The sequence below is a fragment of the Atractosteus spatula genome, chromosome 25 (genome assembly GCF_055471065.1).
Source record: "Atractosteus spatula isolate fAtrSpa1 chromosome 25, fAtrSpa1.hap1, whole genome shotgun sequence".
Classification (NCBI taxonomy): Eukaryota; Metazoa; Chordata; class Actinopteri; order Semionotiformes; family Lepisosteidae; genus Atractosteus; species Atractosteus spatula.
In genome coordinates, this window is record NC_142730.1 from 3,210,309 (window position 1) to 3,282,397 (window position 72,089).

Consider the following 72,089-nt stretch of genomic DNA (forward strand, 5'->3'; position numbering starts at 1 on the left):
CCATATTGGTGTACTGTACTTGGATTATTTTTTTACAGCTTTGTCTCAAGCTCTGCTTTCAACCACAGCACTATGCGCTGTGTTCACTATGTTCAAGCCTGGTGCTAGGTACTGTACAGTATGTCACAAATACTGCAGCTCAACTCCTTCTCTCATTGCTAGAAATCTGCTGTAATAAAACACTGTTTCTAACAGTTGTGAAATCATACTTGCACTTGTTGCTACAGTGGAATGACCTAACATTTTTGTTTGCATTCCTTAAAAATGATAAATTACTTATTCTAACTATATGAATTGACTTGAAAAGAGGCTAAATGAATTGCCTTTTCTGACCTTTCCTTATTTCCATTAAATTACATCTTATCAGATGTGGCAGCATAAAAGCTTTAATTCATGAAATTACAGATTTTATAATATTTCAACCACAAAATTCACTTCATCTTATTTTAGATTTATTCCCTTTTAATTTTTAGATTTAGTCCCTTTTAGATTTTTAAATTGTGTTCCGGAACTTGTTTCCTATTTTTGGTAGTAAGTTAGGAATCTGATGCTAAATCCTTTAGTATTCTCAATGAAATCAAAATTACATATCAGGTCTTCAAAGATTCCTTTCTATTACACAAATTTATAACAATGTTAAGTTATTGTAATCCATTTGGAAAAGCATTGTGGACTGGGCCTCTCACATCAGTTTACAATATTTATGACTGGTCAAATTTGTTCCAACAGAAAATTAATTAAATCACTATCTAATCTCTAGATAATACAGACCTATAGATCAATTCAAAACACTTCTCAGGCTGTGAGAAGCAATCAGGTTGTCTAGTGTGGCTATAGTTTAATAGGTACCCAAGATGCACAACCACACTGTGAATAGCAGAGCTGGCCTGATATAAACTTTACTGGGTCGATTAAATGTCAGTGAAAACGAGGAAAGATTTTACTTCTGTTATCATGGTTGTTGTTGTTATTAGAGGGAAGAGAGAAAGAGCCTCTTTTTTTGAGAAGAAAATGACGATGAAGAAATGGCTCTTGGAATTAATGCATAATTTTTCGTTCACAGTGATGGGTTCGTAGTTTCATATCTTCAGATTCAACTTGTCACACTTAGATCTTCAATAGGAGAACGAGGAGTGCTGGCCAAAGGAACCAAATTGTCATGAAGACCCCAAAATCTGATGCTGCAGCCCCGTTTTTTGCTGCTCCAGGTCCTGGGAGAGATGAAGAAAATATTACTTTAAATAAACAACACAATCAACACAATCCACTTTATTACACTAGCCTCTGTGTCAGTCATACTTGGCAAAAAACAAAATTTCACAGGTTTTCTTTCTGAAAATTCTGACATCAAAAAGAGATACATTATTAGAGCACTTAAATACACTGGGTGGGGCACATTGTCCTAATTAAACACATTTTGAACTCATTTAAAATTATTACAATCTTCAATTAGGAAGTTTTGTCTGCAGAATGCAGAAAACTATTCTTGGTGAAAGAAAGTGCTTGTGAAGCGGGGCCCACAAAAAATAAGATACAAAGTAAATAAAAAGGAAATATCTTATGCATGAAAGGGATATCATCTTTACACTTACTGTACATAAAAGTCTATTGTAGATTCTGTTTTCTTAAACCACAAATTGTATTATTTAAATTGTACCTTTGATAGAGTCAAATATTGGTGTCAAATGTTCCTTTTTAAAGAAAAAAAAACCTTAAAAAAAAAAGTCGATTATACTTCAGTTGTTCCCTTATACAGTACATTATGTGACTGTGATTTGCAAAAGCCATATTGTACTGTGTCACTCACTGTACAAGAGCATGCTGGAGTTAGAGGAGCCCAGTCTGTTGGAGGCAAAGCAGGTGTAATTCCCAAAGTGCTTTGCTGTCACATTGGTGAACATGAGCAGTGAGCGTGTCTTCTCATTCTGAATTTTCACGTTGCTGTCATGCTCCACAAGCCTGAAAAAGTCACACAATCTCTTATTAGCAGATAATCATTAAGAGGTGTTTTTCTGCATCTCGTAAGATGAAGGCATTTGAAGAAAATAAACTGCACCCTCTTTACTCCATCTGAAGACAAAAGACTGACATGTTATTAATGAAACCCATAACAATAATGCAAGTAACAAAGAAATTGTACATTAAAGGCATAGTTCAGACTGGAACAGGTGAGGTCTGGACTTCAAAGTTCAATATGCATTCATGCAAATAAGCATTAAAGAAAAGCAATTTATCAACTCATGCTATGAATGTGATGCCAATGTTACCACTAAATACAGCATTAAAAGCATAAAGTTTGTCGCTCGGACTTTTGCTTAGTTTTACAATTCAGCACATAACTAAATACATCCAAGGTTAGAAAGCAGTGCCTCAAATTTCTAAATAAATTTGTAAGCAAATTGTCACAATCGTCAACCCTCCTCTAGAGGGCACTCTGACCCTTTTGTGTTTTGGTTTCATTATCACTTACACCTGTCCCTGATTTCACCGTTTATTATTTAAACCTCGTGCCTCTGAAGCTCGGGGCTTTGCATTGGAAAACGGACGCCCAGAGGCCCGTCTAGCCCCACGTCCGCGGCTTGAAGGCATAGGCATCCATGGAGAAACAACTTTGTTTTTAACTTTGTGCCATTAAAACAGGGCTCTTAAAACTCTAAGATTCCTCGTTGTAAATTTTAAATATTAAATTTACAATTTAATATTTTGTTCAAAAACACGTTAAGCTTAGTGTTTTACACTCTTTTTTGTACATTTAGTCAGAATGGGAAAAAAGGTACAACTACTGTACTCTGACCCAATGACAAATACTGTAGTCAGAAAAGTACTCCTTTTACAGCTCTCATGTTTCTGAACCTTCGGCTCTTCCATGCTACCCTAAAAGCTATAACTATCCACAAAATTACCAAGAGTGAGCACTGCTTCAATATACACATTTAGCAATGCTGGCTTTCCATTTCAATATACAGTATATACAGTAGGTATCTATCTAGCTCAGGACAATTCCTAAATTGCCAGGAAATCTATATACGTCAAGTGTGTATCATTGTATGTCTTACCTTTTCTCATCCTTGTACCACTCAAAGCTAGCAGTAGGCACAGACATGGCCTCGCACCGCAGAATAGCTGCCTTCCCCAGCTGAGCAGGCATGTTCTTCACATCTGTGATGACTGGGGGGTCTAAGGGAGACAGAGGCAAAGATATCTTGCACAGGGACATAATCGGGGAAATCAGTTGTTTCTGGATAATAAAATTCTGTAATAATTTGTTGAAGCAACACACAATCACACAAAATGTATGAAAATCATAATAGGACAGCGCAGGACAGGCATGTAATGTGTATAAATTGCATGGAATTGTTAAAATGACCCCTTACAGCATATACCTCTTGGTCTATCTTGGTTAAACACCGCATACCTGAACTACTTATCTACAGTACTTACCTTTTCTTTATGCTCTATATTCAATAAATTTGAATTAATATTTTGATTGATCACAATTCATCTTGATACTGTGGGAGGACACATTATATAGTGGATAAAATAGCCATATGACAGTGCTGCTCCTTCACATTTTTGGGGTTATGAATTCAGTTGTAGCCTGGCTTACATCATGACTGGGGTTTCCATGTTCATGTGGCTCCTTGGGTTTTCTTTTGGTTTTCTTGTAATGTTCCAAACACATGGTGTCCAGCTTAATTGGCTTCTCTGGTTTGTCATCGTATTTGTGTGAGTGAATGTGTGTGTGTGTCTGCTATGAATTGGACCTCTTCACTGTGTATTAGACAGTACTTCACTTTGACCCTTAGAGGCTACTGAAAATGGATGGGTGGCACATTACCCATCCTCTGTTCTCTGTTTATAGCAATCATTAGTCCTGTTGTCTGTCTCATTTCCAAAAAGGATGTCCTAATATTACTGGCACGTTGCTGACCTATCTTTTTAGGTTAGCAAATTGAAAAGCAAAAGCTAAATTTGTGGGTTTTATATTCAAGTTGCAAGTTGGGAAAAATTGGCATAGTGAATAAGGCACCAAACTCTGGCTTTCTATAGAGGAGGGTAGATGTGAATTGTAATAGGGTCAGATCTGTCAAAGAAAATATGTATCTCATTTAAACATTGCTTTTTACAGTGATTTTTTCCAGACATCTGTCAAAAATCAATTTAAGGGAAAGAACCAGACCTTGGATCAATGCATCCAAGACTCTGCTTCAAAGTATTGAGTGTTCACTCAGAAACGGAGCCCAAAATTGATTACTTAGAGAAGGTAGTTCAGAATGCTAAATAACAGCACTCCAAGCCTAGATCACTGCTGTCATCACACCAAAGTTTCTTTGTCAGATCTGTTTGTCTCATTTTTTCTTTTGTGTGAGTGGAGACTTCTGGTGTAATAATCCAGGCACATTCCTCCAATAACTAAACAAATGGTTTACCAAACTAGTTGACAGGAAGCAGCCATATCCCAGCTACGATGGCATGACTCACTTCCTCCAGTCACTCTACCTATTGCATGAAAATCATAATATTGAGTGTTTCACCACTATTCCATTTTACTGTATGATTGAAATGATAGAATCATTAGAATATTTTCAGGATGTAACGTTGTACTGTATAATATAACATTATGTAATCTCTTCACACTTTATTTTTGACCTACAGAATACAGTATATTGTCAAAAAGTCCCTTAAATCACGAATGATGTTTTTTTCAGCCCACAAAAAAAACTTTTATGAGAAATCTATATACTTGTGTTATACGTGCTATCTGGATCTTTTGACCTTTTTTTAACAATTACATGCTGTACATCTAATCTCATTCATGAGGAGTACAGTCAAAGTCTAGACAGTCGCTCGGGTTTCTGGTTAGTATATGACATTTTTAACTAGCTTTCTTTCCTTGACATGGTTAGTGAAGAAGCCAAGGTAAAGAATCATAGATTCAGTTGACACTCACAGTTGACGGTGATGCGGACTTTGCGTGTGTCAGGAGCAGAGACGCCATTGTTTGTGATGCACTCATATTCTTCAGCTTGTTGTCTCTTGATCTCAGTGATGTCTAAAAACTCCCCTTCACTCAGAAGACCATCTAGAAGCACAGAGAAGAGGGTTCAATTTCTATATTTCAGATGAATCTGAGGTCTGTGAAACAGCTGGTACGGTACCTGCAATTGACAGAAATGCTAAAGAACAACAAGTCAAATCAACATTCAATCTATTGTTCAGTTTCCCAAGCAGGCAACAATAATATGAAACCCATTGTAAACAGCTCTTTACCTCATTGAAAATGCAAATGTGCTATTCTTGTAATTAGAAAACAAACTTGGGAGTTAAAACCTTAAATACCATAATGTAAATGTAACATTTATCTGTATAAATGCAAACATATAAAATTTTATATAGTGATTAGTTTCACATATAATTACCAGGAATGCAAACATGACACATTTTCTAACATTTCTAAATGTTTTATTATATAAGCTTGAAAGCATGACCCCTTTGCTGGTGTTTCAACAGTCAAAATGCGTTTTCTGCTTGCATAGCTACTAAAAGCTTAGGGATTTGCAAACCTCATCAAACAGTGTCTCAGAGGATCTAAGGAAATCCACTTCTACAACACAGTTTTTGAGGTTTTTTTTTATAAAATCATTACAAGAGCATAGCTTAATATTAATTCCACATATATTCTTGTTTAATTACTATTTGTGTCCTCTGGTTCTGCTGTGTGTTGAATTTAATGTCATCATTTTTTTTTAATCAGGATTTTGAATACCCCAATCAAAAATAAGACTAATGATGTTCCTGTTCAGGTCTGCATTTTCATATTAAGTGAATTGGTAGCTTAGCAAATTGTTTTTTTTTTATTTTGATTAATTTAAAATTAGAGTGTAGTCTGAAGGTAAAGATGATCAATCAATATATTCAAGCTTCATAGTACACTTGTAGTTTTTCCTTCTTTAAAACAAGATTTTAATTACCAAAGACTCAAAGGAATAGGATAAATCACAATTGAGGTATTGTGAATATGCTGTCTTTTTATAGGGATGACAGATTGCTAGTGTTCCACTGATTTTGATGTACAGTAATTGGTGGCATAGTTCAGACGCTCTACCTCTCAATGCCCAATTCTTTGTCAAATTGAAAGGGAAAGGGGAACAAGAGACTTTGATGAAGGCTCTTCACAACAGGAACAACCGATGGCATTTAAGTTCCATTCCTATAGTGTCACTTCCTGTAAATAATAATATAGATGCAATTGCCATAGAACCAGAAGACCCTCTATTCTGTTCTCAAATCCAGAGACAATAAATTACCAAAACAAGGTAAAAAGCTATAGCTTCTAAGCCCAGAAAATGGGGGACTAGATGTCTCTGATACCTCTGTTTCCCTGCAACTAATCACTAATCAATCAGCCTGCTTGAACTATGTAATACACCGCTCTCTTCATTGAAAGATTTTATAGCCCACTGTACTACACACTCTTTAGGAGACGATTTAATTTCTGAGGTTAAATTTGACCGTGCTTTCTTAATAAGCATACTGTTTTGTCTTCAATGCCTGGAGGATGTCCATTACCTTGTCAGTTACAACAGTGAGCAAGAATAGATCTACCATTCAAGCCACAGCACAGCAGAATTAGGATCACACTGGAGACAGGGAAAATGAAAATAAGAGGGTCAAAGTCTACATAAAAGATGTAAAATTGTAGATCAAATCTTCATTCGTGATCATCTGTGCACTGGGATGTCTGAGGTGGTTCAAAAGGATGATCAAATTCATTCAGGAGTCTACTGAAATGACTCTAACCTCTGTCCTCTGTTTGGTGTACTTAAATCAAAAGTACCAAAATAATACTGTCTGTAATCCATGGAAAAAGAAACAACAAACATTCATATTTAAAGCCTTCAAATATATATACAGGGAAAAACAATCTCCAAGCACACAGAAAAAATGAACTCTTCACCTCGACGTGATGGATATTCTTTGTCATTTTCTCTGATTATCCATCATTCGCAGCTCAACACCAAAAAGGTTTTTGTTTCTGTCCAAAAAGGTTTACTCTGAAATGGACAAGATTTTCTTCTTTACCCAGCAAGGCTAAAAATGATCCAAATTTGACAAGCTTCTTTTTTAGACTGTCCAGAAGATGCAGAAAAAATGTCATGAAAATGCAGAGAAATTTGATTTAATTAAAAAATTGCCTGAGCCCTCCTTATCCATATTCAGTTTTTTCTATGTTTCAGGTTATTATTATTTGTCACAAGGATTGGTACAAATCCTAAATCCAAAAGATCATTTTTGTAGAATAAAATAATTCTTGACATTAAAAAAATCGAGGCAGATTTGTGCTTCTTTGCATTAAATTAATATTATTTTTCTAGCAATAATCCTGATTTTACTCCCCAATTAAAATCTCTAAAGTAAACTAATTTCAGTATGCAGAATGCAGCCACTTAAAATGTGTGAGATGTCAGGCAGTATAATGCAACAAATGTCGTGGCAAAATGAACAGCATCATTTCTTGGCGTTTTAATTTTTTCATATAATCTGATGCAGGACTACACTACTCTGTAAAATAGCCAGGTGGCGGAGTGAATCCTTAAAGAAAGCTGCTGAATATGGTTGTCAGTCAAATCTTATTTTACTAATAAAAATGAAAAGTTTATGAACCCATTAGTAATTATACTGCATAGTATGCAAACTGTACTAGACACAAAATTTAATTAAACAGAATGATTACAAACAACTCCGATACTGTATGTCATAATACTGTACAACACTAACAGAATTTCTAATTTTTTAACTTAATACAGTATAGAGAATTATGATTAAATTGTAATGATCAAACAGATGTATTTATTTAGACTTTGATAATAAAAATATAACATACCTAGATGCTTTACAAAGTAAAAGCAAATAAACATGTAAAAAAACAGAAAAAGTAGCCAGTAGTGATTTGAGTGACTTCAAAATATGACTTCTCATGACAATCATATACAATAGGTTACATTGTACTTGATACAAGTCTTCACAGGGTTTTTCTTTAAGAAGCAGAAGCCTCACTTTCGCCACACCACCTCATTAATTACAACAAAATGTTATTGATTTATAATATGCTGTTTTTTAGTGTGTTGTACTGTAATTTTTTGTATGTTTTGGGTGATGTTTTTTATTAATATAATTTTAATATAAGACCATCCTAACCTGGCTCTGCTAAGTACCATAACTGGGGAAATCCCAGTCTCAGTGCAGACCAAGTCTGGACTATCTCCAAATGACATAGCCCAAACTTGAAATGCTGGTGTCTGGACTACAGTACTCAAGCTGCAAACATTACTTGGCAAACACATTGGAGCTCTTAATATTAATGCTTTTAACTGCATTGTTTTCTTAAAAAAATAAGAAAAGTGATTTGGTATTCACTGATATGCTACTTATTTCTGAAGTGCATTGTTTCTACACATCAACAATCGTCAACTATTGGTTCCTCATCCATGGTTTAGACTGTTTCTAAATATGTATTTACAGTATATAGATTGTTTTGAAAATTTTGGAAAGTAGATGTCAAACATCTAAAGAAGGATTTGAATATTACAAAATAATTGTGTACTACCAAATCCCCTCTCCTCTGCTCTAATTTAAAACAAAACAGGCAAAGTTTTTTATTCATTGATTTCTCTTCAGAATCAGTATTGATTTTTGTGAAGATGCAAAGAACACCAATGTTTTCCTGGTGTAGCACATGTGGGATTGCAATGGGCTGCAGTAAGTGTGACATGGTAAAGCTCAAATCTCTTTAGCCTGTGCTATCATGGTTTGGGCAGTGTGTGTGCGTGGGGGGGTCAACAAGCCATAAATCCCATTTCGTGCCTATTACTGTGATAGATTGGGCAGAGGCAGGAGACCCCAGAGTTATTCTCTCTGAAAGATTGAAGATCAGTCAAGTGAAGAATGATGACAACAAGACAAATACCACACAGTGAGGTTTATGGAACAAAGACCCAGTTTCAAAATATTTTTCTTGTTCTAATTAGAACAAACATCTTTTTCTGTTCATCTGACTTTTAAATATTGTTTTGTGAAGTATTATGCAGTAAAAGTCCACATTCCAAAGACAGAAAATAAAAAACAAAGACATATTCAAGTTTGGGCTGAATATTGAACAAAATCTAATTTCTCTTTCTTTCTCTAACATAAAAAAGAACAATGACCTTAATAACACACTAAGCAATTTTAAATAGAATATTGATTAGGATCTGATAAAAGTAATTAGGCATTCAGGCAGAATCCCTATGTTTAATTTTGTTATCTCTAATTAGCATTAATGGCTATACTTTCTTTCGGGCAGTTTGTGTTAATATGAATAAAGACAAAGGATTTTTCTGCAGTCAAGGGAGCACATTTTCCTGTATTAACTTTGGATGAAATGAAGATGTGACTTTGCAACTTGTAAAATATTACATCTAAAGTTTGACCATTTTGCAACAGATGTTTTTAATCATTTGTAATACTGTAGATGGGGGAACGTCTGAAAATACAAGAATACAAAATAGATATCAATAAATGTTGTGGACTTAATTAAGTCTTGGTCTAGATCATTGATATGGATTGAAACAGCAGTGGGTCTAGAATTGAACCATGTGGCATCCCACTCCATTTTGACAGTCCTCTTCCTATCCCTAAAATGTCACTTAATTAACAAGAATATAACACTTTTTAACAGAGCTTTCAACTCAGTTTACACAACATATTTTATCATGTACCAGAAGATTTGTGTCAGTGAATTCTATACAATATTCTTCATATACTTTAACGATATACTATAAATACTGTACCTTCTGGCCCTATTTTTCAGATTCTTGTGCTTTCAGGCCTCCTAATAATTCAGTTATGTTAAATGTAAAGTCACTCAGTACTAAGATGAGATGATGTATGATGTGTTATGTTTTCTGAATTTTTGTATTATCTGTTGATGTTCCTTTGCATCAATGATACTGGGGAAAATGTGTTTTGGGTTTTAGCCGAAGGAGAAACATTTCTTTCTGCCGCACTTTTGACATTCAGTGCATGCCTTTAGCTTCATGGGATATGTTGATTTTTATTCCATATAAAGTATTTCTTTCTAATTTTTCAAAAATCAGGCAACATATTCTTCTTGGTTTCCAGGTTGACCTCTTTTAGAATGAAGGTAGTTGATTCAAATCCAAGGTGTACTGCAGGTTCCCAGTGGACATGAGGTCTTGAGTGCCTGAACACCACCACTGTTGATTGAAATAATTCAATAAGCCAGCAGTTCCCAACCCTTATCCTTTGGGGTCCTTGTGTTTGCTGGTTTTCCTTGCAACTGAGCTTTTAATCATCAGTGCTAATTGATGTCTTTTATTGATCTATTAGTTTACCTCTTCCTGAACTTAGTCCTAGTTACAGCATATTTTTTCCAACAACCTGAGCATTCAGGAATTCATCGGTCTCTGTTTAACTTGTCTATTAAAAGTTTGTACACTACACAACATAATAGGTGATCAATTTATTATGAACATACACAGACAGGACAATCTTTTTTTCCTTTTGGCCTACAGTATATTTTAGGTAACACACCTGAACTAGAAAACTGGTTGATGCCACTTACAAATCTAATTCAACTTTTTAAAACATAAAAGAAAATTAAAAAATGCATTGTAAAATCAAAATGGACTTTTTGTGCAACAGCAATTACGGAGATCTGCCAGGCTCCTGTAAGTGTGCAGTGCCATTAACAGAAGAAGCTCTCACCCTCTAGTCCCTACTAACTCTCCTGTAAAGCAGCATGGAACTCACAGATTATCAAATACCTAACAATTCTGACAGGAGGGCATGTTGGGGGACTGCATGCAAAAGTCCTCTTTATCCCAGTACAGTTCAGGATCTGTAGCAGTAAGTAAAGAAAGAAGATCTGTAGATCCTTGAAGGCTGTTTAAGAGATGTAAAAAAACACTCGACCTGTCAAAAGTGAAGCAATTACTATGAACTTAAAAATGAACTAGCAACCCCAAGCATCACTAAATTCTTCCTCCCTCTGTTTGTTTAATTGGCAACTTACATTTAAGGTGTCTCCATGTCACTGTGGGCTCTGGTCTACCAATAGCCAGACAGAAAAGGTTGACATTGCTTCCCTCGTTCACCGATATGTCCTTGGAGATATTGATAATCTTCGCTGGAACTGAAAACAAGAAAAAAAAGATCTGAATCATTATTGGACACACAGTAATGTTCATGTTCAATGTACTTATACAGGATCTTCAAAAACTGACAGATATATGTTATTTCATCATAATCATACGGCTGGTCTGACAAGCCTGAGGTTGAAACCACTTGAACAATAAATTCTAAAGACCGTTTTGACAAATGTCAACAAATGGCAACAGTCATTTGAGAGTTTTGAGGTCAGTACTAGTATAGTATGTTATAATGTTTGTGTTGGTTATAGCTGATCTTATCCACTGTGTTCTCCATTTTCATGGGGAAATCTTAAAAACAAATTATACAAATTGTGAAAAAAAAATGGCAATTGATGCTCTGAAAAGAGCAGGTATTACAGAAGGATGGATGGTTGCAAACTAAAATAAGATCAGCAGGAGTTATTCAATTGAAAAATGCTAAGATGTTTGCATGCAAAATAAAATGATGAATCTGACCCTGATGAAAATGAATTACCCACAACATGAGTTTCTGAAAATGGTTAGACTGCACTTAGAAGACAATACGTTATGTTTTTCAACATTTTGGTTCTTGCACTGTTGGTGATATATTTGACATTTCTGTAAGAAAATGAACATGCCATTTCTGCAAAAACAAGTTTCTAAAGATCTCACAAAATGCCTGGCACCACCTATTTCCTGAAAGATGTGTTGAAGAAGGATTAATGTATCATTGCTTGTAATCAACTGCAATTAACTCATTGGAAAATGAATACCATAAAAATGGCAGGTAGCAGTGGTATAGCTTTTAAAAGATATCTAAAGCGCAGGGGATGTTTTTCACTATTTTGATATGTGTGCAACCCCTCTTTAAGCTGCAATAAATGCCATAAAAGCATCATGTTGTTGACTGAGAGTCTGAATGCATCTCTGCTGTATCCTGTTACACTCCTCTTTTTTCTACTTTGTTGTTCTTTATGTTAAAATTGTTATTCTCTATGATAATTAACTACTTCTCCAAAGACTGAAAAGGATCTTGGATGCCTAAGCCAGAAAGTGTGCAGAGGAATGCAATTAGTGTTGCATCATTAGCTTTCTGGCCTATTGGCAAAGCACTATTGGTGCAATGCTGATGTGCTTCTCAATGTTGTTTCCTCACATTCAGCTTTGAGGTCTTTCAAAGGCATAGAAATTTATAAAGCAATTAAACTTTGCCCTTTAAAGCTTGAGAGCACCGTGTAATTAATCTAAATAAATAAACAAATGCTGAGATGGAACCAAAGCAAGATCCAAGACTCTAGAGAGTTTCAGGTGCTTCATATAAAAAGATGTTTGTAAAATGTAGATCAAAATGTACAAAGTATAGAAAGAGCGCAAACCAGATACTGCAGCTCAGGAATATTTTTGCTTTGATTTTTAATAGGTATAAAATATAGCACATCAAGTACTTTGAATCCTAGCAGCAGGCAAGCTAGGATTCCTACTATAGTTTTCTTGACAGATAAGCAAGATGCTTAAGAAGGCCATAAGTGCAAAATTAGAGGAAACACTCATCCTAGTGGGATACCAAACATTTAAGCAGCCCATATAGAAAAATTGTTAATGTTTTGCAATCTGGTGAAATATACAGTATGCTGCAATTATAATGGTAATGTGATCTCCTCTTTAAACAAAATGCAAATTTACCAGTAAGAAAAAACAATCATAATATTTGTACAGTGGCTATGGAACTACAGAAGAATGGATGGTAAAAGGGTACTGGGAATTGGCTTCACTGGCCTTAGAATGATAAAGTTCAAGAATGAATTGTACAAGAAATGTCTATACAATAAGAATGTCTGTGTCTGCATTTTCATGCCTGCCAATTACTCACCTCTAAAGTACAGTTCTGAACTCATAATATCAAAGAACCAGTCCTGCTACAACTAGGCACAGTGCACATCATAATCATTTATACAGTAGAAGGAATGGGCACATCCAATATTTAAGAGCTGTAGTGAAATACTGTAGGTTTCGGCATTTACTCTTCAACTACCAACTGATTGAAACACCTTACCATACCTACCCACCGCACAAAACTGTGAGGTGGGTTTTTCACATAATTAGTTCAATTATGTACAACAACAGTTTTCAAAAACCAAAATTGCTATGGCACTGTAATAAGCGTAGCCCATCCCTGATGTACAGGAGTCCAACGTCTGCTTCACAGTTCACATTGTAATGTAGCACAGCCAAAAAAACAACATTTTCTGTTAATATGCTTGCAAATATAAAATTGCAAACTCACCATAATGATATTTGACAATTTACAGTAAACCCCAGATTACTAGTGTTACGATCTTTTTGCACTGTTAACTCTCAGGATAGCGTCAGAGACATGCAGAATACAAACAATACAATATTCACCAAACGGGAAATCAATTAACTTACAACATAGCTGCACAAATCCAGTCCTCAAGGCACAAACTCCAGCCTGCATTCTTGGCCTTTAAAGAGGGTGAAATTGGTCCAGTTAAGCTAGTGATAAGCGCCAGTATGGCATTAGGACCAGAGGTGGAATGAAAATCAGTGTGGTCCTCCAGGACTGGAATTGTGCACCACTGACTTAAAGGAGGCTCATCTTTACATAAAGGGTTCTGGGCTAGTCGAAAAAGTTACCCAGCCTTGCCGTTCCAGCACATTCCCCAGGATCCTTAAAAAAATGGCATGAAAAGGTCCTTACATCGCTAAACTATTGGCAGGTCAAACAAGTACGATGGGATCGGTTGGTCTCCACTCTTTGAAATCTTTTATTATATTCATACAAGGGTAAAACCGCCTTTGTTAGATATAAAATATGTTTAAATCATTAATTGTTTCCAAATCAAATTCTTTTCCCTTTCTAATTTGTTTAACATGCATTTTGGATCTCTGATGCGGTATTCTAGCAAGTGGTCAGCCAAGATCTCTACAAAACAAAACAGATTTCAATCAGAATAGTTAGATTTTAATGTTCATCAAGTGATAATGATCTCTCCTTCCATCTATTAACATAACTCGTACAGATCATAACAACCTGGTGTCTTCTTATACCTTAGAACTCACTCACTGGCACATACTACCAATTTAGAGGCACAGATTACCCTCCAATGTCTTTATATACACAAATGTGTATGTGTGCACCCGGCGAAAACCCAGTCAAATGCATTAAAATGCTGCACACAGTCTTGTCCACAACTAAACCCAGGACCCAGTGAACTATGCTGAACCCATGCCCCATTACTGAAGCAATGCAGAATTTGAAATGGAAAAATAGTTCTAACATTTCTCGTTACGAAATAAATGCACCTGCAAAGACAAAAAGTTAGGAAGTGGGAGATTTTCCAACGGGCCCTCGACCTGTTCACTGACCTTGTACGATGAGGTAGACGTGAGCCGTCCGGGGCTCGTCGCGGGCCTGGAAGCTGCACGTGTAAGGTCCTTCATCATAAACGGTGACTCGGTCAATCTGGATGGAGAACTCACTCTTGTTGTTATTGATGAGCGTCACGCGGGAGTCTAGGGACCACTTGTCGTTTCCCGTGAAGAGGATGTTGGAGCGGTTCAGCCAGGCCTTGTGGGTCACTTTGTCATCGATGTTGCACCTGTGGAAGACGAAAACAAACACCCAGGTCTAGCGAGGTGAAACTCAATGTCTCTCAACAACAGTAACTTCCTTCTTTGTGGATGACCTTTCCATAGTATTTAGAAATTCAAATTCTACACTTCACATATGCCCGAACATACCAGTAACTAGTTTCCAAAAAGAATAACACTGCATGGTAAGCAACACTCCAAATCTGAACAGACATAAGTTTTATTTCCTGAGACTTTAAAGCCCTCCCCCTGTGTAGGAGGGGAGGATGTGGCCTGACATGAACTGGGTATTGAAGTCCTCATCTTTTAGATCTCATTGAGGAGATGAGTATCATGGGATTGAAGGGATGAGTTTCAACTACTGTCCTCTCCATTCCAGTTTACAGCTTCAACCTCTGTTTCAGGAGCAAGAAGCACAAAGACCCTTTTTTTGTTTAACTAGTAAAAAAAAAAAACAAGTCAGGTTGTATAGCAAATATTGTTTTGTTACCTTTTCAAAATGATACAACTGCAATAAAGAGCAAGATAAGATGTCTCTCCTGCTTTAAAATCTCCTCTTGTGTATTACAGTACTGTATGTGCAGCTGTCTGCCCTTCAATAATAATTCTTTTTGTAGTGTTCAAAGGTTTTTTTTCTGTTTTCAAATCAAAGGCTGTCTTTTTTTTCTTTTAGACCTTTTTTTAGCTAAAAGCTAAATTATATACTTTAATATACATTACTTTTCTTTATATCTTTATTTAATTTAATAAATGTCCCAGTAATGATGACCTGGGATATTGTACTATAGGAGGTTCCATCCTTAAATTCTACTTAAAAATACTATGACATTTGGAAAAAATAATATTCCAAAATCCCTACAATTACAGATTCCAATTCAGGCAAGAATGACATTTGAACAGTGAGGGAGAATCTTTAGTTCACCAAATGCTGAAAACGTAGCAAAATAAATCATGTCTAAATCTATATGATCTTCTCTAAATCTAGAGATACATGTATAGAATATCGATGAAAGAGTTAGCAGGTACTGTAACTAAATGTGGCTGAGATAAATTATGCCTTCAAAACTCAAACCATAAGATATCCACTCTATGAATAACTTAACATTTTCAGTGCTATAATTCTCTAATTGTGAAGATTATTTTATTTTATTGAGCCTGGAAGTACAACAAAAAAAATTAAAAGCTCAAATCTTTAAAAATGATTTTTAATGATAAATTCACCTCAATGTCACCTCAGAGTAGGCTCACCAATTATAAGGTAGGTTAAATTAAAGAACAAAAAACATTTCACCAGTTGCTGCAACAAAAAGCCACAATTATGAAAAATATGAGTTTGTTGCTTTATCAAGTTATTTTTGTACTTCTGCTTGACAAAATCTTTTCATATGGGAGTGAGAAATTATATTGTACAAATAATTTTTAAAGATCTTCAGAGCTGGTATATGGTGTTGAAAGTCTCCACTAGATGACTCCCTTGTGCTTTGACAATAAATTAAAAATGTAAAAAAATGTATTTCTACCCATCCAAAACTCTCTTTAAAGAGCTATATAATACATGAGAAGCTGTATTGCAACTGCACTACAATTGAACTGAACTGGAACTAGTTAAAAGACAAAGGCTCATGTTTCTTGAAATCCTTTTTTTCTTACTATATTTGCTGAAACAAAATTAAAATTGCTCTCTTTTGTAGACTATTTTTGACAGCTAGGATAACTCATCACAGGGATCAATGTTATATATACATTCATTTTATACTAGTCATACTGGTAATATAGATAAAGAACAGATTCAGTATTTTTTCTGGAGCTACAGTATGTTTACTACTGTATGTTTACTAAGGTAAAAAAAAGTGACTTTTTGCTTCTCATTTTATCTTCTTCTTGGCATGGGGAGGGGAATGGGGTTAAAGGTGGAGAATATCTCCCTGATGTCTGTAACGTTCATCTCCAATTTTCCTGGACAACATCTTTAAAAATCATCCTTTAAAAAACATCTTCATGCCCCTCTCTGTTTTTCTCCCTGCTGCTAGCATAATTATTCTCAAATTTTCTGTTGCCATAATTATCTTAAAACCATAATTGACATTTTAAAAGGACTGGCAATCAAGCTTAAACATAGCGGCACAATCACATCATTACAAAAATGTGACATTTCTCAAGAAAAAATGGTTAGCTGTTTTATTTCTATTTTGTGAGCTTATATTGAAATAGTATTTAAAAGTTACTTTTGACAGATTTTTTAAATGTGATTGGTACATATATTTGCATTTTGTAGAGACATAAATGTTGAAACACAGAAATGCTGAAAATCACATGCATACTGTACAGTATATTCCAGAGTGTCCACACTTAGGAGTGACAGAAAGGTCATTTATTAACTTTCCAGCAACACCAAATACAGTGTCTTACTCTTCTTATTTTTGCTCTGCATATCTACAGTACCACACTGATCTCTCAGGATTTTACTTCACTGAAGACAAAAAATCACTTTAAGAACAAGGATGACTGACAAATTGTGTTTTGCAGTCTGGTAGTCAGTACTGCAGTGTAATTTTCAGAAGGGACTTTCGCATTGACAGTCTAAACTGGGTCATTACCAGCAGTTCAATTTTGTTCAAGTTGGATACCGTGTACTTGATTTGGCAGTGACCCATTTCCGGATATGGATTGACCCAGGTCAAGACAGATAAAGTGCATGATCACACATACTATAAAATAACCATTCTACAGTGAATTATTTGCTAGCAAAATTTTCCACAGGAACAGTGCAGAGTGACGGCTCCTATTAATAGATTTAATCTTTATAATTATTGTATTTAATAAAAGAATATTAATTGTAGATGCTTTTGTTCCATACCTTAAATAAGCTTGGGTGACACACAAAAGACAGCATTTATTTTAAAACTGTAACTTCACTTGATTTTTTAAATTCTTAATTCCAGGGGTTTATCCAGACTAAATTACTATTTTCTGTTTATATTATTCTAAGAAACACAGTGAAGCAGAGGTCTTCAAATGAGGGTCAGCAGTGGTACAGCAAGGAATCTGTAGAAAAAATATTTTTGCAAGTCAAAATGTTCTGGAAGGAAAAAATAATTACTCTATATACAGTATAGTAATACATTTTACGATGTACCTCTAACTCATGCTAAGTCATGCATTCACCACTTTATAGTACAAAGCTTCAGTGATCACCATCTCTGCCTCAACCAATCAATGTGCAGCAACATCTGGTCAGTGCGATTGGTCATGTTCACTGTTCACTGTATTATCACATGTGAATGCTATACGCGGCAAAACGAAGGACAAAAGCTAAGGGGATAATGGGTTGCATCTAATCAGGAACCCTGCTGAGCACTCCACCTCATTTGACCGGTGTAACAAAAGAAAAAGCAGATGTTCAAGAAACCCAAGGTACATGGAAAAGAGAGAAACTGAGGAACTATTTGGAGAAGTACCTTAAGTATTAGTTTACGTTCAAAGTAATTGTATGCTCAGTATGAAACCGTTAAAGCTATAGTGACACTTGGAAACAAAACGCACTCACTTGAATAGCAAATCACTGGAATATCTCCAGCAATGTCTGAAAACTTTCAAAGGACATATTATTAAAATAATATAAATAGTCATTGAAAAAATCATCCAAGGTGAGCCAGAATGCCCTCAAAGCTTCCTGTCAAGTGGTAGTGTTTTTCTCAATGTAGAGCAGCATATTCCATCTCAGAGAGATTGATATTGCCTGATACTGTACGTGCAAGACATGTGATTGGAGAAGAGTGTGGGAAAATAACGTGCATACCTTTGTCGGACACAATGATTGTTCGCAGAATTGATGTCAGATATGACATTATGCTATCAGATCAGATCTCTGAGATATCTCTTTTTTTAAGCCACCTCCACCCCCCCAACTTTGGAGGACTTCTTTTTTTTTAATAGAAAAAAACAAAAAAAAAAACTTACATTCACAAAAAAATTAATTCAAGAAATTCCTACTAATATTTTTAACATCCAGTGCCATTCAAGTATGTCTCTAATGGGCCCCAAACATTCCTATACTCATTATGTTAATCTCTGAGATATTTGAGATGATATCTGAGATCAGATCAGCAGATATGATGTCAGATATGACATTTCAATACATCTCCGAAAACTCAAATTAGCTGAGGCGTTTGCAGTACCGTTGTACAAGTCGACTAAATTGCTATGGAGGCACAGGTCCTCGCGTTTGTGTGTTTTGCTGACAACAACAAAACGAGTGAAGAGTTTTTGTTTCGTAAAAAGCTACCTAAATGCAAATAATATACCCTGGGCAGAAGGTGTTGAGATGTACAGCTGGCACAAGAGCTATGTTCGGCCTAAAAGGCGGCTTGCTTGCGCTCATCAAAGAAATTGCATCTTGCTTAATGTGGACACACTGCATGTTACACCTGGAATCCATTGCTACTAAAGAAAAGAGTCCTGGCCTTGCTGATGTTCTTGACATTGTACTTCAAATGCTAAATGTACAGACACAACCGTTTGCCTCTCTGTGTGATGGTCAGGGAGCAATGCACACCCACACCTTTCCCATTCTGAGACTCTCTCGTGAAGCAGTGTTAATACAGGTGTTCAAGTTATGGTCAGCTATTCACAAGATTCTGGTAGCCCAAAGTCAGGCCCAAATTTGTCTACAGCATCTGGATGACTAAATTCACATTTTAATAGATGTTTTCACAGAATTGAAAAAAAACGAACACATCGATGCAAAACACATCTTCTGTATGACAACATGGATGGCATTCTAAAAAAAAGATGAAGCGCTGGAGAGTACGAGCTGTGGAAGGAAATTTGTCCATGTTTTCATCAGTGGAGGAGTTGGCTGATGCTCACAGCAGATTTGTTTTGTCTACACTATCAATAAAGAACCCTTGTTTTGTGCCTTACAACTGCATTTGTGTGTGTTCTCCAGGGCTCACCTATTTTGAATACTTAGTCTAGTTACAGCACCACAATTCTGGGTGTGTCACAACATACAATAAGTTCAGAAATAATTGAAGAAGTGCTTCCCACTCTTACTTCACTACACGCTTATAAATGTTCAGTAACTAGCAAGGGTCAGAGTTTTTCTGGGATCTGAGAGAGCCATGATTGACTAATCCCAATCTCCACCCCCAATGCCATGAGCCAATTGTGAGCATGGTAAGTCACAGTCATAGTTGGCTAGTGACATGACCGAGATTTGAACTTGTGATGTCTGGATTATAGAATTCGATTTGGGCTCAGAGCACATGTGTTTCCCAGTCAGGCCACTCAGCTGTAGCTCCTAGGAGCTGTTAGGTGGTAGCTCTTTTCTGAGCACATATGAAATGCTGGCAGTCTCTCAGCCCCAGCCCAACAGACAAAAATAATCGCAAAACAGCTCCAACAGCACAGATTAGTGAATAGATCTGGATGTAGGACTGGGGGCTTAGTCCTTGTTTGTTTGGCAGCAGAGCCATCTGTGCTGTTTTTATTAACTGCTGTGTACGAAGAGAAAAAAGTAGCATCACAACACCTTAAAAAATTTAAGGAGGGATAAAAGCTTTTATCCAGAGGTGAGCATCTGTTCCTTTTATTTTCATGACAATAATGGCATCTCCACCCAGGTAAGAGCAAGCATTAAAGGGTGAAGGTGTCAGCCTAATGGCAAAAAAATTGCATTGTATTGTGTCATTAAACAGCACCAACATATGATAAAAAAGGATTTAAGATCTGAAAACCACCAAGTGAACTATGATACAGACAATGAAATTGATGGGTTGACTGATGTGGTTGTCTGATTTATTCGTCGATTGAACCAGGGCAGCCTTTTGAGAAGATCTATTTTTAATACAAACCCTTTAAAATAAACATTATACCTAATTTCCAACCCAGTAATAGTTACAACACTATTACAAAAATTTCTTTGTAAGCTTCTTGTGTCCTTGAATCAAGTTCATGCTGACAAGATTCAGAGAAGGGAAAAGAAAAGTGTAGTATCATGTATCAGGAAGCCTTACAGGAAATGTCTGTAGGTCTTAAGAAACAGGTAAAGCGAAGGAGGTCTGTCAAACCTCACTAAAATGTGCGGGAGTGAACTGCTTTTTATTACAGAATGTCAGAAATATAGTCTTCATTTTTCTTTATATACTGTATATGTGAGATTCACTGAGTTTTTATGTTTAGAGTAGATGCACAAATTCACTTGATGTCTGAATACAGCTCATTAACTGTTTATAGAAGATGTCAGCAGAGAACTTCAGAGACATAGTTTTCATCAAATATAGCTGGATTTTTTAGAGAAAAATTTAAAGATTAAAATAAATTAAATGAAGTCCCAAACTTCATTTCTTGCAGGGTCTGAAGTTGTTAATATTGTTTTACAGCTTTTAATTTTCATACAATACTATGTATCCTTTAAATACCTCTTCTAAATCTTCATTAAACCTTGATACCCAGTGCATAGAAGATAACTTTTTCCATTAAGAAAAAATAGGGCAGCTGGACCCAGTTTTTACCTACTGAGAACCCAAAACTGAAGAGGATTTATCCTCTTTAATGTATTTTCCATGTTGGCACCTACTACAGACACAGCCTGGGTGACACAAATAGAATGAATTAATGCGTCTTCAGATATACTGTTATTTTAAAATGATTTAAAAATTGTATACACCAGGTTCTGTTGGCTATAAATAAATTGAATCATTTTGAATCCATTTGAAAACCTCAGAGCACGATTATACAGTGTAATTCAATCTGTGAAGTAACAGTAATGCTATTTGTATTGATAGATTTGTTATTTTACCCACTGGAAAAGATTTGCGGTGCTCTGTCATAACAGTAGTAGTGGAAGTAACGGTAATTCTTGTAAAAAGAAATTTCCCAAGAGTGTAATAGTGACTCTTGTAACCCTGTGTTTTCCTACTTCACCTACTTTACTCTGTTAATTTACACATGCTTCTGGCAGTCAAAAATTAAAATTTGCAACAGTTTAACTTAGATATAAATATAATACACATTTATTAGCTTATTAGATTTACACTTAAGCATTCACTAGCTATCCTTTAAAAATGATCGGGCCTATTTGCATTTGTGAAAAGGGAGTTACAGCCTCCAGCCACCAGATAGCAGCAACAGGACATGCAGTAATTAAAAGAAAAAAAGTTCTCTTTCAAAAATAAGAGACTCCTTGTGCTTTCTTATAATATAAATGAATACAATGAGGAAAAAAAAGCTACCCGTGACCCTTTACTTTATACCATATATGTTAAATATATTTGATTTGGCAATATACATGGGTATAAAATATGTAAATAACCAGATATTTTATAATACCAGATGTACCCCCAAGGAAAGTTCAAGAAAGCACCACTGGATAGGGATGGTTATTTCTGTTTGTCTCACACCATTATTCAAGGTAATTCACATGGGGTTACAACATACAAATGCACCATGTTCACAACAATAAGCTAGAAAACACTGCAAACAAATTCTAAATGTAGAGCAATTCAGTACTGTATGAGACAGCTGCAGTGGTAAGCAAATTAGGAATCAGAAGCAATGAGGTGTGATCTACCAAGTGCAGTCTGAACAGGGGAGATTTGGGGAGGCATGGGAAAGAAATGATAGATGGTGCTGATTTTCAGGGTTGGGGGAGATCACGACCCCACCACAGGAACTTGGAAGGCTGGAGTAGACAGATTTAAACATCCAGCAGGAGAAACAAAAGGCTTGAAGCATGAATGGATTAGAAAGAAAGAAAACAGAAAATTATACTCTTACTTTTCTGTGTATCTCTGTTTCCTACAGCAAGAAAGTTCTTCTCTCTACCTCAGTAGGCACCAGGTGATCTGGGTAAAATACTGTATGCCTCTGACAGGACAAAATGCGTTGTGATGTGTGATCTAGAGTCCTTAGTAGATCTGGAAGAGCTATCCTTCACAACTCATGCATGGCACCATCAGACAGCAGACACTAAATGACTTTTTAAAGTTTGTGGCTCTGTCTTACAAAGTTGCAAGCTGTTTGTCAGATAGAGTAACATGGGAGCTTTAGGGTACTATATGTTGGAAAATCTGATGAGCATAGAGACTGTTTATGCACCTAGAAAGAATCTTGAATTAGATTCTTCTATAGTTTGGGGGATTATCGGCTTTCAGTTTTGTGTTTTACAGTACCTCTCAGCAAGAACACTTTTTGTGAGGTTACACACAGCTAGAGGGCGCTCCTTCTCTGTACTGTCCCTAGTTTCCCTGTGCTTTGCTTATCCTTCAGGTGTGTCTTTGTGTGGGCTATATATTTCCAGGTCACCCTTTCCTCCTCGCTCAGCATTGAGGGTTCGGATGGCTCGAGACCCGCCTAGCACCAGGATGTCCTCCACGGCCTGAGGGTATAGGTTTCTACCCAAGATCGTCTGACCTCCTGAGCCCGGGCTAACCCCCGTTTTGTCGCTACGCATAGGGTCTTTTTTGCTCTCCTCGCCATTCCACGGCATGCCTTTTTTACATCCGTGACAGTTCATTGGTTTCCTGTTTTTCTTAAGACATTTCTTTCAGTAAAAATGTGCTACCAAAACACAAGTCGAAATTGCTCTGGCTTTTATGAGAACGTAGGTTCTCGTTATATCCCCACAACTGTCAAGGTACAGTCAGAGCTCCAATCTAAATCCAAAATGAAACTCTGCTATTCTTGAATGTGAAGCTGTCAGTCAACATTATGTGAAACTGCAGATTAACAATCAAAATGTTCAATCAGGTACCCAATCAACTAACTTCATCTACAAATTCATGGTAAATAATTTTTTTTTCACCCAAAAAAATTATATCTATTCAGGTGATCAAATCAAAACAATGTCAATTACTTCTAAATTATCTTTTACTAAACCTTGCAAAATGCTGTGGTTTTTCAGCTACAAATCATTGCTTTGATGATGAGGTGTTACTTTTCTATTTCCCTTGACAGTGTGGGCTATATGTATTGGCATCTTGTGATTGAAGAGTTTGTTCAGTGCTTCATTCAACATACCAGCTCCTTTGCTGTGTGCCCTTGCCAGAGGCTAGCTGTTGGCACTCATCCAGATCCTCCTTGGCAGACTGTTTCCAAAATACCGTAAGGATTCTGAATAGACTTCATTGGCATTGCAGAATGGTCCCCTATGTATTTCAAGGATCATATGTGTCATAATTATTATTTTCCTAACTACAGGGCTGGGTTATCCTTGCTGGAAAACACTTTGAAAGGCTAGTGAGCACTATATGGTAAAACGTAATAGAACTGCCCATAACATTTTCTTATTAGCATTAATATTCAATATTGTTTGTTTGCTTAATTGATGTATGGAGTACAGTTTCACAACAAAAAGCCTAATAAAATGTCAGAAGCACTTTCAGGTTTTTTCATGTTCAAATCTTTTCGATCCCCTTTCTCATGAACATGAAAGCCCCATTCTTTTGCTGAACTAAAATAAACACCCAGTATGAAATCCCTTTGTAGCTCGCCATTTAAAAGGATGATTTAGAGTAGAAAATCTACTTTAACAGCATGTCTTTTGGTCCTGGGGAAACACTGGAAGTCCTGGTGAAACCCCATACAGTAGGAAGAGCATTAAAACGTCAGCTTTACAGACAGTAAAAGCAGAATCAGATGCCCCAGGAAACTGTTTCTGGGACAGTGTGGTGCTAATTGCCATGCCACCATTGTGTTACTTTAATATTATGACATGCTGCTCATAAACCCTTTGAAGAGCTCTGATGGTGCCTTTTGACTCTTGTACATGAAACAGTGCTGCCTGTGTAAAATCCATAAACAAATATTGATGGTTTTGAAAGTTCACACGAAACCACTCCTACTGGCTTAGTTTTTCTATTTGTTAAAACCTTAACCACCCATGTTTCTGAGTGTTTTTATGTGATCTGACAATACAGTTGACCAACTGTACAATGAATTTCGTCCTCTAGTTTAACTGGCAGAGTAACCATCACTTCTCCAGCTTCCCAAGCTTGTTAGCCTGATCTGCTGGAGCAGACTGTTTTGCCACACAAGAGGGTGCTACAACTCCTCATCCTACATATAAAGCGAGGATGTAGTGAGGTGCATTTGTTAAATAAATTCTAATATTACACTGATTTTTTTTTAAATACCACATCCTCATTCAATAATGGGATCTGTCAGAAAGATAAGACTCAATACAGCAACAACTGTTTTTGTGTCATAATAGAGATACATTTCTTTCTGCCATTAGTGTGCAGACCTAATGCCTCATTGTAAGTCTTAAGCTGAACAGCATCAGACCTTTTGAAAAAGACAAAGTGATCTTTGGTCAACTCCCCCATGATTTAAGTGAAATACCAATGTTTCTGTTTGATTTGTGACTTTTTCACTAAAAGTATAGGGGGTAATTTTTCAGAGCTCTACATCAGCATTAAAGCTGAACAGTATGAATGTCAATTTTGAATACTTGTAAGTGGAGTAATAATGTAAATGGAGTAATAATATCAAATATAAGATGCTTGCCTCTAGCTTAGATTACAAAAAAGCATATAATTATTGCATTCCAAACATGTAGCAGATGCAATGTTTCTCGTGCTGACAGGAATATTGGACATTACCAGTATCATGTGCTTGTGTACTGTATTTTTGTTCAGTGGATAAAGGATTTTGCTGGGTTAAAACATAGAAACGTGTATTAAATCAACATCCAAAAACCAAGGATGTATAGAAACCAAGCTGTGTTAAGGAAATTCAGGAAATTATTAAAACACAATTAAATCTACGCATCATAATTGTGATTTCCACGCCACAGGACATGTTATACACATGGGCTGCCCTGACTCAGAAAGTGAACACTGATAGATTTCTATTCCTGAGGTCAAAAGTAACAGACATAATTTCCAGGGTGGATAGGCACCAGCATAGTGAAGGTCAGAACATGGCAGTCACAGTCTATGTTGGGAACAAATTTGGAAGAAAAGGTCTATATCACTCATATAATATCCTCAGCTCATTCCAAAATGTTCAATAGAAATCTGATGATCAGGGCATCTACAGATCAACTGAATATCATATCATCTTCTAGCAAGAAAGTCATTGTTACATGAGAGACACGGAGATGTGCATTGTATACAGTAGCTAGTATGCTGGTACAGTAGGGTGAGCCCATGGGAAACGTGGCAACTGAAGTGATCTTGATCACTGTAGCACCATGCAGTCAGTTGGCCATCAATCATTACATGGTGTTCTGTAGTGACCAGATACCCCTGCCCAGACACTTGGCTCTCCCTCGTATCACGTGACAGTACTGTTTCCCAAATCATGGCCTATCATTGATAGATTGTGTTTCCTTATAATATTTAGCCAGGTGAGAAACTGCTGTTTGTGAACACCCCAGATAACAGTGACAGTGCATTGAATTAATCCAGCCTCTAACTTGCCAGTGGCACAAAGGGGTTGTTCCCATGATGAGCAGGGTGTATTGGTTACTGTTTGCGTTTTGCTTTCTTGATTTTCATCACTTGTGACAATCAACAAGTTAAATATTCATATCTGTGATACCTGTGCACAACTTTCTCACTAACGCAATGACGCAGAGCTTATGCATTTGAGTCATCTGATTGCATCCAAGCCAGTTGTAGGTGATCAATTAATTAAACTGACTCTGAAAACATCTACTTCATATCCAAAATTCATATTATTAAACTTACAGGCATAAATAGTGTACAAAGTGTCTTCTGATGATCAGTTTACTTTATACTGTACATATGAACAAGAGTTGAAGGGGGGTTGCTACTTAGAAACTCACAAAAGGCTATTATAATTAAATCAATGATTAAAGTACTCTACTTAAATGAAATATTTATATAACAGACTAGAACAGGAAACTATTGCCTTAACAAATAATGTTAGATCATAGAAAAGAACAATTCTTGACACAAAATTTTCATAGATATTCTACTAGTGGGTGGACAATCAGCAAAGATGAACAAACTGAAAATTAATGTGTGTGGGAGAATACTTCTTAAGGGCGTATTTAAAGGAATTTGCTATATATAACATTAAATTCCCATAAATCAGTTAAATATTTTTTGTTAGTAGTCTGATTCTTAAACAGCCATCGTCATTTCTGGCTGTCTCCTAGCTAAAGGATAAAGTGTAGCTGCAAACTTCTTTTAAATGGTAAATTTGCAATTTTCTGTTTGTGAGCTTTTTGGCATGGTATAGTCGTGCCTTCCCACGTCCTTTTGTTATTCTGTCAACACCAGCACACCAGCACAGGTCACAGCTTGCTATATTTATGGAACTTTGCTGTACTTAAAATGAAAGACCTGAGCCTTGGATTGTTTTGGATTTTTCAATAACAAAATAAGCCAATACTAAATTTGGAAGCACCACATTCAAGAAAAAAAAAATGGCATTTTTTTTTTAGTTCAGCTTATTCCAGTATTGGCTTTTTCAGATTAGAGAGACACAAGATAGATAATTAAACCAGGGTCTTCAGCCTGCGTACGTGCAGAAACTGAACCAATTATTGGTTTATTTGTGAAATACATTATCTACAGTATAACCACTAATTGAAAGCACTTAGAAAGCCTGAAAAACCATGTGGGATGACCACTTTCCAAACAAGACTTTCTGGATTGGTAACTGACACTTAATTCTAAATTAAAATTAATAAACTTCATTGGATTGGGGCAACAGTAAAACCAAATAAAATACTAACACTTTGTTTGCACTGAAAGGGTCTGGACCTTTAAAGAATTAAGCAGAGTCTGCAGTTCATCTCAAATCTTATTGACTTTAGAAAATGGTTATTTAAATTAGCAGAAACTGTAAAATTGTAAGGTTCATTTTGCTGAGGCTAAGATTGCTTATTAATCATCTGGGTTGCTGAGCGAAGTATACTTTATTCCCAGCACATATAACATTTAAAACCTTGGAATGTTTATTAATGGGTTCTTCATTGCTCCATCCAAGTCTCCATTATTGTTTTGATTACCTTAATGGTTTTACGGATTGTTTCCATAATTTGCATGAACACTGTGTGTCTGGGAGTTGGGGTGGTGATGGTCATGGTGGGAACTAATACCACTTTCATCAGATGTTTTGCAGGGGTTCTTGTAAAGGCTCTTTCTTGGATAGCTGTAGTATTACTGTAGTCAGTTCTGACTGAGATTCCTTCCATAGGCAAACAATTTGCAAAAGTGAAAATGCCAACTGAAAGGGCTTTGTCTTGGAATTTGAAAACCGAATATAGTCTACACACATTATGGCTAATGAGTGGTCTTACAAAAATTAACTATATACTGTATATTTAGTAGATGTTAATGACCCTTTGTTTAAAAAAAAAACAAGTGCAGAAACAGCAGAGCTCCAAGACAAATTTATAGAACAATTATTAAACGGGAGAGAAAACTAGAATGTGGTAGTCACATATGTAGAACAATCTTTCATTTAGCAAGTTCTGAGGAAGAAATTGCTTTACTAAGGCCAAAGTCTGTCCCAAAAATTAAAATTGTCACATACTGTCCCAACCAATCACAAGTGCTAAAAGAAGACCTACAAACATTATACAAGCACACAAAACATGCCTTCAGTCAACAGTCCACCATCATATTCAAATACGCTTATTTACCACAAAGCATTAATACTAATAAGGTTCAGTGCTCTACTGTTGACTCAGGGCTAAAAAGATTGGATATACTGTAATGGTATTTGTTCCTGGTTAAGGAGTATAGATACACCACTGATCTATTGCCAAAACAGGTGGGAGTTCTTGGGTACTTTTGGGGATCACCTCAAAGTGAGAGATTTACCCTACTAAGGACAAATTAGACAAAGGGGTAGGCCAGTACATGATTTTATTACACTATGGTCGGTCCAGCCTCAGCCATGGTTAATATGATTTGAGTCCTCATGTTATTAGTTATGAAAGATCGGTTATACCAAACTAATTATTTTCCCTTTTCCAGTGCTGTGGAAAATCATCTTACCTAACAAGCAGGTGTTTTCCTTTCTCAAACCAAATAATAAAATACTGAGCCAGAAATAAAAATACCATTGGGCCCCGTGAGATTCATTTCCACATTGTTACATATCCAGCCTTTTGTGTCAAAGCAAATAAAAACCTGGAATACATATGAACTACAGCTGTGTTGGTTGGGACAGTTCTTTCAAATTATGTTGGTTTCCTTGAGTCAGAGTTTTGGAGAGGGCTTCAAAAATTTGCTAAGGTTGCTGTTTTTTTCTTTGCAGCACAGTCTCTGACATTAATTGAAAAGTTTCTTGTTCAGAAAACAGGAGGGATGCTTGCAATAAACCTTTCCATACAAGTGGGCAGTACACCCACAGACAAGGAAAATGACATGAAGACAGCAGTTAATGGGATGAAAACACGAAATGAAATCAAGACACTTCTGCTAGTGACAGAATACACATAATGCAACAGAGGAATGTGTATGAATCTGTCATGCATCTTACAGTACGGGAAGAGTGCTCACATTGAAATGCACATAAGCAGGTTTTGATTTGGTTTAGAACTTTTGCTGGTAAATAAGGTGGTTGTACTGTACGTGTTCTCTGATCCCCCATGTAGATGAACGGTGAGGATGAAAGACTTTTTGCCATCTGCCAGTTTTCCTGTTTTTGTCATCCACAGCTGCTGAGAACCCAGCTACAGTACTACAGTTACAGAAGCAAATGAAAGTTTTTCTGCCTTTCCAAATAAAAATGTAGAGGAGCTAGTTTGGGCACGGTGACGTCATCGCCATCCCTGTGTGCAACAGGGACCTCAGCCACCTCGGCTGGGGGAGGTCTCCTTTAGCTCACTTGGCTGGTTCCCTGTTGCATTACACCGGAGACCCGGGTTCGCGCCCAGGTGTTATGGGATGAACCGGCAGGGTGGAGCGGCGAGATCAATATTAATATAAATAAATATTAATCCCAAAAAAGACAAAACATACAACCATACAGTACTCCACATGACTAATAAATATCATTTGGTTGCAATCAGGATGATAGGAGGAGACTTACTGTATCTGTGATAAGTCTCTCCGAGAAAATGTGCCTGGGAAAATGAAATGTTCACTATAACAATCAGATGGGTGAGGAACGGGTCACATCCTAAAGGGCAGAAGGTCACCATACCAACCAAGACCATAAAACAAGTCTGATCTATTTTTTAAATCATTTTCAAAAGGTTGTGGCTATATGAACAATTCCAGACAGAAACAACCTGCACTTCAGATATGCATCTAAATGACATACATGCTCAGAGCAGAGCCAGATTAAGGTACTGTACTTGTAGGCTTGAGGCACTTTTGTTTTGTACTATAGGTCCTTTGGTGATAGCACGCTTATGGGTGTATCAATTTCTATAGGGAGATGGGTCAAAATGATCTTGAATATTTTTTGGATATCATATCTTTGCTATATATATATAAGTTCAAATAGAGATCTGTTACAGTTTTTATCATTCACATAAAAAGTGGTAGATCTTTTTTTACACGCCCTTTAATTTAGTGCTTACTGTACTGTACCTATTGGATAACACTGCCCTGGCTCAAAGACCATGATTTGTTGACATACTGCAAACCAAAACATGAAATTGCTATTTTCTGTGGGCCAGAGAACATCTGGGTTAGATGCGGAAAGAAATGTTGAGTGCTTTTTTTTGGACATTCTAGTCATAGCTCAAAGATGTTATGCTAGACATTACATTGATCATTGCATTGTTTATTATAACCTCATGGGCAGTGGACTTGTGAAATCTGAGTACAAATCTATCATAACACAAGCAAAACTTTGGTGCTAATTTTGGGAATCCTTACTGCATTGATAAAGCACGCACAATGCTATGAATCCAATGGCTGGACTTCAAGAAAATATTGTTGAGGTCTTGGTCCAGTAGGTTAAGATTTTCTTCCATAGGAGACAGCATTCAACAGCTGGCTATAGCTACAGTACATATGGAGATTGAATGAATATCCTATAGCAGTTTCAGCTCTGATGAGGCTTCTCCAGTGTGCCCAAGATTGTGTTAATGCTTAGTAACTTCATACTAAGTGCTAACATGGTAATGTTGAAGTTTTTTGATTTTATGTCATTTTTAATTTTAATGAAAATTAATCATGATTCTTTAAGTTCAGATTTTTGGGTATTTTCTTTGTTTAAAATAAATATAAATTCCTCTAGACTTGACTGCACCAACATAGGCATACTGTATATTAAATATGTGGGAAAATACCTTTTTTTTAAATGCATCACTAATAACTACACTCAGTGAAGTACACTTATACCTAGGCTTGCTCCATTTCAACATTTATTTATTTCAAGTGCACTAACTACCATAAACAAAACACTCAGTTTTTAAAATTGTTTTGTTTAGGGCAACTTTGACATTTATTAATTGCTTTCTCACTCCATTGGCTGGTTGGACGCTTTCCTTCATTTAACATGATAAGTTTTGATTAATTAGTTTTTTATTTTTTGTATATTAAATGGTCCTAAAACTGCAACTGATTCAAAATGGGAAGAGAGATACGTCTTTACAGTCGTCCTGAAGCTCTATTAGCTTATGCAAAATGGCAGATGATCGGTAAATCCCATGTTTGCATAAAGCAAATATATTATGAACCATCTTAATATATTATGGCTGGTTCATATTTTAAACCTAAATGTATTTGAATGCGTGGGACAGCAAATAGTTTTAAATATGCAATATATCATATCATATAGCCTTGTGGGTGTGGATTAAAATGTGGTTTTGATTACATCTATTGTACAAATATTAAAACAGCATAGATTTTTAATTTTTGGTGTGCTTTTTTAGTGTTTGGATCACTTTAGAAACATCTCGAAAGACTGCAAAAAGTACAACCATTTGAAACGTTTCAAATAATCAATGTTCAGCTTAAAATGTATTTACATTATTTGTCCTTCTTATACCTAATTTGGAATTGCCAGTTGCAGTTGGTCTGCTGGTCCCAGGACTCTTTGTTTTCTCAGTTCCAGGCATATCCCTGCAGCAGTTAGGATTTGTAGACTGCAGCTTGAGGAATCCTGGTCACAGTTACAGTATCTAGTGACATGACTTGGACTCGAAACAGTGATGTCAGGAACACAGGGCTCAACCTGTATGCTGAGCAAGCACCTTCAGTTGTAAAGTCACTCAGGAGCCCAACAGCAGGTGTTCCAGAGGCATTTTCGATATGTTCATGTCAGTGAAAAAAAAATCTGCTCCTGCAGTTTTCTTCTTATCATTATGTACTGTACGAGAAAGCTGAAGTATTGTCAGGAAAAAAACAAGGTCTTTCAAAAATGTGAATTAAAAAAAATGAATTGATAGCAGAAGAACAACATTGTGGGTTTCCATTCTGATTTTAATTAGTAATAATTTTAATGATACAGAACTTTAGATATTGTAAGAAACCAAAGTTAGGATGAGAACAAACGTTTAAGTAAGCCTAACTATGCAAGTCCAAATCAGCATTTAACCAAACCACCTGGGCTAACACAAGCACTCTTATAAATATATAAAGATATTTAGTATTATAATTAATACTGTATGGTTTTTAAAATAACATAGTACAGTAGTTGGCTTTGGGTTGTTTTAGAACAAGTCTTGCTGGTGTACAGGAAGACGATTTGTGCTGAATACAAACTTCTTTACAGTATCTCTACTGTCTTTTGGGAGTTTTATATGCTGAGGCCTCCTGAGAGGCTTACTTTTAGGGAAATTTGTCACACAATGCACATACTATACAAAGGCATCCTTACCTTGCTAGTTACAATACATGTAATCGAACATCTATAATTTAATAGTATTTGCATTTTCTACTATTAAAACAACTGATTATTAATACAGCTTGGTTTGAGTGCGAACGACCAAACATATCATTTAATTAAGTCCAATTTATATTAACCAGAATCTTAAAACACTTGGTTATAACAGTTCAAGGTAAACTACAGTACAGTATATGTATATGTGAGCTGTCAGCATGAAGTATTGTAGTAACAAATCCATCACATTTGACAATCAAATGTGATTGACTCATTGTCAGGTATTCCTCATTATTAATATAATATAATTTCCTCATCTCTATACTTCCATAAAACTGAAAGTGATATTTTGAACCCAAAATATGGAACAATCAGGATTAACTACAAACTTAACATAGCTAAAACTATAAATAACTACAGTATATTACACATGAGCTGCTAATGGAAGAGCACAATGTAAAATAATGTAATCAGATACTGAAAATTATAATACTGTTAAGTCCCTTTAAATGCAGTACATACTAGATAGTTAACAGTGTGTATTAAAAGAATTTAAATATGTTTTAACATTCCATTTACTGTATATCTCCTTTGTTTTAGACCCATTGGTCCATTCTGTACCTAATCCCTCATCATGAATCTGTTAGGCAGATAACCCAGTGAGGTCCTCCATCACACATGAAGAAAATAACAACCCTTAAAAATACAAAAACACAATCTGTTATAATGTGTTGCACCATTTGTTTTGCATAATAGTATGGATTTTCCTGTTTAATGGCATTGCTCTGATCACAGATAACAGGCTGTACACTAAAAGACATTTTCTAACTTGATTCTATGCCAGACTTGTCCGCTACCTGAGCCATCTGTTCCTCATGCTACAGGTAGGTAGTTTGCTCTCCACATACCTCCAGATTTCAGTGCTTTGCTTCAGTATTTGATCACTTATTTATTCAGGTTAATTTTCTGCATTTACTACTGTAGGGTAGAGAATTGAACCAACAGGAGTGAGTTTCAAATCCCATGGAGGAGGAATTCCAAACCTCAGGGTGTGAAATCCAGCAGGTATTGTACTGTATGTCTTTTTAAACAGCTCAGGACCACTTCAGAAGACCTAAAATGGCTCAATTAAACAAGAGACATACAAACAAAATACTGGACCGCAAAATTCAAAGGCAAGAGTGAAGAACTATTTTTTCCACATGAAAAATTCCAGTACAAACTTCATACTTTACATTCTTTATCACTGTTTTTAATTTTGTTCCCAGCTTGCCACTTTAGCACAATACTCCATTTCTATAATGATTTTGTCCTGTGAGCCCAACTGTAAATCTCATTTTTGTCCATGTCCAATGAAACTTCTTCTTACAGATTTCAGAATATCTCCAAGTCACCCATTATGTAAACAGGACTACCCTGAACTTCATCAAATGTGCGAAAAGCTACACTGCTAATGCAGGTCTGGGGAATCATGTACAGGAGAATGTACTGTGTTTGCATATACAGTATCTGCAGTTGATGTTTTGGGTGTAATAAATTGATTAATACCAAATGAAGTACCAAATAATTGCAGACCTCCTCTTATTTGTAATATTTGTAAAGTATTTACGAAAGAGTGGCTTGTGTAACTACTACAGTATATAAGAGTATAGCAAAGATAACTCCATGAACAGGCAAATCAGGAGGTTAGACGCACATAATCAAATTTCTAGGCCCACGATTTTGCAGGACAAATCACAGACCAGGAAAACAATACAAATGCAATGGAAATGTCACCTTCATAAGCAATAAGTAACAGTGTGAATTACTGTGGAAATGAACAGCACACCCATAGTTCTTGCCTCAAATCCTGACTGACAACACTGTGACAGCCCAGACTTACTTTTTATACCCTGTAGCCTTTTTTCCCTGCTAGGCGTGTTTGCTTACAGACATACTAGAATGTGTCCCAGGCTTTTAAATACAGAATCTACAATTAAACTCACAAATACTCACCTGTTACTCATGAATGGGATATAACACAATCTTTTTATTTCCATTGTTAACTAAAATTATACGAATAATATTAATATTAATAATATGTCTTAACATACTGCTTCACTTGCTGATTTGGCAACATAAGTACCGGTAATTGTAATAGGCTGGTCAATTAGTAAATTAAGTGGCAAAATAATCAAATCAACTTAAGCATCCTTTACAAACAGAGGGTGACTAAGAAAGCCAAAAGCATCATGGAGTGTGTGTCTCACCCCCTCCACTGTGAATTCACACTTCTCCCATCTGGGAGACGCCTCTATGCCCCCAGTTGTAAAACCAACAGACTCAGGAAATCTTTCATTCCCACTGCAATTACACTCTTAAACAATGCAAAGTAACCACCTCGTCTGTTGTTTCTTACAGTATCTCCTGTAACACTGCTGTATTCTCTTCCCTTTTGGTGATGTTTATGTGTCAGTGTTGTGTTTGACTGTGCCGTAAAACACATTTCCCCTAGGGGACAATAAAACTTGAATTGAATTGAATTAACTATAACTTTTCGGCCTACACCCGAAGAAGGCTCCACAGCCGAAACGTTGTGTTTTCTTTCTTCTCTTTCCAGCATGGAATAAATCTATTACTTGTTCCTTTGCAGCCTACGCATGCTGACGCAGCTCCCCCCCTGAACTAATATTAACTATTACCATGAGCAAACATTATTAGCTTACATTTAATGTTTTCGTTCTTTTTCATGTTTCAATTTGGAAGTAAGAAATATGCGCTCCTGTGGGCAGGTGTCTGTAAATGGACATGGCGTGACTATTATATGACAAAATATACCCCCTGAAGGCAGCAAGAGCCTTACAGAACAGAACATTGTAAGATTATAACAACTGACCATGTCTTAATTATGTTCTTATACAAAAGAACAGCCAATGAAGTTGAATAAGTGCGGCACCTAAAAAGCAGCCACAGTGCTTACAAAGCTTACAAAGACAAGCAACTTTACTTCTTCTTGGTTATGGCAAATTACATTTAATGCAAAGGCAATATTTAGAGCAGAGATGATTGATTGAAGCAATTGTCTAGAACATAGAATTTAAATCAAGGGATTTAAATTCTACGATAGCATAGAATTTAAATCAAGGGATGTTATGAATAAATTTTATAATTCACTAGTAAAATTTGATTTAGAACGTAGCATCAAATGTTGGTCCTCTTGTTTCAAAAATATATTGCTGATCTGGATGGAGTACATATAAGGGAACAGATTCTTAGGTTCAAAAGATGTTCCTACAGTATAGGAAGTAGGCAAAGAGAACTGCAACTTTTAATTCTTTAATACATAAGACTACGAGGGGACCAGATACAGTATAAGTATAAGGGAACAGATTCTTAGGTTTAAAAGATGTTCCTACAGTATAGGAAGTAGGCAAAGAGAACTGCAACTTTTAATTCTTTAATACATAAGACTACGAGGGGACCAGATACAGTATAAGTATGGTGGGGCCTGTTTTCAAATCCTAAAAGGCATTTACAGTGCCATGACCATGAATGTCTGAATCAAGAGTGAAAATTGAAACAGAAGACACAAGTAAAAACTACAGACAGATTGATATGGAGACCAGGATTCACATTTTTTATACAGCTGTGGGAGGATGGAAAAGGGTAACCAGCCATGTTGAGGAAGATGATAATCCTGGATTCTTTCCAGAAACAGCGGAATAAGATCTTAGGATCAATTAGCTAATGGCAACTAAATGAGCTACTGTAGATGGCCTCCTCTCATCTATAATCTTTCTTAAGTTCTCTGATACTTACAGTATGTTATAGTATGCCATATGTATCTATTTATTTAAAGTGAAACCATGTATATGAATGAATACAGATTTTCATTCAAAATCTGATCATCTTGTTTTTTTCAAATAGATTTATTGTAAGAGTGGTTTAAAAAATAATCAATTGAAAGGAAATGGGATGAGGGAAAAATAAAGAAGTGGTATTAACTCTGATGAAGTAGCTTGATTGAATTATACTGTACATTACTTCATTTCTTCAAAGACGTAATAACAATACTATCCTTATTGATTTTTCCTGCATTTTGAATTAAGTTGTGCTTGACCATTCTGTGAAGAGAAAGAATCACAGAGCAACAGAAAAAACAAATAAGAGAGTGTGTTTTAATTAATATTAAAGAACGAAACTACAGTAAGTGCTGTGAAGGTAACTTTCACATTGTTGAGTTTCTGATGTACCGAAGTACATGCCTTTGGATAAGTCCAGTTATTGCAAGTGACATTGTACAAACTGCTGAGTTATCGGGTCAAGTTTGACAGACAGCAGAGTGAAACACCAGGCTTAGGACATACCGAAGAATTGCGCTTTCTCCTTGGCACACCGTAATGTTGTCAGGTAGGTGGGTGAATTCTGCACCTTCCACATAAAGTCCTGAAAAGGAAGAATAAAGCACAGTTCATATTTAGACTATACAACAACAAAAAGGCTAGAAACAAGTGAAGACCACTTGTTCATTCTTGCTTACTTGATTGCAAGTAGCTTACTGATCTCCCAACCTTTCTTAAAGGCTTATTTCTGACATCCACAACACTTTTACACACACCCAACCCAGATGACACATTGGAGCATCAAGAGAAAATGCATACAGGTTAACCCTGTCTAAGAAGCTTTACATCCCTATAACAGGTATTGTGGTAGAACTGTGTTCATAATTGATCCCAGATCGTTCTGTGTGGACTTCTGTGGGATTTCCAAAACATCACAATTAGACTTGTTACAATGCAGAAGAAACAGATCAAATATTTTATTCTTCATTCTGGACAAGACAGTAACACACCAGTATACTACTTTTATATTTTTATGTGTCAGTCCACGCCCAAGCTACATTTTCATATTTCTCGGTCTGCATAAAAATAAAATAAAACAATATGCATATCAAAGTGATATAGTTAGCTAAGACATTATAATATGCTGTATACATAGTGTACACATGATTGGAAAATTGAGATGAATCATAGTCTTCTAAAAGAACAACCTACAAAAATGAAACAAAATCAATTATATTAACACAGGAACAAAATATACAACTGATGATAGAGAATCACCTTCCCCTGTTTCAGTTTTTCTAGAAATATTGTTAAGATCAAGTGGAGGCCAATAACCAAAGTGAGAAAGGACATGCAATAAAAAAATAGACACACTGTAATCTTCTGATTATGTGCTCAAAATTCAGAGATGTTACTGCATTACCTATCATATTGCATGCAGTTTTGGATACCATTGCACTGGTTTCTGCATGGCGTGAGCATATAGTCTTTTTACCTCAGGAACAGCAGTTGTACTTCTCTCATTATCATTGCTGTGTCCTTGTTTATGTGAAATACTGCAGAAACCAAATAATGCATAGACAAAAATAAACTCTCATCATAAAACTCCAGTAACTTTTTTCAGATTGTTAAGGGTGTAATCTTAAATTGTCTTATTTATTTGCATTATTTCTGAACTGCTTTTTAACACACTGACAACTGATTGCAAGCAGCTATGTATTAGTTACCGGTAACACATGGGTTGACTAAAATGTGCTTAAGAGACTATGGAAACACTGTGTTGCCCTTGCCATTGTTGTGATAATAAAACCCAGCACTGATTTCAAAACATTAATCACTTTACTAATTGCGTTGTTATCAGATGTATTCTCAGAAATATGTTAGTAGGAACTCTTGCCAGTAGAAATCACACATCTCTAATCACCCAACCTCTAAAACCACAAGCTGGCTGCACAGTACTTTGTGCCCCGTATTAATCTACCGCTGTCAGTCATAATATTTCAAAAATAAAGTTTTGTAATGTATGGATTAATTCTCTTGCCATGCTCCATAAAAATATTCCATCATAGCGCTGGCATATTTCCACTGTTAGTCTTTAAGGGGTGTATCCATAATCTGTTAACCTGCTATTGGCAATAAATCTTTAAACTTCATTGCTTTACTGCCACATTTCTTAAAATGAACTTTATCCTAAGGGCTGCAGCCATATGTAGCAATAAACCCGTGAATTGCCCTGAGCTGACAAAGCTTTAGTCAGAACCACAGCTATGCCTTGCTGCAATGCAAATATTGAACTGAATGAGAGTCTTTCGGTATTGGGATGTTACAGAAATGCAGATATCCCCAAGATATGGAGCTAGACAATTTTACATTTCAATGAACAAACCATGCGGCTGACTTGGAGCAGAGGAGGGAAAAAAAGGATACGAAAGCAACTAAACTGGAAACCCGGGTTTCAAAAGACCTGACTGAGACAGGAAAGGTTGCTTATGGAAAGAATGATAATATTGAAGATGCAGAAACACCGAATCGTATGAAGGAATGCTGGTGAGGCTTTATTTGAATGTGGTCTTAAAGTAGCCAGCACATCAAGTAGTGGCTACATATGCTACAATATCCTTTATGTCTATTTTTTTCAAAATGACCCTGCCCCTGAAATATGGAAGGGCTCCTTTAGTTATGAAGCCTCTTCAGTTATCATGAAGACCTTTTAGGATTCCTGCAGTGCTTGGAGGCTGAACATGCGGAAGATGCATCACTTCAGATACATCAACAGCTGTTCTGGCTGCAACAGAATGAGCCCTCGATTCGTCTTTATTCTCCATAGCCCTGCATGAAAGTGGCACCCTGTTAAGATGTGTTTGGCGGGCGGTGTACTATGGTTTCTCTACAATAAAAGATATACTGTCTTCCAGACTGAAGAAGAATACCCTGGAGGAGCCCAGCACTTTGAAATGCAAAGGTATGAGAACAAAGATGCAAAGCAAGATTGTCAACAAGAGTTTGCCATGACCAGATTGCACAATACACAACCAGGCATCTCCCAAGTCCACACATCCTCAGCTTGTCAGAGGGTGTGCAGATACTGGTCTTACCTCTAGTTACTTCTAAACAATCATCCGTGACCATTTGGTGTAGGAAATGAAGTATGCACTAAGATATTTCAAGATTCTCCTTTAATAATTGTTGTTGTTTTTATTTTTTAATATTCTGTGCTGTTCTTGTTGGTATGTGTAGTAATGTTGTAAGTTTTGTTGTTTGAATACCTGTACATACAGTATACTGTAGTGCAGCATATTGAGAAAGACTCTGCTTTGCTAATGGATGGATGGATTAATGGAATCATGGGATCATAGAATGGATTGTGGGTTCATGTCTCTACTGCAGTCATTGCTATTTAACCTTGAGTGAGGTGTTTTATTCCAATTTCTCCAGTTCACTCAACTATATATACTGTATACTGTAAATGGGGATCAACATTGCTGGGTTTAATTCCTGTGACAGACCAGCATCCTGTCTGGAAGGAGTCATGTGCTCTCTTGTTTATTTAATACTGTGGAAACCAAGATTAGCTCAGGCCAATCAGGATTGGAAATACATTGCATGCTTAACGTTGAATTAATTTGCAGGCATAGGTTGATTGTTTTTTTTTTGTTAATTGTGGTCATTTGATTAATGTTAGTTTGTATTACTGTAAGGTCCCTTGGTTAACGCTAAACACAAAAACAATATTAAACTGAAACTAAACAAAAATGAAAAGAGTTGACAAATTAATGTCTCTTACAGGCTGTTTGGCCTAGTTTTAATATGCTAAAACCAGAGGGAAAATTAAGATCAGGGATTTCAACCTCCTTCACACTGACTGCAGCGTAATGGTTAATCTTTTAATGACTGTCCTTCCAATTCAGTTCTTAAATGTCCCCACAAAAGGGTAGAGCTTATATTGATTTGTTATTTTTGTACAACTACTGCAAACCCAATAAAAACAACACCATAAAATCAATAACAGCACAGAAACCACTGAGGATAAGCGATCATATTAACTTTTTTTTTAGAAAAGTAGTGGATTGCACATTGTTAAGATTTTTGAATTATAGCTGTGTAGCATATGTTTCTTCAGAAAGCAATATATCTACATTTATGAAGTTTCTGAAGCATTGTAAGAAAGTCACAAAAATAAAAAATACTTAAATATAGCGGTAGCACAACTCCAAGAGCGATATTAAGCAACACAGGTAGAAAAACACAAACTGTGCAACAACTAAAATTAAAATGAAAAAAACTTTACAGAAATGAGAAAACCTCTCTTAATAAATCTTTAAATAAACATTACTTTAAGAGAAACACATTTTAATATGCATTTTTTCAATTAAAATTCACCTTTTAAAAATTTTCCCATACTTGTTATTTTAAAGACTAATCGCTAAGGTTTTTACCTTAACTTTTCATTCCCTACCGTTACATAAAAAGCTGGGGAGAATCTAAAGGGTGGCTATACATAATTACTAAATCTGAAAAGAATAGCGAATTAATGCATCACATGAATACTTACAAGAACACACTGTATAATAACAGGCTCTAGGTTATAGAGTCCCCCTTTAACCTCACAGAAATCTCCCCCAATTATTCAAGCTAATTAGATTTTTTAAATTCTTTATTTAACCACATAAGCCAATGGAGAACATGTTCTCATTTACAAAGATGACCTGGGGAGTACTCATTTACATAGCAGGGAATTTAATGAAGAAATCTGAGTGAAGTACCATGCTCAGGGGTACAAACACAGTGCACCATCTAGAATTCAAGCTCACATCACTCTGGTCTGGAGGTCCAAGCATTGCTTTGAACTCTACACATAAACCGGAATGTGGAGGACACAATGTTTTTCAAGTAAAAAATAACTGTACCAAGCCACATGACGCAGCTCTTGGTGTTACAAATATAATTGGAAAGAATAGGAAAATATTTCGATAAGAACAGGCCATTCAGTTCATTACAGCTCACCATTTTCTCAGAAATTAAGTGATTCTATCGCAGAGCCAAGCTCAAGACTTTGAAAGACTCCAGCGTATTTGCATCTACCAATGTGACTTGGTAATTTATTCCATGCATTAATAATTGTCTTTTGTAATATTGTTTTCTAGTTTCAAAGCTTTCTGTACCCTTAAAAAAGTCTATTAGTTACAGATTAGTTAAACAACTCTCTCTGGAACCTGCAACAACTGCAATATCTCCCACGATAGCACTGGTGTTTAGATATCATTCAAACCTTCGCGAATGATAGATTCCATAATTATGCATGATACAGAACATGTGTTAAGCCAAGAAGTCTAGCATTTTCTTCACCAGGATGGCCTCCTTTTTCTATACTGTATCTAGCTTTATGCTGCTAACTCTCCATTCATTTGTGATTTGGAAGGTGACGAAATAGGTTTTAAAAGCTTGTATATAGCTTAATTGTACTGATTGTTTTTTAAAAAGTAGAAAGATGCTATTAAGACTTGGTTGTTTTAATGTCTTTGTTCATCAAAAAACCTTTTTTTAAAAGTTGTATTTTAGTCATCTAATCGTTTTTACGACAGCAGCTGATTTTGTTGACCAATTGTTCTTAGACTTTTTTTTAAGACCCTCTTGATTTGCCAGATGTTTCTTTATGTCTTTATGTTTTGTATGAGAGCAATGACAGCTGAATTGCATGGGGAGAATCAGAAAGTAACCTTTAGTCTTCTAATTTCTCTTTTAATGACTAACATCATGTGATTGATTTTCATAAGTGATTGTCTTCAATTCAAAAACCTTTAGGAACCTTTTAGGAATTTTACAACCTTTGATATATTTATTGATTTAACATGCCATTACATTTGTAATATATGTTTATATTGATCATACAACATGTTTTAATATGTTTTTTACACATCTATGTTTTGTACGTTGTTGGTTGTGTCCTGCCCAGGGACAAAAATGGTAAAATTAGCTTTTGAGTTACAGTAACTCTGTTGCAGTGTAAGAGCTGTGTGCTGTTCCTGTTCAATAAACTAAACTAAAAAAAGTGTGGATAAGCTCTTCCAGCCTGCTCACCCATCACAGCCATTCGTTTTTTGACAAGCTGCACAGGAATGTTAGCATGGCCAGAGATGCTGACATGACTGCAAGTCTTCAGGCACCAGGGAAATTTCGCTGAAACACAAGACAAACCTGGCCAACTAATCCCACCCGTACTCCCAGCTGTTCTTTGCTATTTGTGTGCCACCTCTTGGGGAATACCAGTCACAGTTAGCTAGCGACACGAATATGGCTCAAACACCTGACATCTGGGTTGTAGAGCTCAAAATTCTTTTGGAATAAGAGCAATTACTGGATGTTACTCAGGTTCACAACAGTAGGCTTTCTTGCGCCATTTTCACCATGCTGATTTCGGTGAGAGAGGTATTTTACATTTCCTTGTCATTTTGTACAATCTCCCTACTCACAGTCCTTTATGCATTTAACTTCTTGCTCAATATTAGCTTTTATCATTACGACAGTCCTAGAGGTACAGTAGTCTCCACGTAGCATTTCAAAATCTCTATTCCAGCAGATCACGTTATTTGATATGATATCCGATAATTATTTTTCAGATCTGTTACAGCTGCCGTTTAGTGAATTAAACTAAATACCCAGATCTCTGTTTAGATCTCTTTATCAGTTGGGTCTTTAGGAACATGTTTCCTACAGTACTTTCTAATTCTAAGAAGTATTCTTTATAAATTCCTAACTGCATATAACAATTCCATTAGCTAGGATCTTTCTCTCTGTATAGATGTTGAGAAGCATATCGTATCACATCGAAATTACCTTTTCAATTAAATGAAATATTTTTGTATGCTGCTAACTTGTCAAAAAGACCTAAAGTATGCCTATGTTTTGATCAACTGAACCCACTTCTGAAACCACCTACCTTACTGCAAATTCTATCCCAATTATTACAGAAAATTAGGTCAGGGCCTGTTATTTCTCTTGGTGGTGTAGCTATAAACTGTGCTAAATTAGTACTGTCTACTGAAAATTGGAAGTCAATGCATAACCTTAATCAGTATTGATGCAGCAAGCATGTTAAAGCATATAAATTATGTGTAAGCTGGATATTTATGCATTCTGTTTTTTTATTTTTTTTTCCCTTTGCAGATGGCCTTATGCAAGTAAACTCACAAAGCTTACACAATTACAATACAGAGTTCAGTATGATAATACAGTAATACTAGCTCAAATCAAATACACATTCAAAGCACAAAACACAGTAATAGTGCAATAATTGCACAACAGTAAGATTTGTAATACAATAAGAATACAATCAAAAGTCAAAAATACAGTTACCATTGTCATATAAAAGGTAATTAGTGTATGGATTAGATATAGTGAGGAAGCAGAAGAGACACTGGTCAGGTGTCTTGTGCAGAAGAAGATAACTACGTCCAATAGTGCAGGGTGCTTTCTGAATAGAGGATGTTTGAAGATGCACTGGAACTTAAATAGAGAATGTTCCAATATCCCCTTGGTTTTTGCCCAGTTCTGTTGGGCATGATTTTCCTGAAGAATGGAAGAGGCTTTACTAACCAAGCCTGAACGTACTCAGATGCAGTATAAAAACACTTCTGCTTGTTATCTCCAGTTTACATTGGTAAAAGCTACAGTATTTTTTTCACTTCCATTTAGCTCGTCCATATGGTTTCACTTCGCCTCACTGCAGTGGATAGGAAATCACAACGATACTGAAGTAAAACCAAAGTAAAAATCTGAAAACACAATCTACCAATGAACTTTTTAAATACTTTTAAAGGGGATGTTTCTCATTGTTTCTGTGTTGCCTTTAAATGACACACTGCTTTCTTTTCTTGCTTTCATATTTTCCTGAATTCTAGTGTTTTACTTTTCTTTCTCCTTTAGTTTTGAGGGGTTGGATGTTGAAGAAAGGTACCAGGTAGCAGGTTGATACCATAATTGAATACTTCATTTTATTTGAAGCTACTTCAATGCTTCTTTTGAATTTTCAGCCCTTCTTTTGTACTCTATCGGGTAAATTGTCAGTGTCTTAATGTTGTGTATTCAAAACAGCCTCATGGTCTGGCAAACCATCCCACCCTTAGAAACCAAGTTTGAATTCTAATCAGTATTCATGTGGACAGTTGGAGTAATTCGTTTTGCTCACATTTACGGAAAATAATATTTAAAAAAAATAGAATCTGTACTGACCTTAGTAGATTTGAATAATGATTTTCCAGCACATCGGCTTCCACTCACCATTGAGCAAAATTTATAATGAGGACAGCAGAAAGAATTCACACATAACCGATGAAGCATGAAATTAAATCACGATACAGACCACAATGCATATGTAACGTTTTCCCTTTCTTTATGTAGGTTAGTTATATGGAGAATCAATTCCATTTTAAAGAGTAACTTAAATCAAGCATGTTTTGAGGGGTCTGCCCAGAGTTTCTTTAAGAAAGCAGATGCAAGTGGAAGATGCAGAGGGCCAAGTGATTATCAATGAAAGACTTTATCCAAGAACAGACGGTTTGCAGGTTTGCAAAAAATAACTAATGGGACCACAGATTCTTTAACACTGTACAAATCAGCAAGAAAGGAATACTGGAGGAATTTGTTCAAATGAAACTCATTGTAAAAAAAAAATCATTCCTAATGGAACAAACTAGGCAAAATAAGGAATATGAAGTGCTAGAAAAAGTCAACTTCAAATCAGGTACAGTACATATGTTAAACTATACACACATAACATTAAAACAAGAACAGATTATGTATAATTATGTGTCAACAGTGACAGAGTTTCTATGAACCAAATTTAATTTTCTTACACAGTGGTCAAAGTAAATGCAACACAAAGCTAAAACTATAAAATCCTTCAAAGAATGTATAAAAAGTTTACTGTAAGCAGGTCACCACCAATTAACAAACCAATACAACTACTATTAGAAACACAGCTAAGAAACAAGGACAGTTTAAGCACAATTTAAAATTTTAGCTCATATGAGAACAATATGTGAACACTTCACGAACCTAGGCCAAGGTGCAAGCCTCCTGTAAACCATATGACTCTAGGTTTCTCCTTAATTTGATTGGTGAAGCTATCTCTCACTCATCTGTTGTGTGGAGGGGATGCCGGCACTGAATGGTACAGTAGCACCACATCACCATGGCACATCTGTGGTGATGAAGTGGGTTCTCTCCTGAATGTAAAGCACTTTGGGATTCAAAGCACCTTATATGTAAAAAAAAAATATTACTACTATTTGAACATGTGTGGTACACATGTGCTTTGTCAGCTGCTCACTGTGTATTGAAAACAGAACCATTCAACATAGTGTAGTAAACTATGTTGGCCTCTACAAGTAGGAGGATTTGAGATTTCAACATATTTCAACTGAATATACTTAGAACTTAAACCTGTATCTTAGGTAATACAGTTTTCTTGTACTAGCTAGTATTGGTACTCTTATTCTTGTTAGTTTTTGTGACCGACTTAACATCAGTTTGTTATATCCACATTATATAATTTATTTGCAGTACTGTACACTGAAAATTCTAATAATAATAATTTTCATTATTGGCGTGAGGCAATATTTTAGTAGGCTGAATTAATCTGTTTAAATTAAGTCATAAATTATGAGTCGTTTCTTGCTCAAGTTAAATTAATTGTTCATATTAAAGTGGGGTATTTTGTGTCTTATGTTATTTAGACGTTTGTTTTTATGACAATACATGTTTTAAGGCACTGTAGTACTTTTGTATTACAGGTTAAGAATCATCTTTACAAAACTAAAAATTAATTAATCTATTACAAGAAATCTGTTCATTCCTGGTAAAGGTCATGACAAGCTGGAGCCTATCCCAGAAGCACAGGGCATAAGGCATAAAGCTGGATGGCAGTCTGGACTGGATGCCAGGCTCAAACATACAGTATACCGTTACAGTTACCCATTAAGCGAGCCAGCATGCCTTTGGAAAGTGAGTGGAAACTAGAGAGAACCCATATAGGAGAAACTTGGAAACTCCACTGAAGGAGTCCCAGTTTAAAATTACATTTAGGACAGAGTTGTGAGGCATGCCACTGTGGTGTCCACACATAGTAGCAGTAACGGTAATGATGATGATAATAATAATAGCGACTTAGTATCACTCTAACCATAATTATAGTTATTAGGATTTGTTATGTGAAAATTAATCTTCATACGGGGCAGACACAGCTGCTGTCTGGTCCATGAGTTCATTGTCTTTCATTATGAAGTTGTCAGAGCTGACTTGCTTATTATCTCACAAACTGTCACCTATCATCAGCCTATTTCATGTTGCAACAATTGCTTTGTGTACAACTCTACCATAATATCTTTATTGAATGTTTAATGCAATTCATCTAGTTATATGGGATGGGCATATTTACTGAGGCATATTATTACAAAACCATGTGGTCATTTAACGTGGTTGTACACCAAATTAGCCCTTAGATCAGTTTTTTACTAACCTAAGCAAATAATCCTAAAATATTTAATTCATAATGACATTAAATATCCATCTATCTACAAGCAGTAATTGACATTATTACCATATGGTCATGTGTATTGTTTGATTTGGAAGAAAAGTAGAAAACCTTAAATCCTTTCCTATCCAATCTTATAAACCTTTCCTTGTCAGTCTTAAAGACAACAAAACTGTTCTGAAGAACTTCACCGGCACTGCCAAAGTATACAATTATCACTCACCCTGCTTTTTCTGTTGGCACTTTCAGAGAATATTCCTGAAAGGAAAAGCCTGTTGGATGGCTCTTCCAAGGTTTAGGAGCCAGCTTTCAAACAAGTTTTGTCAATGTGATCGTTCTGTTCGCCAACGTGATGATGTCTGGTGTTGCACACGTACGACCACCTCCATCCATCTGCTCTCTCTAAGAAGAGAGTTCTGTCTGTGTTTCTCTAAGAGTCCCTAATGAGTGAGTGTGCTTATTGTTACTTAATCAGAGTCACCGTTTACTGCTGCTGTCACTGCATTTATTGTAGGTAGCAGTCCGTGAGCAAGTGTCTGTATACCCTTTTTTTTCCAGAAGGACTGCCAATTTAAAATCATGACACTGAAACATTCATTCCCACCTTACTAACCTTCTGCCTATATTTTCTCAGCTTCTCTTTTATTGTACCACATTCTGCCTGAGAAGGATGATTTAAAATATGGAAGGTAAGTCTTTCTGGTCTGCTGCAGTTATAACATGGCAACATACTCTGTTTCAAATGCCACGTTATGTTTAAAATAGAAATACAGCTGCAGACATCAGTATGAGAGCCTCGTATCTCCAATAGGGTTTTTCACCAATTTAGCAAATGTAATACATTTCCTGTAGTTTATGAATATTTATTTGACATTGTAGATTCCCGTAGAATAGACATTCATCCCAGTGTTTTGTTAACAGGGCATGTTTCAACGCATTTTGATATTTGATATTATTTTTATATTAGTATTTACTGTTCAAAACTTGCTCCACCTTTGCTCTCTCCAGATAGCATCTAATTAAAATCGTAAACCTATTTTCTACTTATCATCCCTACCTAGATTGTTTCCAGCTTAACTGCCATCTTCATAAGCAATTACCATAAGTAATGCCATAAGTAATTACTGTCATAGAATTAGGATCAAATTAAGAGCAAGGCTCTGAATGCCAAATATTGGGTGTGAATACGTCCGCCAACCTGCAAACCTATATAGAATTCTGTGAATCCCACAGAATCCCTCTAAGAGAATTAAAGTTGAATTGAGAGGATAAGGAATGGAGTGAGAACACTGCAAGACCACAACTGCCCTGCAAGTCCCAAGGGCTACTGCTGTACAGTAGATCCAAGCCAAAAAGACCTTGAATTTCTCAAGTCCATACTGCCGCACTGGCAGGTATTTAATTGTACCAGTTGTTCAATGCTCATTGCTGACAGTGAAACCAGCCAGTCTGGTCTACAAAGTTCAACCTGTGCTCTCAGTGTACACGTTCACTGGTAGGACCACCTGGGAGGCCTTGATATCAACTAAATATCTAAGGTCATTCAATTGTACTTGCCAGATTCTTACAGCCTCTGAAAACTCATGATATCAGGCTCCAAGGTGGTTTATAGAGGCTACAGTCTGTGATTTATAGAGTTAATCACTTTGGCAGGTGACAATCATAATGATTCCCCAGCTACTTATTTCCTGCACTGTGGTTTCTCAACTGAGAGTCATTTTGTAGCTGTGCTTTTGTGATGGGAAGTACACTGAAGCTGATTTATGTACAGTTAGTGCAGGCATTTGAGATAGTTACCGGTACTGCAGACAGAAAAAAACGACTTAGCATTGCTGGCTCCTTGGGTCAACCACTTCAAAATGGTCATAAATGATATCTTCTTTCTCTGTACACCAGATTTTAATCCCTGACGCTGGACAAGGACAAGGACATTTCTGCTTTTGGGGTTATAACCCTCCCTACCCGAAAATGTAAAACTGTACAACTTTGTAGAAAAGATTTGTGTAGCTCCCCAAACTTAGAAAGAAAAAAGTGTCCAGTTAAAGTGAAAGGCCCTTGTGACAGTGCTGTGTGGGAGGTGCTGCGGCGAACACCGGTAAAAAGGCAATGCCCTGGGTGAGGGGACGAAAGCACCGGTGTGAGGTTCGCAGGGACCACAAATAACACAAAAAGAGGTGAAGAAATAAACAAAAAGCAAAAAGAAAGGTGTACCGCTGTATCTCGTGATCTCCAGGCTGGGCTTACCCTATTTAATGGGTACAGCCTGGGAAAAAGAAGAAGCGCTAGGACATCAGTACTTTCCCTATTTAGTGGGGTCCAGTCTGCCGAGCAGGGCGCGTAAGGCACAAACAAAACAAAACAAAACTCAGGAAAAAGGTGAAAAAAGAAAAAGGTGTGCCTGCCCCGGTGAAAATAGATGATAGGACAGGCAAAAAGAAACAGAAAAGAAAAAGAACGCCTAACCTGGGTGCAATCCCCTCTGGGACTGTCGGTATTAAACTCCCCTTCCGGGGTTGTCCCTGCTTGGCCCTTCGGGGGGTGTCCAGTGTGCCTTTATAGGACCCGCCCAGCTGTGGCTCATCATCTAGAAGCCGAGACAGCTGGGACTTCAAAGGCGAAGCGTCGCCCTTCCTCCAGGGCTCCGCCTCCACCCTGGACACGCCCCCACGTAATGCCATACCCACGAGAGGGAAAATGAAAATCCAGGAAAAAAACGCAATTACATGTTTCCTTTGAAGCCTTTTTTACTGTAGCTCCCCTTTGAGCAGGTCACTGACAAAATCTCAGTATAGGAATGAGTTGGATGTAAAATACTGCACAATTACAAGTATAGCTTCTGTCCACCATTTAGTGCAAAAGCAATTTGTAGTATTGTGAATATGCATCGATTTTATATTCCAGAAGATGTAAGAACATAGGAACAGTAACAAACAAGAGAAGGCAATCTCTTCAGTTTAGAAAGCAGCCAGGTCAGCTTGTTCCACCTCTTCCATTTATTTATTTTGGTAAATAAGAGTCTCCTTTTCCTACTTGTGAATACGCAAAGAGAACATTTTTCAAGGAAAATTTTCCCCACAGCCTTGCACAAAAAGAATGGGTTTTCACTTAAGAAATTCAAGTTCACAGTCCATTCAGTTTAAAATTAATTGAATTTTAGTATTAATATTAAATGAAGCATTATTAGTCATTAAAAACGTTTAAAGATTAAAGGTGCTACCTTTGGGGGAGGTGTATGAAGGAAAGGGTATTTTGGATAGAAATGGTAAAAATCATGCCCCACCCCCACTCCACATCCCCTTAGTATCGAACTGCTGCACTCATCACTGTCCATAAATCCAGCTGGGGATTCCTTCAATAATGATCATGAAAAGGGACTGCGACAGAAGTGAGGCAGCAATGTTGATATTTAAAGCATGCCTCCAGGCACTTTCAGCAGAACAGCTCTCTCAAGGATACTTGCGGGCTTTTACAAGGTACTGCTTGGGGGAACAGATGGAGCTGGAAACACTGGTGTACTGTTTTTAAACAAATTGTTAAGCTAGCCCATACTATATGCCTTACTTTAGTAACTCAGCTTTCCCAACAGTCGTAAAAGCTGACTACCATCCTGCATAATTCATTTACTTAGCGGATAAAAGTATCCTGGCTGACACGGTAAAAAAAAAAAGAATTACAAGCATAAACATAGTGAAAGAATCACAAGATATAGTGCAGGGTAAAAAGTTTAACATGTAACATAAAGCTCTGGCACACACGACATAACAAGGCACACTAAAGTGCTTACGGCAGAGTTAAGGATAATCCCGCAAGGCACATGAAAATAAACTTTAAGTTAAAATTGAATACATTTTATGCAGTGGACAGTAGTTCTGTAGTCCTACACACTGTATTTTAGAAAGAATGTATCTGTTCTTTGATGTATCTGATTTGAACAAAAATAAGGACCGGCTAAGTAACCAGTCATAGATGAATAGAGTAGGTTTAATGAGAAATGAGAAACTGAAGATGAGAGGGCATGAAGAGGACAGTAGATAAGGGTCAAGATATTTAATTTAAAATAAAACCCATTAATTAAAATCATTTCTAAACAAATTTCTAGATTGATAGACTCTAAAAAATTAACATGTACAACAGAGACTAGATCACTGCTAAACAATTTTATTAACAACTAAACTAACCTCAATCAATTTGTTTTAGAACATTATTCATTGTGGTTGGAATGGTTAAATACTTTCAGATTTGTAGGCTAAGGCTTAGGTTGTAGCTGAATTTCCCAGTATAGGCAGAACAAGAGTAGCCAACAGAGGTATTAAATATAGAATTTTACCAAAGTAGAGGAATAAATGATGTATCTTGAAATGATACATCTGTGTGATATTAAAGGATGTTCCTTGCTTCACAAAACTGTATTCTCTGAACATGTATTGAGAGTGGCTATTTCAAAAACGTAATTTGATATTCACTTCTTTTGCAACTGTTTTGGTAAAAGAGTAAAAGATTCTGAGTTTTATGCATTCATAGAAATCTTCAATAGCACAATGTTCATCTTACACTCCACAAGAAACCTATGCTTTGTAATCATATACAGTACATCACAATATTCATGGTCTTATGGAGGAGAGGTATTGCTGATCTTTACAAAAAATGACTTCACTAATTGCAGTTGGTAACATTCTGAAAATTACCTTAAGGGTTTTATCGAAATGTCTCGATTTTGTCATTTTTATACTGACATGAACAAATCTGCTTTGAGAATATCAGTTCAAATTTTGGCTTCAAAACACTTTATTTATGCACTGCTCTACAGTGACTTACTCATAATCCATTCCAGAGCAAAAGTTATACCTTCTCAGTATGTTGTTAAGTCTCACAACAATGACTGTGACTCTTCAGGTGCTCAAAGACCCAGATGCCGAGAGTTTAAGCCTGGTTCATATCACTAGCTAACTGTGACTAGGATTTTCCAAGCTGTAGTACATAACTGGCAGGGTGTTGCTGAGGCTAGGATGGGATTAGTCAACAAAGGCTCCGTCTGTGAAGCAGCAGCAACTACTGTATGACTTCTATAGCGCCTACAGGCTTGCAGTAATGTCAGTGTGATAAACACAGCTCCTCCAATCAAGTGCAGCCCTCCTGTTAGGTGCTATGGTATGAAGCTCACAGCATGTCAATGATTAATGGCTTAACGAGGAGCTTGTCTTTCCATCTAAGGAAACAAGTGCCAATTCTAAATACAGTGAGTACAAATGGCAAAATATGTATGACACTTTTGGCTTCCCCTTGTCTTTTTTTTTCAAGCATCATACAGTTTCATCGGGGAAATGCAGTACCTTACTTTTTATAGAAGTAGCAAATTCAGGTTTAAGATAGATTCAGAGGACTTTTGTAGTGAACCTAATGGGTTACGAGAATAAAGCAAGCTTGCCAAGTTACTTGCTCCATAATTTATACCAAGACAGTCGTGAAAAGCCTTCAAATGGTGGGTCATTGTTCTTTAAATTGTTTTAAGAGAGGGCAACAAGCTTGGAAACACTTAATTTTCTTTAGCTGTGCTTTTGAAATAAAAAAGGAAGGTTTGAAATTATTCATGCACACTGTTTGCTGTAAAAATAATAGTGGCCTCCACTATTTATTTAAACACACTATTTTTTATTCAGGAGCTTGAGTGTAATAATGAATTTGGATTTTTTTGCAGTGTGTATTGCAAATGTCCTTCCAGGCAAGGTTACGAAACCCCAAATTGAATTGTGTTCCAAATTAAGTGGTCGTGGGAATGTGTTGCTAAAAGCTTTAATCACATTAGATTCTGCTGCAATGAAACCACTTCCTGCCAAAAAAAAAAAGACATCAGCTAAGGACACTCTGATAACAAAACAATTACAGCAGTGTTGTTGTGTTTTTTTGAAATTGTAGAGAAATCAGAACCAGTCTGGAAGGAGTTACCTATTACCTCTAAAAAGACTGGGCCTTCTGGTAACTTTAGAGAAACATTTGTTTGTGAAAGAATTCGTCAATGTCCGTGCCAGGTTTGAACAAAACATATTGTGCAGTTAAGATGAAAGAAGACATTCTTAACCAAATAAGACAAAGCTTTCCTGAATTTTTCAACCAAACAACATACAGAACATACAGTATGCAATTTCCATAAAGTTAACTTGGATCCATTACTGATTTGTTTTTTAAATGGGACGATTTAAATAACTTGAAAAATTAGTATATGAAAGTGGCAGTCGCTTTTGATGTCATGTCTTTGGTAGCAGACAATGATTCAAGGATCTAACACGTCATGTGATGTTTGAACGAAGGTAAAAGCACAGACTTTGATCAGATGAAGAAAATGACAATTCTGGTTTTAGAAGACGGGCAGCTGGTATAGTCACTCTGCAAGGTAAGGGAAATGCAAGCTGCCAGTGCATGCATTGGTCAAGGTTAAAAGTTCACACTTCTCTGCCTTCTCTGTAGTGTGCAGCTGTCATAAGGCTGCAGCACTTTCTGCGCCACCATCACCCTGTAACCAGTGACATCCATCATTGATGTGCTTTACAATTCCCTGCCACACTTATCTCCTAGTGCCCAGCATAATTAACACCGCTGCAACGAATTAAATATTTACTGGAAACGTTTCTCCTGACACCTCTGCGATAAAGAAAATGGTTCAAGGATCATTGCATGGTAAAAGCCTCAGGCAAAACATTAAATATTGATCTACAGATGCATTTTTTTCTCCTCTGGATACCATTAAAGTCTCACTTTATTTTCATAGAAATGGAACGGGTTTGGGGTATAGCATCAAAGTTAAATTTTCCTCAAATGCTAAGATATTAAAAGATTAGAATTGTACCGCCATATCCTTGATTTTTGCCCACTGTGGTGACAAAGTTGGTGCATTCTGCTCTAAGCAGGCATCCGCAGCCCAGCTCCTGTAACCTTCCCCTAGCTCCAACAAATTGGGACTACAACCTTTGTGCTAAGTTATTCATGGCTGAACTGCCTGACCACTGAAGCTCTCGGATATTACATTATTAACACTTCATTTAAATGTAGTGTCTAACTAGCCTGCTCTGTTTTTGTGATGCTGACTCAAGTATCCTGTATAATGATCACTTATATGATGGTGGATGATTGCCACCTTATTCATTGTAGAGCAAAAAGGAATTGTGCCAGTAAAAACAAACTGTAAAATGATATGCTACCAGTTTTGTGTAATGCAGGGTACTGTATACAGGGTAATAAATTCATCAATCATTCAACACTGCCAGAACACCGGACACATGGGAGTTGACTTTTAAAAAGTTGCTGAGAGCAACATGCTGTGATTTACCAAATGGTCAGCAGTCAACTTGGCAATACTACAATTTGAAACTAGGAAAGACTAATAATGAGGAGAAGGCATTCACCCTACCTAGCCTGGCAATCTGATATAAGTTAATTGATTACAAAATCACATCCAACAGTTTTTTTTTTTTGGTGGAACCAAAGGTGTGGTTGAAGCTGATTCCATTAGACGTGGCAAAAAATGGATGGGTGAGATCTTTGGGCCAAACATTAATCATGTGAGCAATATAGATTGAATGGTCTCCACTTGAATGGAAAACTTTGATTCTTCTTGCTATTCCTATCTTTGGCTTTAATCTACTGTGGGACCTGGGCAATGTGTATTATAGAGTCAACAGGATGAAGCACAGAAGAACTCCTTTAGTCCTGCAGCTGCTTTGGGTACCATTAAATCCTGTTAGGATTCCTGCAAACTCAGCAGGAGGGGCTCTATCAACCAGGTCCTCAAGGGCAAAACGCATGAAAGATGATGTATAAAATGGGATATTTCAACAGAAGGCTGCCGCTGAATGAGACTTCCAAACATCTTGTTCTCTATGCCATTGGGATCAAAGTTGCATACTGTCAAGATACAATATGCATAAAAGTTTGTATGCAACAGTTTTTACACCATGAAAAGTCACAAACATTTTGGCAAGCAGCTAGTGGTGGCAGGAGCAGGATAGTATCGAACCTCAAAGCCTTGATCTGGCACAGCTGTTACAAGATGGTCACCACGCAGAGCAAGAAAGCAGCAGGCAGTGAATGGAATTCTCATTTTTTTAAGCACAGATGGATAGGAACTAGCACTACACATCCATTAACAACATCTGGAATAAAAAGTTATTTCAGTGAGATTTACATATCGATTGTCACAACCATCAACTAAAGAGAAGATTCTAACTTTGGAATTTACAGAGGGATTCATCTGCTGTCCCTCACAGGCAAGACCATTGCAAGAATTCTCCTGAACCATCTCGGTCCTTTTACTGAAGAGCTTCTCTTCTCCAGAGTGGGATCCTCAAGTGGCATACTCTTTACAGCCTGTCAATTACAGACAATATGTGTGGGAGCAATGCCAAATCCTACCTAGCATTTTTTTACTTGATAGAACCATTTTACTGTGTGAATCATGAGATTTCCTGAAATATGATCTTCCATCACAGCTTAGCAATACTTTAAACCTGATCTTTGCTAAAAACCTTGCAGTAGATGTGATCTTTAATTGTGAGCCACAGTATAAGTGCAATATGTATGATTAAAGCATTAGAGGAACGTAGTGTAGTGTCATTTCTGTGCCTCCGCAGTGTGCAGGATTTTTTCTCTTGCTGATCTTGCATTTACTTAAGCTGGGTCCCTGTGGAACTTGAGGTGAGCTTGAGGGTTTAGCAACGTAAGGATAATTCATGCCTCTGGCACTGAAATAAAAAGAGATGGCAATTTCTATTTATTGTGGTTTGCATGTGTATGCAGCACTTTGGAGAAAGTGTCAGTTTCCAGTACAATGTACTGTAGAGTCTGGACAAAGATCCTTCTATAATGGACAGATCTGACTAAATGTGTGTTGCACACAACTTACAGGAGATTTTAAAATTATGAGTCAGAAATACAGGGATCACAAGGCACTTTGTTTTACTAAAAAATATTACAGTGGCATCAACCCCACGTAAAGCGAGACAATGTAGAAATGCCCCCAAAACAAAAGGCACTGTCTAATAAGTGGTACTTTGTATGTTCTGAGCCCATAAATGAGTAAGATTGAATTCTGGTATTGGTAGAGCAGAGCTGTACACATACTGTACAGTGCATAATCACATACTATATATATGAAAAAAGCATGGTGAGGTGAGATTTCTTAGTGGATGAATGGGATCCCCTGGTACACATAAAGCTCTTTGAGATCCTTCAGGATGAAAAGCTTTATACTGTATAACAGTAAGGAATACTAATGCCTCAGACAAATGACTGGGAAGTCATTTCAGTCACAACACATCTTCCAGCCTCTCCAGTGCACTGCATTTTGGATGTCTAGAGATTAGTTAAATTATCATGCATTTGGTAAGTTAGTTGCAGTCCAGCAGGCACATTGTCTGTAATAACATGAACCATGGTGTTCAGAAAAAGTGAAAGCAGTTTTCGAAGCGTGATGACATATCCTTGCTTAACATCAGTTTGGACTTCAATAGATCCATTACTAAGGACTATCTCACCCACTTCATGATAAAGCAGGTGTAGAGTGCTGACAGATTTTGGAGAACATCCATTGGATGATTAGAGTGCCTCTAATTTCAACAGTTGAATTAATCATCTCTTGAAGGTTCTCATAATAATTCAGGATGAACTCTCCATTCCATGTCTACTACAACAACAATAATACATTTAATTTATATAGTACATTATAGACAGTAGCACTTTACAATGATTGTCACTATTGTTTCACACAAATGAAAAAAAAGTCATAAGAGAACTTAAATATTACTAGGAATTAAAATAAACAAGAAATTAAGTCTGCTGACAGAGAAGGGTTCTGAGATCTCTATTAAATGACACACAGGCTTTCACAAGCAAGGAGCAGAGATGAAGAAGGCATGGTCATCGATTGTATGTAGTTTGGTTCTAGGAACCTGCAGCAGATTAATTTGGTCTGATCTTAATAAAGACCGGGGTGAAGTCTGAAAAAAAAGCCTTTCAATGCCTTACAAATGGGGAGGCGTACTTTAAAATCCATGGTCTGGTGGACAGGAAGCCAGTGGAGTTGTGCTAGAATAGGGGTGATACGGTTCCTTGCCCTGTGGAAACTCGCTAGCAAATCTGTACGATCAGATCGTGTAAGAGTAGTCCTGGTTCCTGTCTGTCGTGCTTGAAAACATCCTTTATTCTTGATTTTGGAGGATCCTGGTATCCTAACATGCCTTCACAGAAAATAAACTGAGTTCAGGAATGAAGGAATCCCACCATACATCAACTCATTCTAACTGTCCCAACATAACTCAATGCCCAGATTTTACAGTGAGGATGTGGGGATGGACTTTAGAACCATTTTGTAATTATATTATGAAGATTACATATGTACAGCATAGATTTTGGGTTTCACTGCATCAGTCAAATACCTCCTTAAACTTGCGCTAATGCTGATCATCACAAAAAGATGATATATCGTTAAAAATAGAAAAGGAATTACACAAATATTTATTCAAATAATGCAGGACAGAGTAGTGGTCGAAACTTTAGACGTACAACTGCAATATTCTGTGTTCAAATCCCTGCTGCAGACACTACTGTTGTATCCTTGAGCAAGCTAATTTACCTGCAATTGCTCTTATCCAACTACTTGTAGGCACCAGCATTGCTTGGGGTAGACCTAAAATGGACTGGCATCCCAAGGAATTACATCTTCTTAGTGTTGAATCAGCTGTCCCCAAGTGAGCCTTTAGGCTAGAGTATGGGCTATTGGTTTTGAAAACTTTGAGAAGTTGAGAGCTGCCATTCTGTCATATATATTTAATTATGCTAGTATGATACTTCAATCTTTTTTTCCACTACACTTTAGATCATTGATTGTCTTACTGATATTTAAATGCAATTCCACACGGAAGTCATTGCAAGATTCGTTTCACAGAAGAAATAAGGGAATCTTTAGGGAGTTCTGTAGGATACTTTCAAGTAAGAATGTCTGCATGTAAACTGCAATTTTCTTGTAGGAAACATGTTAGCTTTTCAAAGACAACAAATATTGGAGGTGAGGAACATTGTACAATCCTTTCAGAAATGTTATTCATTTTAAAAATTCACTGGATATTGTAACTATGAACTGAATATTTTGCCTTCAGTGCTTTTTTAAACTTGACATAATCCCATCTGCTTTTCTGTCAACAAAAAAACACCATTTAGACTTTTGGAGTTGTTTTCAATAGCATATGAATTATGGTGTACATGAATATTAATTATCTCTTTCACTTTTACAATGTTTGAAGGCTGAACCATCTGCAGAGACTTCTAATTCTGCTTTGTACATTTAGAAAATACACAATACACAACATCTGTTTCCCTTTTATTATCAGCGTTGTATAGCCATACTTTGGCCACTGAAACAGACTTTATGTGTATCTGAGCACCATTGAACAACAGTACTTCTTACAAGATGTTGACATGAAATACACTTACTGTAATATGCATTTTGAAAAAAAATATTATCCCTCCACCAATTTATGTGTATTTATTCTGTTCAATATGACGTTTTATGAAATATTGATGATTAGTTGGACAAGTGCATCTTATTACTCTGAGCTGCCGAAAAAAAAAAGTTTCATTACTATTCATGTACAGTACAGGTACATTGCCTCCGAAACATAATTATTAGACCTACATAAGAAGACAGCCTCTCTTCTGTTAACACAGAAAATTGGTATTTCACAATGAATTAAGTGATTTTTTTATAAAGAAGTACAGCAAATAGATTATATTATCTTCCCGTTTGTTTCTTACAAAGGTAATTCATTCAGAAGAATCTGAAACAGATTTTACATAGATGACAAAAGCAATACAGTGTAGTATGGAAAGGTAATTGCAAGCCATGTCTAAACATGTAACTTAAATAGTGGATTTTTTACGTTTTAATTAGGGTGAATGCATAAAGCTTGCTATGGCCCAGGTAAGTACTGAACGTCAATATTGAAATTGACTGCACTTGATTTCCCATGTGAATTCATCCTCTACAATAATAAACCACAGAGCACATGTCAAGTCACTTCCGTGTCTGTCTGTCAGTTTTTGCTCCACTAAGTTGTCTTTGTTAGAGCTCCACCTAATATTTGTATGATTTCACATTTTATTTAATCCCCTTTCCTATTTTTCTAATGTACATTCATGTATCTTGTTTTTAAATCCAACCGGCACAAAAGAGCACGTCAACTGCTCTTGAACCTTAAGCTTTTAATACTTCGGCTTATCTGACTCAGGGAATAGGGCAAGTCACATAGTTTTGTACAGTTTAGCCCCTGGTGATCGAGTAACCCTTTGGGCCAAAAGATAAAGACAGACAGGAATCACTGTCAGGGATTTGCAAGGATGTGCCACACAAAGCCAGATTTTTAGACAGTCGGTGACAGCTCAAAGACAATACTGCACAGCTCCCTCTCTGTCTCCAAAGAGCTGCTTCTCATCTCTTGATCTTTTTTTCCTCCTTTTGAACCACTAATGAATTTAATGCCAACACTAAAGCACATGCTTTAGGAGGTAAGGTAGATAACCATTTTTCAATTCACGAAACCCCGCATATGAAAATGTTACTGTCTTTCTGGGAATTGCCTCAGTTAATTGGAAATGCGTGTGCCTTGCTTCAAACCACAAGCCACCTGTGAATTTAAAAGTGGCAGAAGCACAATTTGCCTTTTTAGTCAAGAGAGCAAATTCTCAAGCTGCGATTTTTCAAAATGTGAAATCCAGTTAATGCCGGGCAATGATTCACATCCTGACCCTTGAAGATCTTTATTTTATTTAATACATATAGGATGGGCTGAGTAAAGGCACCTGAAATTATTTAAAATAATCCCAATCAAACAGCAGCAGCGGCACTAAGCACAGGCTTTACAGGGCTTTGTTAGGAAGGAATACTAGGTTAAATAACATCATGATATTCACAAAATGAAAGAAAAAATCATTTTTCTCTACAAAAGAGGTTCTGTTCCCCCTTCTGCATTTGTTCCTGTCCTCCTTTCTGTATGATGATATGTCTGTCTTTATCTGTCCCTTTGCATCGAGTGATAAGTCTTTACCTACATACTCAACTTCTCTTAAATTGGGTCAGTGAGGTTGAGAATTATCTGGTGGAATAAATAAAAGAAAGAGAGACAAACAGAGAACAGTTTTCCAGCAAGTCTCTCGCTTCCTTGGGGCCAGGCGAAACTCGCCCGGGAATCAGCTGCCATCATTTGATCATTTGTCGGCTCTAATTTTAATTTGCATTGCATTAATAATTGATCAGTTGCTGAGCTGCTATCCCCGGAAGCACAGTGCTGAGAAAGCCTCTCTCCTAATGATCCAGATGCTTACAACTAAGTAAATGTGATATCCACTGACAGAGCATGTATCAGCAGCAAAGCAACTTTTAACTCCAGAACTTATATAGTAATATTGTGGTGACTATTATGCAATGTATAGCACATATTGTTAGTGGTTGAGTTGCTGAAATAATAATAACTCGTTACACTTACACTGTATATAGCACTTTTCTGGACACTCCACTCAAAGCGCTTTACAGGTAATGGGGGCTCCCCTTTACCACCAGTGTGCAGCCCCCACCTGGATGATGCGACAGCAGTCATAGTGCACACAGTGAATAATTTTGTAAATTCTACAGTTAGGCCTGGGTAGGATTTTGAGTTAAAGAAAACCCCTTGGACATCCTGTCTTAACCATATTTTTTATATACCTTACTCAGTACACACACTAGAAAGAAATATCCTGAAAAAAACAGGGAAAAGAAGACAACAGCTTTCTAAGTGCTTTCTTTAAGGTCCCTTTCCAGGGTGCAGTACATGGGTACAAGGTGGGCTCTGACTACAGCCAGTGACTGTGGACCCATACTATAGCAGTCAGCAGTTTTGATGAAGATCCACTCTTCGCTCTTCTCTTTCTACTCCATCAACATGCTTAGGGTATATATATGGCAAGAAAGTTAACACATTGATTCAGCAGTACACTCTGGCACAGTGAGATCTTAAAGTCTGTGTCTACTGTACGTAACTGAACTGTAATACAGAACGTTGTTAATCGCAGTTTTAAGCATTTAAGAACTTAAGGAGAGTTATAAAAAAGGAGACCATTTGGCACATGTTACTAGTATGAGAACTAGAATGTCTTGCAGAAGCCCAAACAAGCCACCCTCAGCACTTTGACTAAAGAGTGGTCCCAGACACCTCAAAATATTCTGTGTAGAATTACCATCTCTTGTAGTTCCCTGTGCCACCTTTTGTTTCAAGAAGGTTTGCTGAGGTTGGTTTCCAATACAGATGGTTCAAACACACTAAATCTTGTTTTCATTTTCAGTTCTTCACTTGTGGCTAAACCTGCTGTTTTATGAGTCATCATACCAAATTCAATCCCTGTTTACATGATTCTCTGACATGGACATAAAACACTTCTTCAGATTTTGATTTTGGAGGTTTGGTAAGCTGATTGAATGTCAAGCACTTCTAAATAAAAAAGGACATAAAGGAATCAATTAGGTGGTGTGCATTTGTAGCCAGACTGTGGCCTATTCTCAGAATCCTTCCTAACTTAATGTGTCTTTTTATTTATTCTCTCCAGAGTCCATGCTAGCTGTAAATAAGATGCACTGCCTGCCTGGTTTTCACACACAGAAATGGCTATCACATTGTGTTTAATTTTTATTTAAAGGGGCTTAAGCTTAAAGCTTTAAATAAGGTACCACACTGAAAATTAGTAATCTGCTGAAGAGTTCTCAGACAGAACATTGGAGAACACAATGGATTAATGGTCAGCTTTTTTAGCCAGTGATTCTGAAAATCTCCTTGATCGCATTGCAGGATAGTAATAATGGTGATAATGATTTCCTCACATCGATGAAGAAAACTAGCAAAAAGAAAAAACAGGGACTTAACCCCCTCAGATCATAAACATAACAGATTTCTTTGGGAACATAATCGGCCTAAAAGAGGACTAAATTAACACTATGACTTGAATTAATTCCCTCTCCTTTTTTTCTAATGAAAAATAAATCAGACTTTCTTTAGGGCCTCTAATGGCTGGTAATATTTAAGCTAAATTATTGTAGAAATGATTATATTTTAAAATTATATCCCTTTCTCAATTCTATTTTTCTGCTTAAAGTAAGTTGAATTCCATGTAATTAAATTTTAATAGGGGATAATTTAACTTCTGGAATCGGTTAACAGTACACAGAGGAATACAAAAACTGAGAAAGACAAAGAGCTGCAGAACAAAATAAAACATTTACGATAGCTGGAGCCCTACGGAAAACAATTGGATAAATGGAGAATCAGCTATCCATGCTGTAAAACAAGATGCAAAAATGGTATATTTCTATGTCTATGGCCTTCAGTGCATACATAAAACTTAAAACAGCACGGAGCACTACCTAGTAAGGAATTCACTCATTTCCTGTCTTTAATTACTTAATAGGCTTATTGAAGAGGTTGAATTCTCAATTGGTTTCTCAGTCTCATTCTCAGCAGTATTCTTGGCTGCCAGATTTGAAAGCCTTTTTCAGCACTTTCGCACAAGTACCTGGCTCTCATCAGAAACAGCTTGTTTCCTGCCTATATAAATCTGTTGCTTCAGCATGTCTATTTTCCAGGCACCCCCCCTCCCCCCACCCCAGGAGTGGTGCTGAATGACACTGAAATACCACAGTGCAAATTGTAGAAAGGTGCCTTTTTCGACGACACACACACAAAAAAAAGCAATTTTATTGTCCCCTGGTAATATTTTTTAACAATTGTTTCATTTTGTTCCAGCCAATTTCAAATCACCAAGTGTTTCTTTATGTGTCATCTCGCCACAACACCTCCTGTAGTACATGGGGAGAATAGGGAAGGGCAGACAAGCACCTCTAACCTTCGCACAACAGCCATTCATTCACCTTTTCAATACAACTTCTGTCAGTGCAGTGGTGGAGCACTGCGAGATAGCCCAGGCCAGGTAATCCCAGCCGTACCACCATCAGGACTACAATAATAGTTTGTACATGAAAAACTCCACAATAGGACCAAACAGAAATGCTTTTCTCACTTTAATCCCTTTAAGGTCACATTTACAGTAACTGGTATTCTAAGATATTTTTAGCCATTCAAACCGGGGAGCTCTGCCTTTAAGAATTAATAATCAAACATTTTAAGCATATTAATGAATATAATTCATTACACTTTCTAATAGTTTCATAGGAATAGGATAAAGTGGAATATCTCTTTTTTTTTCTAAAATTGAAACACTTCTAACATTTATATTTTTTAGCATGTCTGGAGTCTGAGAAGACGTTTGACCTGTCTCACATTCTAAGCTGTCTTTGAGCTTCAGATATCCCCTCAGCTGCCTGTAATGCCTTAATGTCAGTCGTGTTCTGACTCCTGTAGCTAGATTGATTCCTATGTTGTTACTCAGTTCTGCAAAGTCAGATAGAAAGCTGTAAGTATTTTTACAGCATCCAAAGACTGAGACAATTAAAGGAGATGCAAAAATACTAGGAACATACTAAATATTCTAGTAGTAAAAATACTACCCATCACAAACTGCAGGAAAATGTTTTTTTTTCTTCATAGAGTATCGCTTGCTATTGCTTAATGTAACTGTATTCTACAGTGTCTTTTACCATTTTGTTTCTGATGTTTTATGAGAGATCATTGCTTTTCATTACAAAAGATGAAAGAAGAGCAGCCTTATGATGTAGAATACTCCAAAATCTTTGGCACTGTAACATTAACACCTGCTATGACAGGTCTAATACGTGGTATGGTGTGTACCACACTGGTACTGTAAACTCACGTCTTCACATTGTCTTCAATTACTGTGATGTAGAGTCTGCTCTTCTCAGAATATCTCTGTGACTCCATGAATTGAATTTGCTGAACTGAGTTTCAGATAACAGCGGGGGTCAAATATATCTGTTCTCTTTAAAAATACATTTAAAATTCAATCACACCTCTCCCTTGGCTCACTGAGTACTGGTATACCTCTGTAGTCTGGATTTCAGTCCATTTCAGTTTTGGATATGTCACTAATGGGCAATGAAAGTGATTCCCCAAAAGTAAGATTGTCAAGGGGCTGCCTAGATTTGGGTTTATTGAGATATTCGCATTTTAAAATTTCAATAGCAACACATATAAGCATGCAGATCCCTCAATTAAAGCCTCATTGCCCAATAAATCAGTACTGTTTCCTCTACTCTGGCAGTAGGGGACTAGCTGCACAAAGAAGTGAATTTGACTAGAGCACATTTTAGATAGAAAGTTGCACAGGCCCTACAATAACCCAGGTTGATACCGATACCAAGTCATAATACTGAACTGAGCTTATTTACTGTAAGTGAACATCCGTTCAATATTCGGTCAATAATTGTTCAGTAATAAAATCCAATTCAAAATCTGTCAGGAATAAAAACTGAAAACATGCATAATCCCACCTCCCCAAAAAATAAGAACAAACACAACCATTAAGCTTTCTTTTCTTTTCAGAGCCTGCTATTCTAGTACAGCACAAGTCTCAATTTTGCAACACAACCTCTACAAAACGAATTCTCATCAGTTGCATTTTTCTACTTGAGTGGTTAGTTTGACAAATAACAAAGACAAAATGAGGTAGAAAACAAACCCAGAACTAGAAATTAAATACATGATAAACTGTACCATATATACCATACCAACAGCAGCATTTAACTGATGCTATTATTATTATTTTCACAATCATGCTTCAGTCTGCTATTGAATCCCTAGGAGTGTGTACAGTACTTATATGCATATGTATTATATTGTTGAAATGCCTTGATGTTTACAGCTGACTGTGTTACAGGCCAGAGTTAATGGAATATCTGTAAAGATTTAATTAAATTTTGAGCTGGAAAAATGTTTCTTTTTTTCAAGCTAACAATGATGTGTAACACTAGTGTCATGGAAAATTAGTTGCATTTAATCAATTTTCAATGACTTTCAGGGCCTCTTGATAGAATTATGCTTTGGTTACATGTATTCTGTATTTGTTTTCATCGACATTTTGGGTCCCTGGGCTTCTGAAGAAAAAACCTCATTTTGTACACACAAAGTGTCATTCAGTGGTTGTGGTGTTCATCTTGGATATAGTATATTACAAGAAGAGCAGTTTGCTTGTGTATTGAAAGAGCTGTGAATACATGGTACTGTGTACCACAAAGCAGCTGAATTTGGTGCATTTACAAATTGGACCACAGGTAACAAGTTCAATTGTTTTAATTACTCAAAGAGTGAACAGTTGCATGTACAGTAGCTGTGAATCATATCTTTCCTCCATGCAGTCATCACTCAAAATGTGGTTCCATTGAGCCACAACACACTGTGTTGTGTTATCCCTAGCACAACAACTTGTTTTCTACAGTATATCTGAAGGCAGGGCACCACACAACTATGGTTACAAATTGTAATGTAGATTAAGAGAAAAATCAGAAGGCTACTTTAACCTCTAAACTTAACTGTATGAATCTGGAGCAGCCCATCCTTAGAAACTAGATGTGGGATTGAATTTAAGAAGACACAGATTTAGTTACAGTGAGACTTAATTATGAAGTACTGTACTGTATGTCTGAAAGTATTCGTCTTTTTGAGTTCACATGAGTTCATCAATGGAGTTAAGAGTCTTGAGAAATGTTCCTGTAACCCGTTATTAGTCAAATTAGTTGTGTTATGTGAGAATTCAAATGGTAAAACAGTCTTTTAAAAAGGGTTCCCCAGCAGCAGTTTATTACTGCTGTTTTATCACTTTGCATTTATTGTGCAAAGAAAAACAGTATTGTTTAAGTAACAAGAGTTTAAAAGGAAAAGTGATGACTTTGTGTAAATTTAATTGCACAGATGCTAAAAATTAGTTTCTGAATTCAACAGACATGCTTCCCAAAAGTTAGGTCAATAATGAATACAACTCTCATCTAAAAATGTCCCATACGTTCTTTTATTGATGCAGATATTTTAGTTGTGTTTAGCTAAATTACAGCTTACCAATACCTAATGCTGCCAAAACGGGACAAAAATAGGACCCAATGGGATGTTTGTAGTAAAAAGAAAAAGAAAATCAGTAAAACATTATGTAAACCAGTCTAGTACTCCATTGGTATCATCACATTCAATGCTTTAAAATAAAAATAAAATGCTTTAAAGTGATACCAAAGATCAGCTCACATCTGTTAATAACTGCAAAAGGGCACAACATGACGAACAACCATAAGTCACAAATTAAATATTAAGGAATTTGCAAATCTAAATCTGGCTTTCGTAAGAGGAGATTTAAAGGAGGTTGATACTTTTATCGTTTCCTATTTTACTTGTTATAGATCTGCTATTAATAAACAATGTAGTTTTATCCATCGTCAAACTTGAAAAGATATCTTGTTCTCTCCGGAGCACAAGGATATATTAATTATATTAAGAACAGCTGGGACAGCCTAAAAACAAAACCCACAAGAACAAAAAATAGCACTTTGAAAGGAACAGAATCCAGAGAGCTGGCAGATGGGGAACATTATTTCAGTGCAGTTCCATGGGACTGCAGCATGTCAGCCTGCGTTGCGGAATACATTTTCTCTTCAACTACATTTTCAGTCACTTGTTTGAGATAACCACACCTTTTGCACAGGAATACTGTATATATTTGGAGACTAAGACACAAGACGTAAGGGATTCCCTTTTGGCAGTGTTGATGATGTAATTAGCTGTCCAGGGATACCTGCAAGCGTCCTGACAGATTCCCCTGTTTATACTTCACAAACAGGAACTGTAAATTGCACACCTTGTTTGTGCCGTAAACTATTGTGCCATGAATACATGACATTCCTGATATGTACAGAGAAAAGCCAAGCGTAGACCCATACTGTACAGTATGTCTCAGAAAAGGGAAGAATTATTTTTATCCATCAAATGGAGATTTGGTCATATTTTATCTGTGACAAAAATAGAAATTACCCTTAAATGTCAACTGGATGATGCTGGAAGACCTCCAACCAGATTGCTCCTTTGGCTATCCGTTCGGCTGTTTGACATTGACTTTTCCCAAGTTCCTTCCTCATAAATAAATCAGTTAGGTTTACTGTTACTCAAAGTGGTCCTGCATTTCCACTAACATTTATACGCATGGTTGAAGTCAATGTCTTTTAAGGTTGTCCTGTTCAGTATTCAGAGCGGTACTAGAATATATATTCAGTGTTTTAGGTTATCTGTCATATTAATTAAAAAAATCAAAGAATAGGAAAAATCCTATTAGGTTTCTGGATGAGTGTGTTACAATATTACCTCACACTTAAGCTCCTTGATTCTTTTAAATTAGCTTTGTTTAGCTTTCATTTAATTGGGTTTAAAGGAGAATTTCATACAAGAATGGTATACAAATAGTACGAAAAAATATGTATCTGATGCTGTGACTTTTGTGATCATGTTGGAAATGATGCGTAGACACTGAGATGTCCCTGAAAAACTCCCACACAAGAAAAGTACTGTTGAGTCCTCCCAGTCAATTGTTGTGGGGAAAACTAAAAAGGGACAAAATACGCTTTCAGTTCAAGCATCAGGGAAGTGTTTACATAAACTAGGTTCTTGTTCATTAATTTTTAAGTTCTTTTTTTTTTCTTCTTACAAGTAGGACAAATCAAATAAGCCCAGCTAGTCTATAGTATGTCTCTGTGGAATTCAGGGTTCTCACTGTGCTCTTTCCTTGTCTGTGATCCTACATTGTCTGCATTTACATTGGTATTTTTTAAATACCAATTATTTTTTCTTTATGTATGTTCCAAATTTTCTTATCCAGTGATGAGCCACTACTTGGAGTAACCCAGTCAAGCATAACAGCATACAGTAACCCAGATGCACGCTAACAAACCTGGATTATACTGCTCATGTTAATGTCCTAGTTAGTTTGTACCATTTAGTACACAGAGAAAACAACTCATTTACACATTGCATTAAATATGTTTTGTTTTCTGGATCTACAGTATTATTTCAAATGAAAGCATAGCTTTATTTTTGGAGTTGTGGTTGAGGTATTAAGGTTTCTGCAGTTTCCACTTGGAATAAGAAATTCTTTCAAACATAACTAAGGAGAACTACTCCTTTCTCTGACATGACTTTTGAAAGAATTCAGATGCAGTATGCAGGTTTCTAGTGACTTAAAGTGGATGTGATAAAATATTTGTCAAAAAATTCCCTTTATACTCAACCTACAGTATTTTTTCAGCCATTTGAGAGATATATATAGTAAGAAACACAGGCTTGTAACTGCTCAGACATAATAAAGGGAACTACTGTATTTCTTTTTTTAGCCTTGAGATTTGATGTGACTTGACAAGTAATCAAAATCTGAAAGTGGACTGACAAAGTCAACACCCTACAAGATCAACAATAAAAAGTGCTTAAGGACAAGAGTAAATATTAAAAAGAATTAGGACTTTTTATACAAATAGGTTCTCTGGATAAAACCTTCCTTAGTGGATATTTTCATCTAATTCTATAGTCGGCAGTCTAATTCAAAACAGGGGACAACATCTGTGAACCTTCAAAAAATTGTAAGCAGTCTCCAAAAGTACAATTTTAGGTCGATGAATCTAGTTTATTAATCTGAACAGAGGGCAAGCTCTATTGAGACATAAAAAGAAAAGAAAGACTTGAATTTGCCAAATAGCAGCTAATTGACTCCCAGGTCAAATGGGACCACATGAAGCAGTTAAATTAAATACAAATTGAGTTTCGTGTCTCCCCGGGAAAAGTATGATTAGCACAGAAAGGTGAATGAAGTTCATTTTGAAAAAAAATTATAGAAAGGAGAAATTGAAAAGCTCTGTTTTAGGATTGTTCCAGATCCCTTTGATCCCAGTGTCCTAGTTAGAACTGAGGGGCAGATGGTTACCAAAGTTTACCAGGATAATTTTGCCAAATACTGGTGCCTTCTGTCAGGAATCTCACATATGAACTTTCGAATAGGAAATGGTACAAAAGCTCTCATAAAACCCACGATCAGATGGCTGGGATCTATGTTCTTGATTGGTCACGATGACAGAGAATTTGTGGTATGAGCTGAAGAAAGCACACCAAATGTAGTTTTCACAAACTGGAGCAGCTGGAGAGGATTGTATGGGGAGCGATTTAATATTCCTCATAAGACCCTTTAAAAACCTTGGAATAAAAAAGATAAGGTGAGGTGATCGAATCCAACAGAGGGTACACAAAATAATGATCATCGGGTTTTGAATATGTTTTGATATACCTGTAATGCATTAACAATATGCGTTTGAGAGCAGTTCTACTTTCTTATGGTACTTTATATAACACTGAAAGACGTAAGTCTTTAAGCTTTTTTAATGTTACATGGATTTTCATGCTATATCATATTTTGGATACATCAAAATACACACAGAAAAACAAATATTGCTGGCAGCACTGTTGATTGTAATGACGTTTAGTGAAATATAACATTGATAAGTTCTACATAACCAGTTACTGTACAAAGGAGTGTTTAAAAAGGAATGTTTTCACTCCATTTCGAAACATTTTTTAGGTTTACACTGTTTAAATACAAATAAAATGATTATGTCCTTACACACACTGTATACTGTACATAATTGCAATATTAATGTCTAGAATAGCAGTAATCATAAAATTCTATTTTGTATAGTTTGCAGACAGCAACTTTAATATTTTAGATAATGTCATATGAAAATCCTCATACTCAGTGCAACTGATACAAATGCAACATTCGACTTAAATTAGATAAGTTAATAACGTTTAAAGTACTCTTGCGTTTCTTAATCTAGAGGTGGGGGATTTAACAGTTATTTTTACAGGATTGCTATTTACAAATTTAATATTGCAAAAGAATAATGCAACAATGGAATATAGTTTTTGATCTTTTCATGAAATGCCATACTGTATACTAGAAAATGCATTTGTGACAATACACTGTGGGATACTGAGGGCATCATTGAAAAACATGAAAAATATTTATTTAAAAAACATCAATTGAAACGTCTCTGAATGATAAGATTGTACTGAGTACTTAAGCCACTTAGTAAAAAAAGTGTTGGTAGATAATCCCACAGTTTTAAATGTTAATGTATTTCTGATAGTTTCGTTATTATTACAGGCCATTATCCAGCTAAATCTACAGCTTTTTTCTTTCTGTCCCAATTATTTATTTTTTCTTTCACTGCAGCAGTCATATAACACTACTGCAAGATCAAACAAAACAGTATATCTTGTTTTTTAGGCAAATCTGATATGTTCTTGATCAAGATTTTATGTAGGTGGGTCACGTGTGCAATAAAAAATCCTTGTTTTTTTATTTCTGCAAAAGTGATTTTCTGTGATTGTAGCTACAGTAATTCTTCCAACAAATATGAATGCTGCATTGATTTCTTCAACTGCAGAATCAGAGAATAGCTCCTTGACCTTGGCTGCATTTTCTGCTAATATTTTTTCAACTGCAACTTCCTTCCTTGAGACTTGCCTGTGAGACACCCTGAATTAACACATCACCAAGGCTGCTATTGCTTTCATCAGTGTACCAAATGAAACCTTCGTCAGTGAAACCAAATCGTAGCTCAACTAATCTACAAGTACTTCACGTTATTTTAGAAACATACAGAATGCCATCCTTACTTTGTACAGATGGGTCACTCTTATAGAGCATCACATTCTCTAATATTAAGTTTCTGTTTTTCTTTAAGTGCTAGCATTTCTTTTGTGACAAATATGTTATGAATCATATGGAATGTTCAAAGAGAACAGATCACCCAAAAGTAGACCACCTTAAACATAGTAACCTAATGAAATCATACTTTCTTCTGAATTCTCCACCATGGTAGGCTGGAGATCATATGATACAATCTGAAACAGGAGTGTATTCACTTAAGTAAAGGCATTTATCCTGCTTGTATCTATAAAAGAATAAGCAGCTCATAAGATCAATATATTCCAGACCAGTGGTGTGTGAAATTCATTTGATATGGAGCACCAAGGAAAGAACTTTGCAGAAGTGAGTTCATGTGAACAAGGCATATACAGTATATACACAACCTGTATAGCTACCGTGCCTTGTAAAAGTCTTAATCTCCTTCTAATGTTATTCCATGTTGTTGTACTGAAAGTGATGTATCCATTTTGTTCTGAAGTGAGTCAAAATGTGAATGCTGTAACTGAACACTCCCATGGATGAAGGAAGTTAAACATCTGCAAAGACTGCACACCCTGTCTACCCATGGGCTCAGAGCATGCACAGCATGATCCCCTATCCAGAGGTAAAATCTGCTGCACTTGATGACCAGATCTCCTGCTGTGACCTGTTAACATATCAAGGGTGTGAGGTCACCTTTTGTGTCAGACTCCTGCACACTGAACAAGAACAGCTCTAAACAAGTAGACTAAAACTGAAGGACATGGACAGTTGGCTCCTAATCCCATTAAAATACATAATTTATCTCACAAAACAAAATGATAGACTTGCTGAACAGGGAGTTAATAGTCTTGGATACATTTCCCTTAGGAATTCATACAATATGCACACCTCATTTATGTTATTTTAGTCCTGATTAAGAATTCTTAAGGGATTTGCAATGATGCAATGGTGCATGTGTTTTTTTTTAGAGTTCTCCATTTTTGTCTAATTTCACAATGGAGGAAGAATGCTAAAAAGAAGACATTGAATCATACTCTCATAATCTTTCCATTTGGAAAACTATCAAACTGTAGTCCGGAGGAAATAACTTTTCAGTTTGACAGAAGTACATAGTTTGGAACATGTAAAGTATAGGGAGTCTTCATTTTAAACAGATCATTTCTACAATTAGACAACTTTACTATTTGCACGTGTACTGGTTCATGTATTGAAAAGTAGAATACATTATTAATACAAGGCTTGTTTAACCATCAGTACCAGTCATCCTTTCAGTAATGGATTTTTGTGATACAAAGTTAAAATGTTTAATTTATTTAGGGGGGATTTGCACCAAACAGGCTAGATTGCAGCTTTGCAATTAAGTTTCTGTACGGTTGTAAAACATTTGCACTCACACAAAAACCTTGTATTCCCACCTACTCATTCACTGTACTGTGGTTAATGTTTCTAGACTTGTTGGTTCCTGAAATATACAGACATTTCTGCAACAGG

General features: G+C 36.3%; 1 protein-coding gene across 1 annotated transcript; it reads right to left on the reverse strand.

The window, feature by feature from the left end:
* Window positions 1-1,093: 1,093 nt before the first annotated feature.
* iglon5 (IgLON family member 5) lies at window positions 1,094-49,585 on the reverse strand. The gene is made up of 7 exons (XM_088905819.1): window positions 49,371-49,585; window positions 14,562-14,794; window positions 11,075-11,194; window positions 4,952-5,083; window positions 3,057-3,177; window positions 1,813-1,959; window positions 1,094-1,211 (listed from the first exon to the last, which is right to left on the reverse strand). The coding sequence occupies exons 1-7, from the start codon at window positions 49,583-49,585 to the stop codon at window positions 1,094-1,096; spliced, it is 1,086 nt and encodes a 361-aa protein (XP_088761945.1).
* Window positions 49,586-72,089: the final 22,504 nt, after the last annotated feature.

Bases quoted from the DNA above. Each gene is read 5' to 3' on its own strand.
- iglon5 (XM_088905819.1), bottom strand. From the start codon at position 49,585: ATGGCATTACGTGGGGGCGTGTCCAGGGTGGAGGCGGAGCCCTGGAGG. The intron at 5,084-11,074 runs GTAAGTTGCCAA...CTGTGCTTCTAG, and splicing joins GACATGGAGACACCTTAAAT to ATGGTCTTCTGAGTGAAGGG. The intron at 3,178-4,951 runs GTGAGTGTCAAC...TGTCTCCCTTAG, and splicing joins AGTCCGCATCACCGTCAACT to ACCCCCCAGTCATCACAGAT.